General features: G+C 34.6%; 1 protein-coding gene, 1 long non-coding RNA gene and 1 pseudogene across 4 annotated transcripts; 2 read left to right on the plus strand and 1 right to left on the minus strand.

Moving 5' to 3' along the window:
* Window positions 1-20,423: 20,423 nt before the first annotated feature.
* LOC109147179 (probable LRR receptor-like serine/threonine-protein kinase At1g67720) lies at window positions 20,424-37,312 on the plus strand. Of its 3 annotated transcripts, XM_019294813.1 has the most exons (16): window positions 20,424-20,454; window positions 28,124-28,209; window positions 28,888-29,425; window positions 30,058-30,569; window positions 30,673-30,805; window positions 31,232-31,303; window positions 31,402-31,470; window positions 31,829-31,900; window positions 32,312-32,380; window positions 32,862-33,034; window positions 33,875-34,128; window positions 35,298-35,424; window positions 35,532-35,597; window positions 35,946-36,132; window positions 36,287-36,419; window positions 36,786-37,312. In XM_019294813.1, the coding sequence occupies exons 2-16, from the start codon at window positions 28,140-28,142 to the stop codon at window positions 37,101-37,103; spliced, it is 2,793 nt and encodes a 930-aa protein (XP_019150358.1). In that variant the 5' UTR covers window positions 20,424-20,454; window positions 28,124-28,139; the 3' UTR covers window positions 37,104-37,312. The 3 variants fall into 3 exon arrangements, with proteins under 3 accessions (XP_019150358.1, XP_019150357.1, XP_019150356.1); XM_019294811.1 differs by lacking the exon at window positions 20,424-20,454 and having other exon boundaries at window positions 27,998-28,209; XM_019294812.1 differs by lacking the exons at window positions 20,424-20,454; window positions 31,829-31,900 and having other exon boundaries at window positions 27,997-28,209.
* LOC109147180 lies at window positions 28,121-28,923 on the minus strand. Its single transcript, XR_002048589.1, has 2 exons — window positions 28,851-28,923; window positions 28,121-28,249 (listed from the first exon to the last, which is right to left on the minus strand). It is a non-coding gene; the product is annotated as an uncharacterized LOC109147180 (long non-coding RNA).
* A 5,787-nt stretch (window positions 37,313-43,099) lies between the features above and the next one.
* On the plus strand, window positions 43,100-44,026 carry LOC109147134 (annotated as a pseudogene).
* The last annotated feature ends 28,063 nt before the right edge of the window (window positions 44,027-72,089 follow it).

Below are 72,089 nucleotides of genomic sequence, written 5' to 3' on the forward strand. Positions count from 1 at the left end.
TTGCCCATCAATGTGGACAAGTATTGAGATGTCAAAAGGCGATCTTACAAACGTAATTGCTTGCCCATCAATGTGGGCAAGTATTGAGATGTCAAAAGGCGTGGGCAATTATTGAGATGTCAAAAGGTTCTTATTTAAAGTTAAAATGTTAAAATGACGAATTTGTTAAAGTTTTGACGAATTTATCAATAATCCAATTACAATAATAATAATAATAATAATAATAATAATAATAATAATAATAATAATAATAATAATAATAATAATAATAATAATAATAATAATAATAATAATAATCCAAACAAAACGATATACAAATTAAAATTAAAATTAAAATAAATAAGAAGAAGACAAAAGGAAGTCATGAGTTTCCCTTTGTAAACAATGTTAGATCATTTTGATTCCACATTGAAAATGTATAGAAAATGAGCTTTTGAGCTCCTCTATATAAGAGGAGCAATGCTCTTCTTTCAAACATAATTGACCTGTCAAATTATGCTGTGGAATCGTGTCAACCTTTCAAGGTAGACACAATTGTAAAATTATTTATAAATATTATGAATATATAGTTAAAAAATTATGAATATATAGTTCTCTAAATTTCTGTAATTATGAACATAATTATGATCATATAGTTATGTAATTATGAATATAGAGATTCAATAATTATGAATATGATGTTAAAAAATTATGAATATATAGCTTTATAATTATGAACATATAGTTCAATAATTATGAACATAGAGTTCTGTAATTGTGAATATAGAGTAAAATAATTATGAATATGAAGTTCAAAGATTATGAATATTTAGCTTTATAATTATGGACATATAGTTCAGTAAGTATGAACATAAAATTGCGTCCACCTTGCAAGGTGGACACGGTTCCACAGCATAACTATTCGATTGACCATGTAAATATGTAATATTTGTTCAAAAAGACTCTTATTTAAGAAACCTTATCTTAATGGCTTCTTATTTTAATTTTTTCTTCTTCTTTTGCCAAATAATCAAATTACATCAACAACAACAACAACAACAACAATAATAATAATCGAAACAAAACTATATACAAAATAAAATTAAAATTAAGAAAAATAAATAAATAAAGGAGAGCCACAGACTCCCTTTGTAAATGACGTTGGATCATTTTGATCCTACATTGAAAATTTTTGAAAAGAGGAGTTCTTGAGCTCCTCTATATAAGAGGTACAAAGTACAAACATAATTGTTTGCCCATCAATGTCGCAAGTATCGATCATTCAAAAGCTTCTTATTTAAGAAACATTAGCTTTGTCTTCTTATTTTAGTTTATTTATTATTTATTTATTATTAGTGGGGTTGGGAAACATTAACCCAAAATGTATGTGTTGTTTTAGTTTTTAGCCGTTTGGAGCAAATTACAGAGTTATTAAATAATATTTTTGGTGTTTTGATTAATGATAAATTATTAAAGTGACAAATTTGTTAAAATTTTGACGAATTTATCAATAATAATAATAATAATGATCCAAACAAAACGATATACAAAATAAAAGTAAAGTTAAAAAAAAAAAAAAAAAGACAAAATGAAGCCGTGCTCCCTTTGTAAATGTTGTGGGATCATTTTGATCTCACATTGAAAATGTTTGAAAAGAGGACCTCTTGAGTTTCTCTACATAAGAGGAGCAATGCTCATCTTACAAACATAATTGATTTCCCATCAATGTGGTAAGTATTGAGATGTCCAAAGTCTTTTTTTTTTTTTTTTTTTTTTTTTGGTCGAGAAGTAAAGGAAAATAATCAAATAGTAAAGACATATTTTAAAAATAATAAAGGTAAATAAAAAATGGAATGAAAATATTTCATTAATAATATTCTACATCATCAAATTAAAATGGAACAGAAATTAGGTAAAAATATCACTGCATATATATTCTAATTGACTGAAAATAAAAAAAAAGAATAATTGATTGAAAATGAATCTTATATTACTAATTGACTGAAAATATAAAAGAAAATAAATATTAATAATTGATTGCAAATAAAAAATGATCCATAATTGACTAAAAAGAAAAAAGAAATGGGCAATTCATTGTATTTTAATTAAAAATAGAATGGAAACTAAAAATTGGAGGAAATATTTCAATAATAATATTCTGTTGTAAGAATATTCAGAATAGTCAAAAAGTGGGGAGGAAGGCCAGTAATCTTCTCATTCATCGTTAGAATTCTTATACAAAGGTATCACCAAATATAAAGTAATTACAATACATATAAAAGGTAGTAACCTATCAATTATAACTACTACCATATATATAATAATGTCCATAATAATAATATTTATAACACTCCCCCTTGGACATTATTTGACATGATCCTGCCTCTTCAAAACTTGTTAGGAAAACCCTGTGGGAAAAACCTAGACAAAAGAGTATATGTATATATTCATGCCTCGTTAAAAACTTCACTAGGAAAACCTCGTGGGAAAAAACCTAGTTGAAGAAAAGAGTACACGATATTTGTAAGAACATATATTGTATTGATTGTCTCATTAAAAACCTTAACTTAAGAAAACCCTGTGGGAAAAACTTAATTAAGGGAAAAAGAGTACAACCAAAACCTTCAGGGCACAATTGACATAAACTTCAGGATTTTGGGGTTTGTCTACTTAAGCAATTATTTTGCAACTTTTCCACAGTTACATTACTATATCATACTCATGTCTCGTTAAAAACCTCACTAGAAAACCCAGTGGGAAAAATTAGTTGAGGAAAAGAGTGCATGATGTATGTGTATTCTTGTTTTAGATTAGCTGCCTCATTAAAAACCTTAGATTTAAGGAAAACCCCTGTGGAAAAAAACTTAACTAAGGAAAAGAGTACAACCATTAGTCATCTAAGACCCAATCTTCAGGATTGATTCATGTAAAATGATACTCCCCCTCAAGATAACAATCTTTAATTCCCATACATTAAATTTCCAAACTGTATAGAGGGATTTTGTAAATAAATATATACAACTATCATTTGAATAAATATACTCTATAATAATCTTGTGACTCTTCTGGAGTTCACGTGGTATAATATTGATATCATAATATCTAGTCAAAAGGATTTCATTATATATCCTTGTATCATTTGTGCAACACAATCTTTATTGACCCTTTATGGGACAATGGAGGTAAATATAGTACAGTCAGTTTTGGGACTTGACATTATAGGGATACAAAAATAATAGCTAGTACCCAAGTAGCCCATTGTATATTGGTTTGTCTAAGTATCCAATCAATCATATATTGGCTAACTGGTGTATACAAATTTCTTCAAAGAAAAACTCGATCTTCAAGTCGAGATAATACTTAGCTTTCCCAAGCTTTTGTTTCAAAATCTCCGTCTGGGCTGACATCATCAAGCCCTTTATATATTTAATTGATGTTTTCCACCATCAATATTGACTTAGATAATAAATAATAAATAAGTTCATTATCAACCCTTTATCGAGCACACAATGGTACATATTATTCCTTCAATGAGGATATTAACTCCATTCGCAACCCTTTAAAGAGTAAATATAATGACACTTAAATTCTCATTTCGGGAATTATAAATCCATCAAAGATTTCTCAAAATAAATATTAACTATTTCAGGTCCTATAAAGACCTTAGTATTTTAATGTGCGATTTTCACTTTTTCTCATTTTGAGAACTTAAAATCCTTCGGGGACTCTTGAATTTAATATTAGTTGCATATCTAATTTATTATTCTGCCAATGATGTAGCGGAACTTAATGCCATTTATCGTGGGAAGATATGTTTGATTAAAATCAATCAAGGGTATCTGCGTGAACCCATAAGACTACAAACTCGCTTTATATCATATCACCTCATTATTCTTATTTCTCTTTCGTGCACACACCTGCTTGTAACCTTCGGGGTTAACTCTCAACGGTGTATTATAAAGAGAATTATTAATGATTAGCGAGTCGAGCTATACCTTAATTGCTCCTTTATACGTTAAATAGTCATGGCACTTCCGGTGCATAACTCTGGATCCAGATTATCATATAATGGAACAATTTGTACAGGCTATTGTGTTGTCGACAACTATAATACTTTCATAAATCTCTCCCATATTTATAATTGTTTATGGCAATACTTAAGTCAACCATATTCTAAACATTTCCCAGAACTTATTCAGATCACATCTGGTTGTCCCGCATCCCTAGTATTATGTTTGTTTGGTGCACCTAATAAATTGACTAGGGTTTTTCGTCATCTGGACGAACGTCTCCAAGACATAATTATTCAAGATATATCAAGAGTGACAATGTTTATTTACTAGATCTAATATAATGATTCTTATCTCTTACACCGATAGATCTCCTACACTTCTGGCATCAAGGAGTATCGATAGATATATTTGGTCCAAATTGGGGATGGTATATGGACCTAGTCACTCTTTTATGATCAGTATGATCAATAGATGTATTTGGCAGATTATTTGTTAATATCGCAAATATATCATCTTCTGAACTTTCAGTTCAGTCTAACTAGTACATGGATTAAATAATGAAGATATTTTTATTCTATGAAATTTCTTGGCATTCTATTATATTTGAACTCTTATCTCCCCCTAATGCCGAGAAACAATCTTCATTAATTAAGTATGCAGTCAGCGTACCTAAGGATATGTATATTAGTCTCCTATCATGTGTTCTTCAAGAGACTAAGGCTTCTTTGGTAGCATTTTTAGAGGTACGATGTAGTGGTGATATATTGAAATAGACTGCGCACTATAAATAATAACGCAGATAGGGAAATGTTTATTTTGAAAACATGTACTAGGTATAACAATCATAACAATCCTTGAGGGATTGATTTGTGATATGCCGTTAGTTAGATTTGAATAAAAAATATTAGGAATTCCCCTTCACAATTTATTTGCTTCAGGCACACTAACATAATCTGACTAACTTTATAGTATTATCTAATCGGACGGTGTTTGCACTCGTCCTAACGACCCTTCCAGGGTTTGACAAAATATTTGGGGATCATTTTTATCAAATAGTTATTGTCAAGGTTTGGTCCAAATGTTGACATAGGAAATTAGAGCTCTTAGTTCACCTTCGGGTAAATATATATTCAAAAATTAAGAGCTATAAATTTTATATCTCAATATTACTATGTCCAAAATTTTCTATTGCAAAACTAGCACTATATACAAGTTTGACTTTGGACAAATAATTATTGACTTTTGAATTATATCAAGTCAGTTTCACATTAGAGATATATAATTTGTCCGAATATTGTTATCATATAATTAGTGCTATGAATTCACCTTCCAGGCAAAACTATAGTCGATTATTCATGCTAGATATCACAAAATTTAGACTCATATAATCTAATTGACATCACAAGATCAAAGTGAGGTTTAGCAACAACAGGTGCAACCTAACAATGAAAAACCATATTGAGAATTCATGCTTTTGTCTCATTTATAAGTTGTGTGATAAATCACAATAGCTATGGCCTATAGCAAATAATTAATTGAAATAACAAATTCTCTTATATGAGCCTAATCAATAGGTTATATGCCAAATGTTGTCAATTAAAGAGAAGCATATTCAATATGTGATATAATTGTCCATTATGTCTTGGACACCAAAAACTCAATTAAATCATGCACATCCATTTTAAATAAAGGGTATCATATGTTTGATACACACAAGACAAGACATGACATGACAAGAGATATTCTATTAATTCATATATTAATTCATTTTATCTCATGGTTTCATACAAGCATGAAAATATCACAAAATAGCAAGATATACAAGCTGAAACCGGCATAAAATTTCAAAATTTTAGCCTAGATTGTAGAATTTTCTGGGGAAAAACGGTAACACATTTTGGCACAAAATTTTGCAGGTATTTAGTTCAGCAAGTCTATAACGTACATAAAAATTTTCATGCCAATCCAAAGCCTAGAAGTATTTTTCCCAAAAAAAAAAAATTCTAACACTGAGCCAGGCAGAAAATTAACTGGCAACACACTGCCAAAACTTTACAGAATTTTTCTGGAACAACCAAAGCATATTTTTAAGAAAATCTTTTTAGGTACATCAAATACCACAAGTTTAGATTTTCCAGAAAATATTTATAGCCAAACGGAGTTCAACAGGCATTTTCACGAATTTAATTTTCAAGCTGCGCCGGTCAAAATTTTCAGATTACTATGTGTGAGGTCATTCTTTATAGACATCATACACTCACAACAAAACCACCATAATCTTTTGTGAAATATCAAATATCCAGATTATACCTCAAAAATTACACAAATAAATTTAATACACAAGAGGTACACATTTGACTAAACGACAACTATTAAAAAGCAGATAACATGGCCTTCTAGGCACCCTAATTCCACATTGAAGTCATATCAATTGTCTTAGTGTGATTATCTTATAGTTAAGAGTTATGAATTTTGCCTTCTTGGCAAAGCCATATCCAATATTCATACTATAACTTCACTTAAACATATGGTGTCAGATATATTATGTACAACATTTATATATATATAAATCTTTCGGCACGTTGACATCAAGAAAGCGCATCATCACAGTATCATATGTTTCACTTATGCTTTCAAAATTTAAGCATCAACATGGTGCAAAGACATATGACATATTTCCCACTTATATAATGGTTATATAAGAGACAAACTATCACGTAATGATGATCGCTCTTCAAGTCCTAATCATGTAATTGAAAAAAAAATTAAGGGTAAAACAACCATTTACACATAATAAACATTTACCATATATACGCATGTATAAAATTTTTGTTGAGAATGCAAATGCTTTAGCCTTTCAGGGAGTGGCAGAGAACCAAGAACCCCACCCGCAACACAAAAGCATGCACTTGACCACCAAATCATAAAGCAAAGAAAGTTTATGCATGAAATCAGCAAATTAAAGCTAATTCAAATTTGAATTTAAACGTGTGAGAAAACATAGTGCAGAAATTAGAATTCTTTTAATTTGTCTGATCCTATCTTTTGACTTTTCTATGGAGGCCAGGTGAGCAGACATTAAACCAAGAAATTCACTGCAGTTCACCTGGGAAATATTATGTTTAATCACAAAGTACCAACTCATATTAGCATAAACATTAGCATCTCTTTCTATCAGTGAGGCAATTAATGAGATGCCAAAATTTCAGCAGGCATATTAAAAAAAAACCCCACATCCAATTATGAAAATTGTAAGCTAACCGTACCTTGCCGGAGTAAGGACGGATCCCCGGCCACATCCCAAAAGATCAAAGCCGAGTAAAAGGCGACTGTAAAACGCCACCCTAGCTCCATTCGCAACCGCCGCATTCGAAGGCAGATCGCCGGCCGCAAAGCCGATCTGATATCTTCTAGGTCGCCGGCAGATTTCAATGCGGAGATGCCGACGATCTGGAGATCGGAGGAGCACCGCCGCAAGCCTGCTGTCGTTCCCGTCGCAGCCAGGTCCACCCGCTTCGACGCCACCAACCTGGTCACCGGACTGCGAAGTCCGTTCGCTGGTTCCCAGGGCGGAGAGGTCGAGGCGGTTCGGTGAGAAACTCCCTAACGCCGCCTCACGCCGGAGCGGGCTGGAGTGGTGATTGGTGAAGTAGACTAGGTCGCCGGATCACGATAATCCGGCTGCGAATGTGGAGCCGACTGGGAAGGCAGTCGATCATCCTTTGAGCGTCGAACGAACACGCTGGAGATGGTCCGGAGTGGATTGCAATACTTGGACACTCTGATCGCCGGCGCCTTAGCCGATGGTCATCGATCGGAAGGCGGGAATGATTGCCAGTGATTGCTTGTGGCACGTTGGAGTGGATGTCGGCTACCGACGATGTAGAACGTGCGGTTGTGATTACAAGGTAGAGCAAAGTACTGATAACGTGTTGTAAGAATATTCAGAATAGTCAAAAAGTGGGGAGGAAGGCCAGTAATCTTCTCATTCATCGTTAGAATTCTTATACAAAGGTATCACCAAATATAAAGTAATTACAATACATATAAAAGGTAGTAACCTATCAATTATAACTACTACCATATATATAATAATGTCCATAATAATAATATTTATAACATATTCTACATTATCAATAGTAAATGCATAGTAAAGGTAAATTAAAAATGGAACGGAAATATTTCAATAATAATAATATATATATATCATCAATTAAAAATGAAACGAAAATTGGGTAAAAATATCACTGCATTTGATATTCTAATTGACTGAAAATAATAAAGAATAATTGGCTGAAAATGAACATTTATTTAGTAAATATTAATGAGTTTATACATTAAACAATATGATATATAATAGTATTAAGGAGTAGTTTTAAAATGTTAAAAAAAATTTGAGTAAATGATTAATAGTATTAAGGAGTAAATTAAAACTAGAACGAAAATATTTCAATAATAATATTCTACATCATCAAATAAAAATGGAATGGAAATTAGGTAAAAATAAATATTTATCTATATTCTGATTGACTAATTGACTGAAAAGAAAAAAGAACAATTGACTGAAAATGAATCTAATATTACTAATTGAATGAAAATATAAAAGGAAATGAATATTAGTAATTGATTGCAAATAAAAAATGATCCATAATTGACTAAAATAAAAAAAAATGGTTAGATCATTGCATTTTAATTAAAAATGAAACGGAAAAAATTGGAGGAAAATATTCCAATAATAATATCCTACATTATCAACAGTAAATGCATATTTTAAACAATAGTAAAGGTAAATTAAAAATGGAACAGAAATATTTCAATAATAATATCCACATCATCAATTAAAAATGGAACGAAAATTAAGTAAAAAGATCACTGCATTTGATATTCTAATTGATTGAAAATAAAAAAGAATAATTGGCTGAAAATTAATCTGATATTACTAATTGACTGAAAATATAAAAGGATCACTAATTGAGTGATATTCTACCATTATATATTTTCGCCTGAGTAACCAGTCCTGATAGACTGAAGGTGTTAGCTCTAGACGAATATGGACAAGATTGTGTTGTCACTACCAATGTCGTCTACAAAGAGGTTTTAATAATGTGTAAATATAATCGGTGATATTATGTTTTTTTTTTAAATAAAAAAATTGCTATATATCTAGACAAAAAAATATATATCTTCCATACAAATAAATAAGGATATCAATTCATTTCTATAACTAAGTTGTTAGAAAACGAGCACATTTGCCTAATTTATGAAAATACTAAACAATGATAAATAAAATCTTCAAAGTTATAGCACTGCATGCGTACATTAGACATTGTCTATTAATTTGAGCACTTATTTGCACAAATTCAAGCAATGATAACATCAAAATATATAAACGATCAAAGCCATATCTTTAATTGCACTATATAATATTTGATGTTGTAATTTAAATAATTATATATCGATTCATATATTCTTAATAGTTAATATTATATAACAAATTCATTCCGTGCATCGCACGGATGCAAATACTAGTTCTTATATAATAATTTCATTTCATGAGCTAAGTGGGTATGGTTTCATCGCAAACTTTACTCAATTTAATTTTAATACTTTTTAGTTTGGCTTTGGTTTGGAATGTGAAATAATTACCTTAATTAATAGAATTATTACTTCTTCAAAGATTATTATATAACGTGAGAATTCAAAATTTAAATTATTTTGTGTTGTGGGAACAAACCGTGTTCGTGCTTATATATATATATATATATATATATATATATATATATATATATATATATATATATATATATACTAGTTATTTTACGCGCATGGAATAATGCCCAGTGATTATTTTTAAATAAGTATTTCAAAGTATATTAATGCAATATTATATCGAAGATCTTCATGCATAGATAAATAAATATTAAATTCGTTTATTTAAAAATCGGTAATTTAAAGTATATAAATGCGAGATAATATATGAAAGATTGATTATATTGTCACTAAATAAATGTTTGCAACTTTGTAATAACACTAGTCTAAATACTTAATCTAAATAAATACTACTTTTGATTTAAATTTTTCTAATTCTTCTTAATTCTCTTTTGGGTAGGATTATATTGTCATTGTCTTCATCTTCCGTACATGTCTTTTTTTTTTATTTTTTTTTATTGATAGTGTGTCATATGCAATTGGGTTACTGGTGGTAGCATGAATGGATTCATCGTGCAATGAGATTATAGTGTGGGAAGCATTAGATTTGTCTTGTTGTATATATGATGGGATCTTAGTTGTACTATTAACTCTTTCTCTTACAAGCACCTATTGATATATATATATATATATATATATATATATATATATATATATTTAATACATTTTAACATATTCATAGTATATGTCTAACAATTATGCCAACTCTAATTGAGATGGGGTTCGAACCTAAGACCTTTCTTATAGAAATTAATGAATAAGTTAAAAATAATAGGGAAGGGTTCAAGGTGCAGGTGATGCTTCTCGTGCGGTTGTGCGGTTGGACGCACCTTAAGTACACAAATCACCACGCACCTTAAGCACATAAACAAAGCACCTTAAGAACACAAAGCACTCACATTAAGTACATAAACCACACACCTTAAGCACAGAACAAAGCACATTAAACACAAAATTCACGCAGTTAAGATTTTAAAATGGCTCACATTAAGCACAAACTCACGCACATTAAGCACAAAACCCATGCACATTAAACACAAATCTCACGCACCTTAAGCACAAAACTCACGCACTTTAAGTTTTACCAACTACTCACAATAAGCACAAAACACACGCACCTTAAGCACAAACTCACGCACATTAAGCACAAAACCCACGCACCTTAAGCACAAATCTCACACACCTTAAGCACAAAACTTACACACATTAAATTTGACTTAGATGCAAAAATTACCAAATTGCCACCGTATTTTTTTTTTTTTAATTTTGGTAATCCTGAACCTTGATTTAAACAAGATTAATGGCTTAGATTAAACCCCACACCCGCATCTGAGGCGCCCACCCGCACCAGAACCAACTTATATATATATATATATATATATATATATATATATATATATATATATATATATATATATATATATATATATATATATATATATATATATAGAGAGAGAGAGAGAGAGAGGGAGAGAGAGAGAGAATATTAGGTTCTGGTGCGGTTAGAGTGCTCATGTGCGGTTGTGCGGTTTAATATGGGCCATTCATCTCGCTTAAATCAACGTTCAGGATTACCAAAATTTAAAAAAAAAACGCGGTGGCAATTTTATAATTTTTGAATTTAGGTAAAAATTAATGTGAGCGGTTCTGTGATTAATGTGCATGAGTTTTGTATATAAGATGCGTGAGTCTTGTGCATAAGGTGCGTGAGTTTTGTGCTTAATGTGCGTGAGGTTGTGCTTAATGTGAGTAGTTGGTAAAACTTAAAGTGTGGGCTTTTGTGTTTAAGGTGCGTGAGATTTATTCTTAATGTGAGTGGAGTTTGTGCTTAATTTGCGTAGGGTTTGTGCTTAATGTGTGTGAGGTTAGTGATTAATGTCAGTAATTGTTGAAACTTAAAGTCTGTGAGTTAATACTTAAAGTGCGTGGGTTTTGTGCTTAATGTGAATGAGATTGTGCTTAATGTGCGTGAGTTTTGTACTTAATGTGCGTGAGTTTGTGATTAATGTCAGTAGTTGTTGAAACTTAAGGTCTGTGAGTTAATACTTAAATGCGTGAGTTTTGTGCTTAATGTGTGTGAGATTGTACTTAATGTGCATGGGTTTTGTACTTAATGTGCGTGAGTTTTTTTTTTTTTTTTTTTTTTTTTTTTTTTTTTTTTTTTTTTTTAATTTTCATTGATTTGGGCCGTTGATCTAGATTTGATCAACGATTCAAATCTAACCGCACAACCGCACGGGAAGCTATACCCGCACATGAACCTTTCCCCATATATATATATATATATATATATATATATATATATATATATATATATATATATATATATATATATATATATATATATATATATATATATATATATAGTTTAGTTAAGTTCAGGTGCGTCCGCGTGCGTCCGCGTCTTTCTGTACGGTCAGTGCGGCCGCACCAATAGTTAAACGAATATACATCATCGTTAGGAAATGCACTATAAAAAAACACACAAATTAGGTACGCATCACCAAAAATACACCATTAAGTATGAATAAAAGCATAACACTGTGTTCGAAAATACACCATTAGAGGTGGTGAGTTATATGGTGTATTTTTTTGGATGTGTTGTATTTTTTGGTGTATCTTTGCACTTCATTGCTGTGTGTTTCCCTTACACTGTTGGTATTTTTCGTTAACATTGTTGGTGTATTCTGAAAACGGCCGAACGGGAAGGTGCGGCCGCATTTAAGCAATTTCCTATATATATATATATATATATATATATATATATATATATATATATATATATATATGTATGTATGTATGTATGTATGTATGTATGTATGTATGTATGTATGTATGTATGTATGTATGTATGTATGTATGTATGTATGAGAATAAATCTTTAGGGCGATCGAGGCGACTTTGGCCGTTATATTAGCGTCGTCGCTTCTCTTTTCGGTGATCATCTGTCGTGACAACATCTGTGCTCGCTTTCATTATGGATATCAATTCAATTGAAGATAAGTGCGCAGGGCTAACGAATGCTATTAAATATGATGCATTAATTGATACTTAATATAAAATGATGTCGTTTAATTGAACCAAGATTCAAGATATAATTTGCCTATAAAAGTGGTGAATTATGTTGTGGAATCGTGTCCACCTTGTAAGGTGTATAACTGAACACGGTTCTAAAATTATCATAATTGTGAATATAGAGTTTAAAAATTATGAACATAAAGTTCTATAATTATGAACATAGAGCTTTGTAATTGTGAATATAGAGTTCAATAATTGTGAACATTAAGTTCCAAAATTATGAATATAGAATTTTATAATTATGAACATAGAGTTCTGTAATTGTGAATATAGAGTTAAATAATTGTGAATATGAAGTTAAAAAATTATGAACACAGAGTTCAATCTATATCTATATCTATATATATATATAAAAGTAAAATCCTCTTATTTCATTTTCCCGCTCAAACTTTTGTAGTCAAATTAATTAAATATTTTATATTTTATTGGTCAAATACTTAATAAAGCTTATTTGGTAAGCAAATGAAAAATGAAAATTTAGTATTATCAATATTATGAATTAATTAGGAATAAGATTAATTAGGAATATTAATATAATGAATTGATTAGGAATATCAATATAATAAATTGATTAGGGCAATACCTTAAATAAATAAATACACTTTCTTTTTGAAAAATTTTACAAATTTATAATTCTCATATTTTTCACCTATAAATACAATGAGTTGATGACTACCAAAATTATAAGTCTTCATTTTATATTGCATCCCTTTTTTTCCACTAGGTCTTCAGCCTTGATCATTCAGTTTAGCCGCGTTTCGAAATTAACGGTAGGTTTAGCATCCAAGTAGTTTGATTGGATTAGATACAATACATTTTTATTGTTGTATTGTCCAAATTTAATACTTTTTTCAGCGAAAAGCTATTTATATCATATGCATAGATTATGATTTATTCTGAATATTTCTACGATTACTCCAAGTCCATTTCATATATTGATTTTTTGCTTCTATGAGTTTCATTATCATTGATGAAAGGCAGCCTCATGTGAATCTCGCTTTGAGTGGTGCCTACTCCTGCCCGTTTAAAGGGATGATGAGTGCTGACTCCTCCAATCTCTCTCTTCATTTTTTGCTATACTGTCATTGGTCAAGAATTTAAAGTGCCACACAATAAAATGTGTGACTCACGGGTGATTGGATAATGGGGAGTGGTTAAGTGTTTCTGTTGTAATATACACGACAAGATATAGTAGGAATCGCCTTTAATACACCAATTGACTATTATTATATTCTTCTTAGTTCTTTCCGTTGATTATTGAAGTAATCGGACTTCTGAAGTTCTGATTTGTTAAGTTGTTTTATTCTCATGGTGCCGATTTTGATAGTTATGAAGTCCATGCTCAATTCCTCATTGTATAGGTCAAAAGTGTATTTATTTTTTGACGTAATTATGGGATTGCCATAATAATAATAATAATAATAATAATAATAATAATAATAATAATAATAATAATAATAATAATAATAATAATAATAATAATAATAATAATAATAATTGGTAATATTATTGTTCAATATAATATTTAAAAAAACTTAATTTTAATTGGTAATCTATATTTATATTTTATATTAATTAATAAAAACAAATCCTCCTTTACAACTTCCCGCCTAAACAATTAATAATAATATGAAAAAATGAAAAAGAATGGAAGGATGTCGTACTCCCAAACAATTAATAATAATATTGGGAAGAAAATTAATAATAATATGGAAATATGAAAAATAATGGAAGGAAATATTGGCCATGTGAATGTTTTCTACACTCTGAAAAATGAAGTAGTAGTAGTAGTAAGTAGTATAGTATAAGTATAAAAGTAGATAATATAGTAAGATAGTAGTAGTAGTAGTAGTAGTAGTAGTAGTAGTAGTTAGTAGTAGTAGTAAGTAGTAGTAGTAGTAGTAAGTAGTAGTATAGTAGTATATAGTAGTAGTATAGTAGTAGTAGTAGTAGTAGTAGTAGTAGTATATAGTAGTAGTAGTAGTAAGTTAGTAGTAGTAGTAGTATAGTAGTAGTATAGTAGTATAGTATAGTAGTAGTAGTAGTATAGTAGTATAGTTTATTAGTTTATATAGTATAGTAGTAGTATATAGTAGTAGTAGTATAGTAGTAGTAGTATAGTAGTATAGTAGTAGTAGTATATATATGTAGTAGTAGTATATTAGTAGTTTTAGTAGTAGTATTAGTATATATATTGTATATATATTAGTAGTAGTATAGTAGTAGTAGTAGTAGTAGTTGTAGTATTAGTAGTTATAGTAGTTAGTTAGTAGTATAGTAGTAGTAGTATAGTATAGTAGTAGTAGTAGTAGTATAGTAGTAGTAGTAGTAGTAGTATAGTAGTAGTAGTAGTAGTAGTAGTAGTAGTAGTAGTATAGTAGTAGTAGTAGTAGTAGTAGTAGTAGTATAGTAGTAGTATAGTAGTAGTATAGTAGTAGTAGTATAGTAGTAGTAGTAGTATAGTAGTAGTAGTAGTAGTAGTAGTAGTAGTAGTAGTAGTAGTTAGTAGTAGTAGTAGTAGTAGTAGTAGTAGTAGTAGTAGTAGTAGTAGTAGTAGTAGTAGTAGTAGTAGTAGTATAGTAGTAGTAGTAGTAGTAGTAGTAGTAGTAGTAGTAGTAGTAGTAGTAGTAGTAGTAGTAGTAGTAGTAGTAGTAGTAAGTAGTAGTAGTAGTAGTTAGTAGTAGTAGTAGTAGTAGTAGTAGTAGTAGTATAGTAGTAGTAGTAGTAGTAGTAGTAGTAGTAGTAGTAGTAGTAGTAGTAGTAGTAGTATAGTAGTAGTAGTAGTAGTAGTAGTAGTAGTAGTAAGTAGTAGTAGTAGTAGTAGTAGTTAGTAGTAGTAGTAGTAGTAGTAGTAGTAGTAGTAGTAGTAGTAGTAGTAGTATAGTAGTAGTAGTAGTAGTAGTAGTAGTAGTAGTAGTAGTTAGTAGTAGTAGTAGTAGTAGTAGTAGTATAGTAGTAGTAGTAGTAGTAAGTAGTAGTAGATAGTAAGTAGTAGTAGTAGTAGTATAGTAGTAGTAGTAGTAGTAGTAGTTAGTAGTAGTAGTAGTATAGTAGTAGTAGTAGTAGTAGTAGTAGTAGTAGTAGTAGTAGTAGTAGTAGTAGTAGTAGTAGTAGTAGTAGTAGTAGTAGTAGTAGTAGTAGTAGTAGTAGTAGTAGTAGTAAGTAGTAGTAGTAGTAGTAGTAGTAGTAGTAGTATAGTAGTAGTAGTAGTAGTAGTAGTAGTAGTAGTAGTAGTAGTAGTAGTAGTAAGTAGTAGTAGTAGTAGTAGTATAGTAGTATATAGATAAGTAGTAGTAGTAGTAGTAGTAGTAGTAGTAGTAGTATAGTATTAGTAGTAGTAGTAGTTAGTTAGTAGTTAGTAGTAGTAGTATTAGTATAGTAGTTAGTAGTAGTAGTTAGTAGTTTTAGTAGTATTGTAGTAGTAGTATAGTTAGTTAGTAGTAGTAGTAGTTAGTAGTAGTAGTAGTAGTAGTTTGGCTACTACTAAATGTATTAGTAGTAGTAGTAGTAGTTTGGCTACTACTAAATGTATTAGGGGGTTTGGCTAAGATTAACCCAAAATGTATATGTGTTGTTTTAGTTTTTAGCAGTTTGGAGCAAATTGCTAAGTTATTAAATAATATTTTTGATGTTTTGATTAAATATAAAATGTTAAACAAGCGAATTTTTTAAAATTTTGGAGAATTCTCCAAATAATCAAATTACAATAACAACAACAACAACAACAATAACAGTAACAATAATAATAATAATAATAATAATAATAATAATAATAATAATAATAATAATAATAATCCAAACAAAACTATATACAAAATAAAATTAAAATTAAAAAAAAAACAAAGAGGAGTCACAGAATCCTTTTGCAAATGATGTAGGATCATTTTGATCACACATTGAAAATGTTTGAAAAGAGAAAGCTCATCTATATAAGAGGAGCAAAACTCCTCTTACAAACATAATTACTTGCACATTAATGTGGGCAAGTATTGAGAAGTCAAAAGGTTCTTATTTAAGAAGCTTTAGCGTTGTCTTCTTATTTTAGTTTTTATTAATTTATTAATTAATTTATTATTTATTTATTTATTTATTTATTATTAGTGGGGGTTTGGAAAGATTAACCCAAAATGTATGTGTTGTTTTAGTTTTTAGCAGTTTGGAGCAAATTGCTAAGTTATTAAATAATATTTTGGTTTTTTGATTAAATTTAAAATACTAAACAGACGAATTTCTTAAAATTTTGGTGAATTTGCCAAATAATCAAATTGCAACAACAACAACAACAACAACAACAATCATAATAATAATAATAATAATAATAATAATAATAATAATAATAATAATAATAATAATAATAATAATAATAATAATAATAATAATAATAATCCAAACAAACTATATACAAAATAAAATTAAAATTAACAAAAAAAAAAAGGGGGAGCCACATGCTCCCTTTGTAAATGATGTGGGTTCATTTTCATCCCAAATTGAAAATGTTTGAAAAGATGAGCTCTTGAGCTCCTCCATATAAGAGGTACAAACATAATTGTTTGCCCATCGATGTGGCGAGTATTGAGAAGTCAAAAGATTCTTATTTAAGAAACATTAGCTTTGTCTTCTTATTTTTGGTGTTTTGATTAAAGATAAATTGTTAAAATGGCAAATTTATCAATAATCAAATAATAATAATAATAATAATAATAATAATCATTTTTAGCAGTTTGGAGCAAATTACTTAGTTTGTTTGTTTGTTTGTTTGTTTTTTTTTTTTTTTGGTTAGAAGTAAAGGAAAATTAAAAATGGAAAGGAAATATTTCAATAATAATATTTTACATCATCAAATAGTAAAGACATATTTTAAAAAATAGTAAAGATAAATTAAAAATGGAACGAAAATATTTCATTAATAATATTCTACATCATCAAATTAAAATGGAATGAAAATTAGGTAAAAATATCGTTGCATCTATATTCTAATTGAATAATTGATTGGAAATAAAAAATAATAATTGACTGAAAATGAATCTAATATTACTAATTGACTAAAAATATAAAAGAAAATGAACATTAATAATTGACTGCAAATAAAAAATGATCTATAATGGACTAAAAAAATGGTAAGATCATTGCATTTTAATTAAAAATGGAATGGAAATTAAAAATTGGAGGAAAATATTCCAATAATAATATTATACATTATCAATAGTAAATGCATATTTTAAACCATAGTAAAGGTAAATTAAAAATGGAACGGAAATATTTCAATAATAATATCTACATCTTCAATTAAAATGGAACGAAAGTTAGGTAAAAATATCACTGCATTTGATATTCTAATTGATTGAAAATAAAAAAGAATAATTGGCTGAAAATGAATCTGATATTACGAATTGACTGAAAATATAAAAGGATAACTAATTGAGTGATATTCTACCATTATATATTTCCATCCAAGTAACTCGTCCTGATGGAGAAGATGTTAGCTCTAGACAAAGATGAACAAGATTGTGTTGTCACTACCAATGTCGTCTACAAAGAGGTTTCAATAATGTGTAAATATAATCGGTGATATTATTTTTTTTTAATGAAAAAATTGCTATATATCTAGACAAAAAAATATATCTTCAATACAAATGAATAAGGATAGCAATTCATTGCTATAACTGATTTGTTAGAGAACGAGCACATTTGCCTAATGTATGAAAATACTAAACAATGATAAGTAAAATCTTCAAAATTATAGGACCGCATCCGTACATGTAGACATTAGCTATTTATTTGAGCAATTATTTGCAGAAATTCAAGCAATGATAACATCAAAATATATAAACGATTCAAATCATATCTTTAATTGCATTATATAATTTTTATATAATATTTGATGTTCTAATTTAAATAATTATATATCGATTCATATATTCTTAATATCTTACAACAAATCCATTCTGTACATCGCACGGGTGCAAATACTAGTAATTATAAAGATAAAATCGTGTCCGCCTTGCAAGGTGGACACGGTTCCACGGTATAACAATGGTATAAAAGTCAATCGTTATGCCTTGGACCCGTGTCCAGCATGCTTGCTGGACACGGGTAACAGTGCCGTTAGGCACTGTTATCTCCTTTTTTTTTTTTTTTTTTTTTTTTTTTTTTTTTTTTTTTTTTAATTTCAGATCACTTTGTTATAGAAGTATATGTTCATAATTTTATTACTATATGTTAATAACTATACATTCATAACTCCATAACTGTACGTTCATAACTCTATAACTGTACATTCATAACTCTATAACTGTACATTCATAACTTCATAACTGTACATTCATAACTCCATAATTGTACATTCATAATTTTCGAAGCTCTATGTTCACAATTTTAGAGCTCTATGTTCATTATTTTATCACTATATGTTCATAATTGTAAGTTCATAATGTTAGAGCTCTTTGTTCATAATTCGATCAATAACTGTACATTCATAATTCCATAACTGTAGATTCATAATCTCATAACTGTAGATTCATAACTCCATAACTGTAGATTCATAACTCTATAACTGTACATTCATAATCTTCGAAGCTCTATATTCACAATTTTAAAGCTCCATGGTCATAATTTTATCACTATATATGTTCATAATTGTAAGTTCATAATGTTAGAGCTCTGTGTTCATAATTTCATAATTGCATAACTGTACATTCATAACGGCATAACTGTACATTCATAATCAAAAAAAAAAAAAAATAACGCCGTTAACGGCAAAACACGCGCGATTTTTTTTTTTTTAACTAAATGACGCGTTTTTTTTTAAAAACGACATCGTTTTGGGCCCGTGTCCACAATTCAATATGGACACGGGTCCAGAGCATAATTTGCCTATAAAAGTATATTGGGCTAGAGTATCATGTGGGCCTATTCTTCAAATGTAGTGAACTACAATAGACCATTACAGCCCAAAAGATGCTTATTGACACATTAATAGAGAAGAAAGGTTTTATTTTATTTATTTTTGAGTTAATTCTAACAATTGCCCTTCGATTATTGTGATTTTTTAAAATTGGTCCTCGTCTTTTAATTTGGACAAAATAGACCCTTGACTATCAGATTTGTTTCACTATTGGTCCTTCCGTTAACCATCAGTTAGTTAGATAGGCATTAGTGAAGGGCTAAAAAGGTGATTTTCTTTGATTGTTTTGTGAGTATAATAACCAACCCCAAAACTCCATTTTTTCTATTCTTGCTCGCGTAGTGTACACTTGGGACAGAGCTTGGATCCATGATTTTTGCATTTACATCCATGGTTTTTCTTCTGGCCCCAATAGAAAGAAAAAATGAATCCACGTGGGAGCTTGAAGAGGTAACCCGGTTTGTCCTTGATCAGCAATTGAATCCACGATATAATTAAAACACACGATTTTGTTGCAGGGTGGCTCTTTCTTCTGTCCCCAAAAGCACTTCAACTTCTGAAAGGAAGAAACAATGGTAGTTAACAGCTAAACTAAAAAACAAGAAAGTAATATGGAGCAGATAAGCCAGAAATATGGACCTTTCACAAGCTCCTCTTCATAGTTGCTATCTGACATGCCATTTATACTGTTCTCAAGCATGCTGCTATCTCTCCCTGCTTCCAAATCACTGCAACTCTGATCTCCTCACCTTCTTTCCCTTCATCTTCCTCCCCGTACTCATAATCACTCCCACTATCATTATCTGGATCTTCCCAAAGTGAAGCTCGGGCCAATTCTCTTACTTGAACGTACCCCTCCATTGGTAGCTACCAGAAAAACGAAACCCCAAGCTAATTCTTTACCGTCGATCCAGCCGCTGCTGCCGGAGGACTTGAAGGGTTTCTTACGAAGACATATTACTCTGTAACTCCAGCTACAATTCATAAGCGATAGGAAATTACGCTTGTACCCCTTCACTTAAGAACATAACTAAAGAAATTACGCTTGTACCCCTTTACTTAACGCTTATTTAACTGATAGTTGACGGAATGACTAATGGTGAAACAAATTTAATAGCCAAGAGTCTATTTTGTCCAAATTATAAGACAGACCAATTTTGAAAAATCAAAATAAACGGGGGAATATTGCTGAAATTAACTCTTTATTTTTATTTAATCCAAATGCTTCACAGAATCACAGTCTTATAGAGGCATCTAAGTGGACCCACTCCAATGGACAATACTTTTTCAAATCTATAAAGTTAAAGACAAGCTGGTCCAAAGTTACAAAGGAAAAACAAAGATATTGTTATGAAAAGCAAAGCGTGTAAGATTCTTTTCCTTGCTTTAGATATGCCGCTTTTGCAGTTTTGCATCAAAAAAACTTTTACTTAACACAAATAATCCTACACCACTCCCCACTTCAATAAAATAATAATAATAATCTATTGACATGACAAATTTTAATTACTTAATATTTATAAGCTACAATTATATTCATTTTAATTTGGAAAAATTACACTTTACGCCTCTAAGTTATAAGATAATTGTATAATTCGTCCTTAAGTGTTGAGCGTGCTCACTTTTTGTCCATAAGCTAACATTGGCATTGCACTTTTTGTCCTTATATTAACTTTTCGTCGCTAACCTATACTAAAGTTGTAAATTTCGTCTCTAATGATTTGTTAGTAAAGAGACGAAAAGTGCAACGCCAATGATAACTTTGGGACGAAAAGTGAGCATCATCAACAATTAGGGACAAATTCTACAATTATCATATAACTTAGGGATGAAAATGTCATTTTTCCTTATATTTTATTCTTCCAATAAAATTACATCAATTTTTTTTTTTTATATTTGGTGATCATAGTTTCGTCAGACTAATCCTACCTCTAGAGTCACTGGAGAGGTAAATCGTGAGTCGTGTAATTAGCCCATCAATCTTTTTTCTCATTCATGTTTTCAGTAAGATTCAACATCCACACTACCGCCTTCAAATCGTGACATTAAGTTAGGCGACGAACCATTATACTAAACCCCGAGGCATATATCAATAATTTTAATTTTATTCCATAAAAATACAATTATCATTTTCATACTTACATATCCATATCTCACTTCACCAATAATCTAATCCTCATAATATCTATGATCTCTCTCTACAACCACACACCCTAACAGCCTGCATCAGGTACAAGATATGTAGGGATTAGGAAACTTCATTAATTAAATGCATGAAAGAACCTTAAATTAGGTTTGGGCCCCAAATGCATATTATATCATGGACAAAGGTCCACATAGCATTATAGACACTGGATTAAAATGACGAAATATAGAATTCATACTCATAAGGTACAGAATTTTATATATAATACAATATACAAAAAAATCACAACACGACACATACACATGCTATATATTTACTTATATTTCAAATCTGATTTAGGTACATAATTTGTGTTCATAGGCACAGAATTTCACAACACGAGATACATAAATTCATAACATAAGACACAATTACTCATTTGTCTCAGGTACAGAATTCATACTCTTAAAATACCAAATTTCATAATACAAGACATAAAAATTCACAACATAAGACATATACACATACACAAAGGTCCACAGTGTACTGTGCACCTTAGTCCATGGTATAAGGATTGTCTCCCCCACCATGTCAAAAATATTTTTAATATTTGACCAACATTATTTGTTGCACCAAATTATATCCAGTCCATAGTTCATCTTACAAAGTACACTTTAATATGATTTCACTTTTAGTAAATTCATTATATTTTCATACATGTTATTTTTAATATATTACAAGTCAAAATAACCTATAATACACAAAAGTAAATTTACACTATAGTAAAAATGAATCTATATCATAGGTTCATATTGCAATGTGAATTGTGATGCATGTACCATGGTATAACAATTGATGACTTGCTACCTCTGTTTATATAGACCAAACCACTTTAGCAAAATATATTTAATACATTTTGCACTATAAATTCTAAGACCACAAGGTATTTAAAGGGTATTTTAGGTAATAAAGTAATAAATATCCAGTACTGTAAAGAAGACAATTTTAAATGAATATACCTCATTTTTCTATTAAATAAAATAAAAAATTATGATAAAGTCGTAGTGGTGTCAAAATATATCAAAAAAAAACTATTATTTTTTTTGTGTACGATGCGCAAAAAATAGGTGCCCAATATTAACATATTATATTAAAATTTTAAATTTATTTAGATTTTAGATATTTAAATTATTCTGAATAATAATAATGTAAATCATTTTTATATATTTGATATTTATATTTTAGGTAATAATTAAAATATAACTAAAATATATAATGTAATAGGGCCAGTAACATTCAAAAAAAAAAAAAAAAAACTAAAATATATAATGTGTATATATTATTATTAATGAAGAAGATAAGAAAATATATGGTGGATGCATGTGCATGGTAACAATAGTGGAAAAGATAACGGAAGTTATAACCGTAGGAGTATATTTGTCCAAAATATTTTAATGTACAACCTTTATAGCATAATGTACAAAAAAACTTAACGGAAAAAACGGACATAAATGAGGGGTATAATTTTCATTCATACTTATTATGTTTTTAGATTATTACATTACGGATTTACATCATGCAGTACAAATGTGGGACCAAACTTGTACCTAGAATTAGGAATGTCAATTTAGTCCGAACTTGATGGGCTGGTCCAATAAAATCAAAATCGACAGGGCAATGGCCCGAACGGGCTAGCCTGATAAAAAATATTAGCTCGATGAGCCTAAAATTGATAAGTTCGATGGCCCGATAGGGCTAATCCGATAATCCGAAGTATTGAAAACTATTCTTTATCTTTATTATAGAAGTGATGTGAAACCAAACATACATGAAATAATAATAATAATAATAATAATAATAATAACAATAATAATAATAATAATAATTATATATATATATATATATATATATATATATATATATATATATATATATATATATATATATATATATATATATATATATATATATGGTTGAGTTCAAATGAGGACAACAATATATAGAGGACTGTGAGGACAAATAATGGGCACACAACAAAGTAATACCATGCACATAACTTAATACATAATGGCACACAATAATAAATGTAAACATCAGGTTTCAAACCGAGGCTCTATAAATTAACAAATCTAGCACGCGATATACAAACTGTGGCACACGACTACATTCGGCCATGCACACGACATACCAACTAATGGCACACACTACATTTGTCCTCACAGTCATCTATAATATACTTGTCCTCATTTGAATACACATCTATATATATATATATATATATATATATATATATATATATATATATATATATATATATATATATATATATATATATATATATATATATATATATATACTAATAAGAGCCCAAGAGAGTTAGGCCTATAATGGGTAGAAAAAATGGCGGCCACATTTTTTAATAAAATGAATGGCTCAAATTGATCAGATTTTAATTTTTTACTTAAGATTTCCTAATTTATCCTTAATGAATATGATTATCCGTTAACTTTTCCGTTAATTTCTGTTAGTTCACCGTTAACTTATTCATTGATTTCAATAAGAAAGGTTTTAGGTTCAAACCTCATCCCAATCAAAGTTGGCAAAATTATTATTCTATTTTACTTTTATTAAATTAAAATTATAATTTAGTAGCTACAACAAAAAGTAATGCATATGCATTTCTTTAATTTAGAATTAGGGTGTCTACAATGTCTTTATTCAAAAAAAAAATTATTCATTATCAATAAATTATATAAGAGAAATAATTTCATTAGTTATATTGTCTTTATTTTTATCTAATATAAAAATTCTTTACATTCAAATTCATCAATTGATTATATTCGCTACATTGTCCCTACAATGCCTTTATTAAAAAAAATTATTCATATCAATAAATTAATTAAGAGAAATAATTTTATTAGTTATATTGCCTTTATATTTCTCTAATGTAAAAATTCTTTACATTCAAATTCATCAATTAATTATATTCACTACATTGTCTTTTTTTTTTTTTTTTTTTTGTGTACTATTTTTAAATTAAATATCAAAGTTATAATACAAAATAATGTTATATATTTATTTACCAAGTATTTTATTAATACCGTGAAAAAATTAAAAAAAAATATAATTAATAAAGCCAATCATATTAACTACTTGAGAGATTTGTTGACAAATAGAGTATTCAAATCACACAACAAATTGAAGTGAGAACTACCTCACAATGTCCTTGTTTGACAATCAGCAGTTAGCGGTTGTCGTTAGCGGATTTGACCAGCGAATTATATAACGGTTGTAAAAAGATATTTGAAAAAAATTAACTGTTTAGATTAACATGTAAAATGATCTAAGGGTATAATAATAATAATAATAATAATAATAATAATAATAATAATAATAATAATAATAATAATAATAATAATAATAATAATAATAATTGTTTTAAAATAATAAAAATAATAAAAATATAAGTAAGCCAATCATATTAACTATTTGGGGGATTTATTGACAAAAAGAGTATTCAAATCACACAACAAATTGAGGTGTGAACTATCTCACAATGTTCTTGTTTGGTAATCAGCATTTAGCTCTTCAATATTAGTATATATTTAATATTTTATGCCCATATTAGTATATATTTAATATTTTATGCTCTAATTTTTGTTTTCTCTCCCTTATGTGTTGTATTTGGTTTCAACCATACCCATACAATTATTTTATTGACAATTATAATCAATCTTTATTATATTATCTTGCATTTGTAAACTTAGAATTACCTATTCAAATATGCAAATTCAACATTCAATTATCTATGCATGAACAATTCCAATATAATCTTTCCTTGATATATACTTTAAAGTACTTATTTAAAAAAAACATTGGACATTATCCTAATCGCGCAATGCGCGCAAAAAACTAGTATATATATATTAAATTAAAACATAAGTTTTTAGTTTTTTAAAATTAAAAACTACACTAATTTAATATTTTGACTAAAAATTGACCGAAAACGGGGATGGAGATGGGGATGGGGACGGGGAGCAGTGGCAGATCCAGAAAATCATCTGAGTGGGGGCGAATATTAAATGTCGTCAGAAATGTCAATGACAAAATATCAAATAACCATAATAAGATTAAAATACAAAATACATTATAAATTACAATATATTTATGAGAAAATATGAAACATAATCAATTAGATAAAATAATTTGAATAACAATATATTCATAAATACTTTTAAATTTTAATTTCTTTTAGTTAGATCGATTTTTCTAAATTAATTCGAATACAATAAAGTATATTATAAACTTGTATACTACATTAATTAAATGATTTATAAAAACTAGACTAAAAGGGCATTTAATTTGTTAATTAAATGATTCATAAAAAGTACACTAAAAATATTTAATTTATCTTGTGAAGAAATGAAAGAGAGAAGATAATTAAAAGTGTTGCTAATGAGATTTGAACTCATGACATAAGCCTTTAATAACATAAACTTTAGAATTCAACCAACTAAGCTAATCAAACTATTGATGTTTTCAATATAAATATATATTTTATATAATATTTCATGCTATATATGTAAACATATACATACATATATATATAAAGGGCTCCCCCACACTGGGTCCGCCCCTGACGGGGAGTATACTTCCCGCCCCCACCCCGCCCCGTTGTCATCCTTACTCTAAATATGGGTACTCACTTTCAGTTTCTAATTTTAGTTCAGATGGTTTAACCCGCCCGATTAGCCCGATAACTCGAAGTTTAGGGTTAGAACCAAACCGAACTAAAATAATAAAATAATTGATTAGCCCGACAATTCCATAGAATTAGCCCGAAACCGAGCAAGCTGGCGCTATTGACATCCCTACCTAGAATGGTCAGTTCAGTTCTTTTTGCACTTTCTGGGTGATTCATTGCTTACTAATTAAGTAATTAGTCACATTCATTATAATTAATTAAGCAAAATCATGTGTATAAATTTGTACTTACAAATTTGTGTATATATCATTATCTAATAAAAAAAATACTACTTGCTTTCATTAAAAAAAAAAAGTACTACTCCGTATTTGCATAACGAATTATATACTCAAATTTACATAAACTTGTATGAAAATTCTTTATATTCATTGATTATTGGTAAGTTTATATTATATATTTCAGTTTTAACCAAACCCAAGAATCTAACATTCACAACAATCTAACATCCACAAGAATTCAATATTTGTTAAAGTAATTTGATATTCCGTGAATTAAACCACCCTTAATAGTTTGGAAAATAATTGTTAGAATTCAATATTTGTTAAAGTAATTTGATATTCCGTGAATTAAACCACCCTTAATAGTTTGGAAAATAATTGTTAGGACAAAAATGATGATTTCCTCTTGATTAAAACTCATTAGCAAGTTAAAAAAGATTAAATCATTAAATTCTTTTCGCCAAGATGTCTGATGTTCACACTAATAAATAGACCGGTCAACGACGGGAGAAAACAGTACAAAAGACAGATATTTTCAGTTTTTTTCACACATTCATTATTGGAGTGGTGTTCACGTACTAAATATTCTTTTCCAATGCAAAGAAAAAGTTAGCATGGAAATTGATGTTCAATTCCTTTTTCTGGTGTATTCACATTGCAAAGAGTAATACTACATGTACTCTCAAATCTTACTTCATCAATTTTACTTCTTAATGTGATGACTCTAATAAACTAATTTTTTTTATATGGGTCTCAAAACAAATGTCTAAATCAAAGATTTCAGTATGAAAATAAAAGTTGAAAGCAAAAAATATGAATGCACATAGCATTTTCCTATTGAGAACAATAACTTTTTTGAGTTTTATTACATCAACTCTCAATCTTTATTATTTTACTTTCTGTGATATAATAAGCAATAATAAATTTTTTGGCAACAACTCTTTTGGTGTATTATTTTACTTTCTCTAATATAATAAGTAATAATAATTTTTTTGACAACAACTCTTTCAGGTGTAAGTAAATTCCGTCTTGTAACCTTAACTGACAAAAAAAACCACAAAGAAGTAAACTAGCATAAATTACAAACTAAGAGGACAAGAACTTGTGAATCTTGATAAATTATTTTTACGAGTTAAGTAAACTATATTTACATAAAAAAAAAAAAATTAATACGAATTAAATTTGAAAGCCCGAGTGGCAAGTAGTAGTTTCCTTTTTCCTATTAGCTCAGCAAAAGTTAAAGGGATGCTAAAGGCAAAAGAGACAAAGTAAGATGGTTAGCTCAACTAGGAAGGAGTCATACACTTCTATTGAAATTCCAAAGCAGAGCTTCTCTTCTTCTTCTCCCATGGATTTTCTTCCACAGCTGTTTCTTTTACTTGCCATCTTCACTCCATCAATAGTGTGCCAAGTTTCAGGTATGTCTGTCTGTCTTTTGTATCTATAGCCTTCAATTCACTGCAAAGTAATATGGAAGTGATAAGCATAACATTTGGTTCAATAATTCACAGCTTAACAAAGTACAGTAGTCAGAGAAATTCAAATAACAACAAAACATTATTGTATGTTACGACCAAGCGCTTATCACTGCGAGCGCCAAAAGTAATAGTTAGTAGCGAATTGAAGGCGTAATTTTATTTCCTTATAGACCGGCATCATATTTTCGAAAGATAAAGTGCTAGACTTTGCCCAAAAATCCCCCTAACCACCAATAGACTTGGGCCCTTTAACGGCCTCGGTCCACCCAATATTGTAGACGAAAATAAAAATAGAAAGAGCATGTACTTCGTATCATATTTTAGTTGTTGAATCAAGTGTGTGTTAGTTGTGTTTGTCTAACAAAGAAAGAGTTGATACTCGATTATCAGGATTTCACCACTTTGATCCTGGACTCTTAAACGTGTTCAATTTTATTCTCAATTATGCAATGCAATTGTTAACCAGAATGGTCCTCAATCAAGACTATTTTGGTTCGTTTTAAGTAAAAATTGCATAATTGGGGATGAAGTCGAACAAATCTGAAAGTCGATGGACCAGATGAAATCGGATATTAACTCACTCTACCAAGAAAATTAAGGTTGAAACTGGAAATGCAGAGTTCATGAGTATTGACTGTGGAGGCAGCAGTAATTACACCGACCCAAAAACCGGCTTAGCATGGATTTCAGACAGTGGGAGGCAAGGAAAAGCAGAGAAAGTAAACACCATAATCAATGGGAGCACACAGCAATACCAGACAAGGAGAGAATTCCCAGCAGACAACAAGAAATACTGTTACAGTTTGAGCACCAAAGAGAGAAGGAGATATATTGTGAGAGCAACTTTTGTGTATGGGACAAGTACTACAGATGGGGGGATTTACCCAAAATTTCAGCTTTACCTGGATGCAACAAAGTGGGGGACTATAACTATTCAAGAGTCTTCAAGGATATATGTGAAGGAAATGGTGATAAGGGCTCCCTCAAAGTGTGTGGATGTGTGTGTGTGCTGTGCAACCACAGGGTCCCCCTTCATTTCTACTCTTGAGCTCCGCCCTTTGAACTTGTCCATGTATGCCACGGATTATGAAGATAATTTCTACCTCAAATTGGCTGCAAGAGTCAATTTTGGAGCTCAATCTACGGATGCAATAAGGTACCCATACACAATTTTTAAATGCAGTTCTTAGATCAAATACTTACCATTATGGTAAAAGCTATCTGCACCTGCTAGCCGTGATATCACTTGTTAGGATCAGACACTTACCACTATGTCGGGCAGAGGCCAGTAAATGGTCAAATCCGTCAATTGGTGACTAAGGGGAATTGTAGGGTGGAGGCCTGATAAAAGGCAAGTCCAACACCTGATGGCTAGGGGATTGTTGGATTGAGGCCTGGAGGGTCAAGTTCAACACCCAGCGTCTCAAAAATGTGTGGCAGAATAAGAAAATAAAGTTGTGACTTTGTTACTAGCTATACCTTTTGGCATAGTAGTATTTTTGAGAGGTGAGTTGGCCCATCAAGTCTCTGCCCAACAATCCCTTTGAAATTATAGTTTTTGGCGTAGTGGTAACCCCTTGATTCTAACCTAGCGAATGCACAACTTCATCATCTGTCACATTTTTAAAAGGCAAAGTGCTAGATTTGATCCTTTAAACCTCAACCCAACAATCCCCTAGTGTTGGACATGGTCCTTCACCGGTCTCAACCCAACATAGGTTGGGGCTTTAATTTGGGCATCTCATCTGATCTGAATTTGATGAGATCATATATAAATGTGTCTCTCAGGTACCCTGATGATCCTTACGACCGTATATGGGATTCTGATATAGACAAAAGGCCAAACTTTTTGGTAGGGATGGCACCAGGCACAGAAAGAATCAACACCACTAAACACATAGACACAAACACAAGAGAGTATCCACCTGTTAAAGTAATGCAAACCGGTGTAGTTGGGACTAGAGGAAGGTTAAACTACAGACTAAATCTGGAAGACTTCCCGGCCAATGCCCGCGCCTATGCTTACTTTGCTGAGATTCAAGATTTGAGGGCGAACGAAACCAGGAAGTTTAAAATGCAGGAGCCATATGTTGCGGATTACAGCAATGCTGTGGTGAACATTGCTGAGAATGCAAATGGGAGTTACACTCTATATGAGCCTAGCTACATGAATGTCACTTTGAACTTTGTTCTGTCATTCTCCTTTGTGAAGACCCGCGATTCTACTCGAGGGCCGCTGTTAAATGCAATGGAAATAAGCAGATATGTGAAGATTGGTGCTAAGACAGATGAACAAGATGGTAATATAATGCTGTGATCCATCTTGTATGTGGTGCTTAATTAGCTTTCATTTTCTCACCATTACCAAACAAACTAACAAAATGTGGTGTGCTTACTTGGAAGTGGATGCTCTGAAAGCCCTGCGTTCCATGTCAGTGGGAAGTGGCTGGACTGAAGAAGGTGGTGATCCTTGCGTGCCCACACAATGGGAATGGGTGAATTGCAGCACAACAATGCCTCCAAGAATCACCAAAATGTAAGTACTATACGTACAATTGTGTTAAGATCAAGCATTTATCACTATGCCAAAAACTAGCTAAGACACTATCACATTTTCTAGAGACTGGATGCTGGATTTGGTCCTTTATTGGCTTCCGTCCAACAATTCCCCCTCCTCCCAGCACTTGTCAGTCTTAACTGCACAGTAGGTTTTCCTAGCTTTGATACCACTTGTCAGGATCAAACACTTATCATTGTGCCAAAAGCTATAGCTGATAGCGAAGACGCGACTTTATTTCATTATAGACCGTCATCACATTTTTTAGAGTCAAAGTATTGGACTTAGTCCTTTACCAACCCCTGTACAATAATTCCCTAATCACCAATTGATGAACTTGATCCTTCACCGGCCTCCACCCAACAAATTTAATATCACTTCATCATGTTGACCTTATTTTAACAGTGTACTATCAGGAAAGAATGTGAAGGGTGAAATTCCACATGAACTCAATAACATGGAAGGTTTGACAGAGTTGTAAGTGCAATTATATTATTCCTTTTCTTATGGAGAACTATGATTATTGTTAAAATTAAAGATAATAAATCCAGTGACTTTCAACTATGTATATGTAGGTGGTTGGATGGGAACTCCCTCACTGGATTAATCCCTGACATGAGCAATCTTATCAATTTGGAAATTTTGTAGGTTCTTCTTAACTCATCATTACTTATATCTAACACCGTAATATCAAATACTGCTTTCGTCCCATTTATCCGTTCTACTTATCTTTTTAATTTGTTCCAAAATATTATTCTCTTTTTAAAATTAAACATTACCATCATTCTACTTTTCTCACTTTATCCTTATGAGTTTTACATTCTTTGTTGTTTTTATTTTTAAGAGTGAGGAGTATAATTGGAAAACATATACTCCGTATCATTTACTTTAGTTTCTTGAAAAGCGTGCAAAAAGTAAATATGATAATCAATTCGAGACGGAGGAATAACAAATATCTTTCTGACTTAGATCACAACTTGTTTATGGTGGTAAAACATGCAGACATTTAGAGAACAACAACCTCACTGGTGCACTACCTGCTTACCTAGGAAGTATGCCAAGACTACAGGAACTGTACGTATGCGGTGAAATTGATGATTTTATTTTTAATTATGTATTCCATGTCAACTAAAAGTCTAAGTTGATAGTTGAATTGTACATTTATGTTTATATATTATATGCTCAACATGCATTCTCACGTGTGCGAGCTGCGAGCCCGTTACTTTTGTCGGGCTCCAAGCAACATGTGGATCAAAGAGGTTGACTCTAATACCAAATTAAAACTTGTGTTCTATCTCAACTAAAAGTCTAAGCTAATAGTTGAATTGTACGTTTATGTTTATATACTATATGCTCAATATATAGATGATAATGTCCTTGTAATTTCATTTTCCCTAGCATCCGGCCATTTGAAGCTAGTAATTTTCTGCTTATACTGTTAAGTACTTAAATTGTTAATTGTGCAATTCTTGTCTCCTGTGGCAGAGATGTGCGGCACAATAGCTTAATTGGAGAAATACCTTTACCATTGCTAACAGGAAAAGTTACCTTCAGGTGAGTATATGCTTTTAGTGAGTATATGCTTTTAGTTCATAATCATATAGTAATAATTGGCAGATATATCATATATATGGCAAAAGCTTTAAGATAATAGTAAGGGATCGGAAAATATACCTTAAACTTGAAAGCCCGTATTATAGTTTGGTACTATACGACTAATCTCCGTTCACACTAAACCGGTCCAATTAAGGGACAAGGTATTGGTCGTATCAGTTTTTTCATACAAGAGGGTATTTTGAACTCTAGGAGGAGCCTGTACTATAGTTTGGTATCATACTCTGACTAATCCACGTTTGCACTGGCTGACCCAATTAAGGGACAAAGTGCTGGTCATATTGATTTTTTTATATGAGAGAGAATTTTGAACTCCCCACCTCTCTTAAGTCTTAAGAGATGAGAGTATACGATCACTTTCGCCAACTAAGCTAGTTAGCAGAGAACCTTAGTTAAAAGCTTTGACTTTGTACTTTTCCAGGTATGAAGGCAATTCTCAGCTCAGACATGGATCAAAGAACAAGTCACACAACAAACTGATAATTGGAGTTTCAGTTGGATTGGTTGCGGTTCTTTTCATTCTATTCATAGCTAGTGTGCTATCATTGCGTTACTTTAGAACAAAAGCATCTAGTCAAAGAACTGATGCCAAAGGTATGCACCAACTGCAATTTCATGCAATTCTTATAGCATATATGGACCTGGTTCACAGTGCACTATGGACCTTAGTGCATGTGTACGTGTCTTATATTGGGGGTGTTTGGTAAATAGTTGTTAGCCGATTGTGTTAGTGAGTTTGACTAGTTGATAGCATTAGCTGATGGTAGAAAAATGTTTGATAAATACTATTAGCTAATAGCTGATTACATACAAAATGATTTTCTCAAAAAGCTTATCAAAAAAGCTACTTTGACAGTTTATTGAATTTTAGTATTTTGAAATAATAAGTTATTATGAAAAGCTAATTATTCAAACACTCATATTGATTGTTTAACCAAACCAAACAGCTAATAGTGGTCAAATAAGCCAAAATTGACTGATAGGCTAACTATTTTACCAAACAGGTCGATTGTGAGTTTTTTTTTTTTTTTTTTTTTTTTTTTTTTTTTTTTTTTTTTTTGTTATGGAAATTTTGTATTTTAAGAGTATAAATTTTGTACTTAAAACAAATTAGTAATTGTGTCTTATGTTATGAATTTTTGTATCTTGTGTTGTAAAATCTTGTGCCTATGAATACAAATTATGTATCGAAATCAGATTTGAAAAATAAATAAATATATAACATGTGTATGTGTCTTGTGTTATGATTTTTTGTGTCTTGTGTTATAAAATTGTGTACCTTACAAATATAAATTTTGTTGCTCGTTGTTTCGACCCAGGATCTATAATGCTATGTGGACCCTAGTCCATGATATAAATTGCCAATTTCATGTACCTCAATAAATTAAATATTATCACTCAACTTCATCCATTATTTTTATGTGCACCTATCAGGTAATTCTTTGCGCACCAGCACAAAACCTTCAACTAATTATTCAATTGGTCGGGGTGGATCTTTAATGGATGAAGGTGTAGCATGCTATATTTCACTTGGTGACATACAACAATCAACAGAGAATTTTTCAAAGAGAATTGGGAAGGGAAGCTTTGGGCCTGTGTACCATGGAAAATTAAGGGATGGGAAGGAAATAGCAGTCAAAGTCATGGCAGATTCATCAAGTCATGGAACACAACAATTTTTCACAGAGGTAATAAATGCTCATACCAACCTATATTTCCTTAATTACTACTTCCCCCGTCCTATTTTATGTGTCGAGTTCGGTTAACGAAACTTGACTGAAGTTATTTACAATTTAATTTTTTATAATATTAAGTTTAGAATTAGTATGTAAAATTTAGGAAAAATTGTAATTTGTGCCCCTCCATAATATGTCAATTATCAATGTCACTCAAGAATTTTTAGTTGTGTAAATTTTCCCCCTCAATTTTTAAAACAGTACATATATTGCCCCTCTCGTACAATATATGTACCATTTTGAAAAATTGAGCGGCAACATTTACACTTGGGGGGTGGGGGGGGGGGGGGGGTGGAATATATGTACCGTTTTGAAAATTAAGGGATAACATTTACACCATTAATAATTCAGGGGTGATATTAATATATAATTGGCATACTATTTTTTTTTTTTTTTTTTTGGGGTATACCCAGGACATACTATGAATGAGCATAAATTACAATTTTCTCTAAAATTTATATATTTAGAAACTATATTAAAAGTACTATACTAATAGAAATAAGCAAGTACTCAAAAAACATAAAAAATAAAGAATTTGTTTGACCATAATAGTAAGTATGACAAATAAAATGGGACATAGGGAGTATTATATTTTGACAGGACTTGAATTTCAAGCCTCTGCCCAACAATTCCTTAGCTACCTGGTGCGGGACTTGGCCAAGGTCTTTGCCCAACAATTCCCCCCAACTACTTGCTTGTTAGGATGAAACCCTTACCACTATCCCTATTACTTGTTAGGAGAAGCGTTTACCGCTGCCACTGCCTCAAGTTATAGCTAGTTGCGAAGATGCAATTTTATTTCCTTTTACCACCAGATTTTCAAGAGGCACAGGGTGCTGAAAGCCTGGAACCTCCGTCCAACAATCCACCTAGCTACATGGTGCTGGACTTGGTCCTTCACTGAGCTTCGCCCAACACTTTTTAACTTTTTAGAGTCTAGTTGTACTGTGTAGTTTACAAACTCGGAACATTGTACATAAGAAAGAAACCCCAAGTTGGAATATACCTTGGTACACTAAGGAATTAAACCTAAATGACTAAGGAAACTCAATTCATTCAAAAACAGGATTCTTTCAATTTAGTAAAAATGTTGGAATGTTCACTACTACTACTACTCACAGGTTGCACTCTTATCAAGGATCCATCATAGAAACTTGGTGCCTTTAATCGGATACTATGAGGATGAGCATCAATGCATGCTAGTTTATGAATATATGCATAATGGAACATTGAGGGACCATATACATGGTAACACATAAACCTCTATCCTATCTATCTTTGGATGCTTTCCTTGTTTTAATTTGCTACACAATTATTGTCAAATGTTATTTATTGCCACATACTATGCCTAACAGACCCCAGCAATCAAAAGTACCTGGATTGGCTAGAACGCCTGCGCATTGCAGAAGATGCAGCAAAAGGTTTGCTTAATTACTAGTTCTAGTTATAATACACACATGTTTCGTCTCTCGACTATTAGGATTTCATCAACTTCTAAATTTGCTCAATTTCATCCCCAACTATGTAATTGTTGACCAAAATGGTCCTAATCAGGATTATTTTAGTTTAGACAAAAGATTATTTTAAGTAAAAATTGCATAGTTATGATGAAATTGAGCAATTTTGATAATCGAGGACAAAATTGGTGAAATCTTAGTCGAGGAACCAAATCGGGTATTAACTTTTAGTAACTCTCTTTGTCAAGAAGCAGACTAATTTCAAAGTCGCAACGTACATGCTAACTATTATTTGAGCCCACCCTCTTGTAGGCCTCGAGTACCTGCACACGGGATGCAACCCTAGTATCATTCATCGAGATGTTAAAACCAGCAATATTCTCCTAGATATCAATATGCGAGCAAAAGTATCTGATTTTGGACTCTCTAGGCAAGCTGAAGAAGACATAACACATATATCAAGTGTGGCACGAGGAACTGTTGGCTACCTAGATCCTGAGTATGCAATGTCCAAAATACCCATGATCCATCCACTATACACACACACACACATATATATATATATATATATATATATGCATGATTGGATATATATTATTAGAAACAATTAACCATTATGTTACCTTTAAGGCTTAATAAATGTTTTCTACCAGGTACTATGCATATCAGCAATTAACAGAAAAAAGTGACGTCTATAGTTTCGGAGTTGTGCTTTTGGAATTGATTACTGGAAGAAAGCCCATCTCAAGTGAGCTATACGGAGCTGACTGGAGCATTGTTCATTGGGTATCATCTTGTCTTTACACTCTTAAAAACCATATATCCCTTCACAGTTATATATATATAGTAGATGTAAAATATAATGCTAGCTTAGTAGTTTAGAACAAAACGTTGCTTCAAACCGCTGTATTGTCAAACATGATTTAAACGCCAAAAATAGCCTAAAAGTAATAATTATTAGCAAAAACATAAACATGTTTGTTCTCTTTGTCATGTTAGAACTTGAATTGCCACATATATATATATATATATATATATATATATATATATATATATATATATATATATATATATATATATATATATGTTGCAGTCAGCATGGCAAACTAATTAAAAGCATATATTATTATTGTTTAACGCATGCATGCGCAGGTAAGGTCACAGATTCGCAAAGGCGACATTGTTAGTGTGATAGACCCTAGACTGGCCGGAAAAGTGAAAGTTGAATCGGTGTGGAAGATAGCAGAAGTGGCAATTCAATGTGTTGAAAGGCATGGGTACTCGAGGCCAAGAATGCAGGAAATCATAATGGCTATACAGGATGCAATCAAAATTGAAAGGGGAATTGACAAATCATCCTCTGCTGAGAGTTCAAGGACGCAATCTTCAAGAAAAACACTCTTAACCAGCTTTCTAGATGCCCAAAGCCCAGACATCTCTAATGGATCACTAATCCCTTCTGCTAGATGATCTCATCATCACCCTTTAATACTTTTCTTAACTTCATCACAATCTAAGCCTGCTAACAAATTTTATATTAATTAGCCTTCTAGATGCCCAATAGCTAGCTCACGTGTTATCACAGCAGTTACACCATCAGTACTATATAGTGTGGAACTTCAATATAATATCCTTACATTTTATATTAACTACCATCATATCCGGCCTTGAGAATTAAATATTGTATAAGTTAAGATCAAGCATGTATCACTATACATATTATTAGGACTAGGTTATCCATATTAGACTAGGACTCTGTTATCCATATTAGACTAGGACTGTGTTATCCATATTAGACTAGGACTATATTATTCGTGTTAGACTACGATTCTATCTAGTATCTATATATTCGTGCAGTGCTCCACAGTTGTGAGAAATAGAATTGGGAAAGAAATTAGGGTTAGGGAAGAAAAAGAGGAGAAGAAGAGAGAAAGAACTCAGTATATTATTCAGCATAAACCTCTGTCCACTAACACTCTACAGATTTAATGGAAAGCAACAAGGGAAAACAACTCCTACATTATCGGATCATAACCGAAAGATGCGCTGGCAAAAACACCTAAAACGACGTCGTCGGATAGCTAGGGCAACGGCTTCAACGGTTGCTTCCATACGATGTCGTGGGATCCCTTTTATTCAACGGCTTAACTGCCCCTCATCATACGGCGTTGTTCTAGTCCCCCGACTTTCTCTTCTTTCAACTGTCAACTGTCTCTTCTGCCTTTCTTTCTTCTTCCATTTGCCACCCATCCTCCCTCTTTTCTTATCTATAGGACACCCATCTAGGGCTGCTGCATCTCCCTCTCCTTCACTTGATCCTTGTCCCCAAGGATCAAATGAGGGAAATAAATTCTTTAAGTGATAGTAGCTTTCCCAAGTGGCCTCTTCTCTTGGTAGGTTAGCCCATTGCACCAGTATTTCTACCATTGCTTGGTTACCCTTTTTCACCATCCTTTTATCCAGAGCAGCTATGTGAGCTGTCAGAATCTGCCCTTCCTGACCCAGTAATGGAGGATCAATTTGAGCTACTTTCCCCTCTCCAATTCTCTTCTTCAATTGAGAAACATGGAACATTGGATGGAGCTGGGACACTGGGGGTAATTGAAGCCTGTAGGCCACATTGCCTATTTTTTCCAGAACTGGGTATGGTCCATAATACTTTGAGGACAGTTTCAGATTCCCTCTCACAGCTAAGGTAACTTGTCTATATGGTTGCACCTTAAGGTAGACCATGTCACCCACTTCTAATACCCTTTCAGACCTCTCTTTGTCAGCCAAGACCTTCATCCTATTTTGGGCATGCCTGAGGTTCTCCTTGAGGCCAGCCAATACAGCTTCTCTAGCAGTTACCCATGGCAGATCCCCTCCCTCTGAGTGCATACTTACAGCCATTATAGGAGGCATGTAACCATATAAAGCCTGAAATGGGGTGCACCTTAGTGAGGAGTTGTAATTGGTGTTATACCACCATTCAGCCAAATGCAACCATTTCACCCAACTCTTTGGTTTTTGAAACACCATACACCTCAAGTACCCTTCAAGGCATTGATTCACCTTTTCAGTTTGTCCATCAGTTTGTGGGTGGTAAGCTGTAAAGAGATTGAGTTGGACCTGCATATTTCTGAACAGAGATTGCTAAAATTTGCTTGTGAAAATTTTGTCTCTGTCAGACACAATACTCCTAGGAAGGCCATGTAATTTATAAACATTTTCCATGAACAGGCTTGCCACACCCTCAGCAGTGTAAGGGTGAGCCAGGGCTAGGAAATGAGCATACTTAGTGAGCCTATCCACTACCACCAGGATCACATCCTTCTGGTGGGATTTTGGCAATCCTTCCACAAAGTCCATAGAAATGCACTGCCAAGCTTCCTCAGGAACATTCAAGGGCTGCAAGAGCCCAGGATAAGCCACATTCTCAGCCTTGCACCTTTGGCAAGTGTCACATCTCCTTACAAAACTTCTGACATCCTTCTTCATTCCCTTCCAATAGAAGAGAGACTTTAGTCTCTGGTAAGTTCCAGTCTGCCCAGAATGGCCCCCAATGGATGATTCATGCAACTTAGTCATCAAATCCTGTCTCAGATTACCAGTAGCTCCAATGTACAACCTATTTTTGTATCTCATAAGTTCTCCTACTATAGAGAGTTTAGGGTCAGCAGAAGGACTTACCAAAGCAGCACTAAGCCTATCATTGGCCCAACTGTCATCCTTATAACTCCTGATGATTTCCTCCATCCATTGTGGCTGCACTATGGAAATGGAGTTTACAGAGGCCTCAACATTGAGTTCTATCATGGAAAGTGCATCAGCAGCCACATTTTCAGTCCCCTTTTTGTACTGGATGGAATAATCAAGTCCCAGCAACTTAGACAATCCCTTCTGTTGCAGGGCAGTGGTGATCTTTTGCTCAAGGAGGAATTGGAGACTATGATGATCAGTTTTGATAGTAAAGTGTCTTCCTAGAAGGTAGGGCCTCCATCTCTCCACAGCATTGATTATGGAGAGATACTCCTTCTCATAGATGGAAAGTCCCAAATGCTTGTTCCCAAAAACTTTGCTAAAAAAAGCCACAGGCTTGCCTTCTTGTATCAAAACAGCCCCCATCCCTTTATAGCTAGCATCAGCCTCTATGATGAAATCCTTCTTGAAATCAGGCAATGCTAGAACTGGGGATTGACACAAGGCATCCTTCAACTTCTGAAAGGCCTCCTCAGCTTCAGGAGTCCACTTGAATGAATCATTTTTCAACATATCAGACAAGGGCTTGCTTGTGATTCCATAGGCCTTGATGAACCTTCTGTAGTATCCATCTAGACCAAGAAACCCCCTCAAACCCTTGATAGTATGAGGTTTGGGCCAAGCAGCCACAGCTTCAAGCTTGGCAGAATCAGTCTTTAACCCATCCTGAGATATAATGTGGCCCAAGTACTCAATTTGAGTTTGGGCAAAAGAACACTTGCTCATCTTTGCCAGCACCTGGTTTTGCCTCATAATACTTAGTACTTCTCTGAGGTGTTTCCAGTGATCCTCTAAGCCTGAACTATATACCAATATGTCATCAAAAAAGACCAACACAGATTTTCTCAATAATTTCCTAAAAACCTGGTTCATTAAGGCCTGAAAAGTAGCAGGAACATTGGTAAGCCCAAAGGGCATGACTTTGAACTCATATAGCCCCTGATGAGTTCTGAAAGCTGTTTTAAACTCCTCCCCTTCCTGCATTCTTACTTAATGATACCCTGATCTTAAATCCAGCTTAGAAAAGTACATAGCTCTAGCCAACTTTGAAAACAAATCTTCCACTAGAGGTATGGGAAATTTGTTTTTGGTGGTGATATTGTTGAGGGCCCTGTAATCAATGCAGAACCTCCAACTGTTATCTTTTTTAGGCACCAAAAGGACTGGTGAAGCAAAACATGAGGAACTTGGTGTAATGACACCAGTAACATCTCTTCCACCATTTTATCAATCATATTTTTCTGATCATGGGAATATCTGTAAGGTCTTATGTTGACAGGTTGGGCTCTAGGGATTTATATATATATATATATATATATATATATATATATATATATATATATATATATATATATATATATATATATATATATATATATATATATATATATATATATATATACAGGGAAGGGATCAGGTGCATTTGTTGCTTCCCGTGTGGATGTGCGGTGGATTAATGTGCGTGAGGTTTATACTTAATGTGCGTGAGATTTGTACTCAATGTGCCTGAGATTTGTACTTAATGTGCGTCATGTTAATATGCGTGAGTTTTGTACTTAATGTGCCTGAGTATTGTGTTTAATGTGCGTGAGATTTGTGCTTAATGTGCGTTAGTATTTCAGAATTACGAGCTCAGAAGGAAGCACAACAGAAACTCACGCACATTAACGCCCAAGCTTCTTGCTACTTCTTCCTTCAATTTGACCATGGATTCTGGATTATCAGCTACCTTCAGTGCAGTTGAATGTTTATATAAATGACGCACGCACAGTAAAATTTGCACAGTAGCTAAGTGTGGATTTCTGTTGTATTATTCTCATAATTCTTAACCACCATATCCCGCCCCCGCATCATCATCATCAGGGAGGGGGCAAATGACTACTGGGGATGAGGAAGAAGCTGACATCAATATTTTCTGCTGCATTTTACACATTCACGCATTAAGTACAAATCTCAGGCACATTAAGTACAACACTCACGCACATTGTGTACCAATCTCACGCACATTAAACCACCGCACATCCGCACGGGAAGCAACAAATGCACCTGATATATATATATTATATATATATATATATCAGGTGCATTTGTTGCTTCCCGTGCGGATGTGCGGTGCTTTAATGTGCGTGAGGTTTATACTTAATGTGCGTGAGAGTTGTACTTAATGTGCCTGAGATTTGTACTTAATGTGCGTCATGTTAATATGCGTGAGTTTTGTACTTAATGTGTCTGAGTATTGTGTTTAATGTGCGTGAAATTTGTGCTTAATGTGCGTGCGTATTTCAGAATTACGAGCTCAGAAGGAAGCAGAACAGAAACTCACGCACATTAACGCCATGCTTCTTGTTACTTCTTCCTTCAATTTGGCCATGGATTCTAGATTATCAGCTACCTTCAGTGCAGTTGAATGTTTATATAAATGACGCACGCACAGTAAAATTTACACAACAGCTAAGTGTGGATTTCTGTTGTACTATTCCCATAATTTTTAACCACCATAGCTCGCCTCCGCATCATCATCATCAGGGAGGGAGCAAATGGCTACTGAGATGGGGAAGAAGCTGACATCAATATTTTCTGCTGCATTTTACACATTCACGCACATTAAGTACAAATCTCGGGCACATTAAACACAACACTCACGCACATTGAGTACAAATCTCACGCACATTAATCCACCGCACATCCGCACGGGAAGCAACAAATGCACGGGAACCTTTCACTATATATATATATATATATATATATATATATATATATATATATATATATATATATATATATATATATATATATATATATATACTTACACATTCAATGTGGCCTTAATCTCCAACTCGCGCTTACATGCACGGGAGTCTAATACATAGATTTTTCTTGATGGAACAGAAATAACTAGAAGCATCCAATGATTTCTACGACATTTAAATAAATATGTTAAACATTATTCACAAATAATTCAATTAAGTTATATAAATAATTAAAAATATAAATTTAATTTTCTTACTCTTGATGGTATGGAGCTAAAATGAAGTTTCGATCCTTCTGTTGATCCAGGGCACGAACAAGATATTTTGTGACCATATCAGTATTCTCAACTACAGAGTCATAAGAAATAGTCCTTGGGTAGAGAAATCTAATTGTATTAACTCCAATTTTGTCACACATCCGATGAAGACATCTACAACGTATGTAGATAATTAATAAAAATGAAAGATAAATAAAAGTTTTTAAATATAAAAAACATTATAAAAAATACTTACATGATAAATATTTGTAATATGGTCACATCAAGCCATTGCATTGTCAACATGTCTTTAACATCATCAAACATCACGTGAATGAACTGCACATCTAAATTATGGAAGATTGCCTGCTCTAGGTCCACGTCAATGTAATCTAAATTGGATGGCAAGTTTCTAATATGTCTGAACAATTTTTTGCAGAGTTAATTCCAGCAATAGTCCTCCGACTATTGTGATTTTCCAAATTTGGTCCTCATGTTTTAATTTGGACGAAATAAACCCTTTACTATCAGAATTGTTCCACCATTGGTCCTTCCGTTAACCTAGAGTTACATAGATGTTAAGTTAAGGGGTAAAATGGTCATTTCCTAGGTTTGTTTTTCTCCTAGCTTCCTGTACGATGAGTTAACTTTATAGGCAAAGGCAGCTTTAGATGTGGTAGCGTTGATGAAGACTCATCAGCGTTTTTGTGTATTTCCGATGGTCGAGGGAAGACTTGTAGGAGGTACTGGACGGGAGGGGGGGGGGGGGGGGGGGGGGGGGGGGGGGGCTTTATGCAGCGTTCCCATCGGGGGCGGCTGCCGGAAAAACAAGAAAATGAATGTTTTCCTCCTCCTCCTCATCGGCGTCCAGGCTTTCCGGTGACTCAACTGGCTCCTCAGGTATCGACGGCGGGGGTTCAAGTTCTTTAACATTCTCTCCCCCGCTATGGATTTTCACCTTGGAGCGATAAACTACCCTACCCTAAACAACCCTCCCACCACCGCCCTTTTCGACCACTATTCCACCTCTTCCCCGGTTATCCCATCAAACCCTTGTTTCAATCTTGACCCGCCAGGAACCTCCGCCGCAAGCTCCTTTCTGGGTTTCAATTTTTCTTTCCCTTCGATCCTAAAACGCTAAGGAGAAAATAGCTCGGCGGGGTTTCAAGAAATGGGTAGTTCAAATGTTGTTCATCCTCAAGATAACAATAAGAACAACCTGGCTTCCTCAATCGAGTCATTGAGTTCCATAAACCAATAACTCCATTGGAAACTATAGCAACAAAGGCTGGCTATGTTCTTTGGTGGAGAAAACCAGAAAGAGATAATAAGCACCGCTAATAATAACTCATCATCCATTCCAGTTAACGAGAACCAGATGATTCTGAAACCACAGCCTATCTTGTTCTAGAATCTGGAGATTTCTAAACCCGAAGCTTTTGATGGCAAAGACTGTGATGGTGGGAATGGGAGCTTAGCTACTGAATGGCTGTTTGACAACACTTATGCACAAGAAATACACAAAAACGCTGATGAGTCTTCAGTGACGCTACCACATCTAAAGCTGCCTTTGCCTATAGAGTTACTCATCGTACAGGAAGCTAGGAGAAGAAGAAACCCAGAAAATGACCATTTTACCCCTTAACTTAACGTTTATCTAACTCTAGGTTAACGAAATGACCAATGGTGGAACAAATCTGATAGTCAAGGGTTTATTTCGTCAAAATTAAAAGACGAGGACCAAATTTGGAAAATCACAATAGTCGGAGGACTATTGCTGGAATTAACTCATTTTTTGCCTTCATCCAATTGCTGCAGTGTATCATCATCAACAAGAAATGGTCGTAATTCTACAGCAGATTGATCACCACTTTCAAAATTTATCATTCTTGTTTGTTTTGGATTTTCCTATGAATCAAAATTAAAAGACTTAATAACAAGTAGAATATCAGATATTCAAAATATTAAAGATATTCAATATTACCTTAAGCTTATTCGATGGATCGATAGAATGGCAACTGCTCCGAGTTGGTGTGCCAACCTTTGGACTTGCTTGTGTATTCTTCATCAAATATTCTAGCTGGGATTGCATCAAATCAAACTTGGATTGCATATCTTCCATTGTTTCTTTTCTAATCTTTTCAGCCACTTTGTCATATATTTTCTTCTCTATGATCTTCTCCATATCACTAACGAAACAACCCCAGCTGAATTTCCACTACTTATGCTCTCCGGTTTACCAAACACATCCCGAATATTGGAGTGCACTCCAACACCTCTCACATAGCCACCATACTCATTGGTGCCAAGAGCTGCTGTCAATATATCATTTTGCCTTTTTGGATGAAATGAGCCTTGACTTATCTCTTCACACTTCTCGACCTGTTTCAACACAAACAAGATTTAAAATTTACATGTTAGCTAGCATTCTCGTCAATAATATATATATATATATATATATATATATATATATATATATATATATATATATATATATATATATATATATATATTTAAAGTATTTGTATTACTTACAATTTTATCAAACACTCCCTTCATTTTTTTCGTTGGGAATGTAATAACTTTCATCTTCAGATTTTTTAGATCGCGCTCGAACCCAATTCAAACTATGATCAGTAGATGATATGGTCGAGATAATAGCAGCATAAGAAGATTGTGAAGACAATGGGTCACATATCAACCACTCAGATTGCTTTCCAACATAGCCCTTAGACCCTAAATAGTGGGGATGCTCATTTTGCGCTTGCAACTCCCTATACTTTTTGACTTTTGGCCTAAAAATAAATTTATTATTTAATAATATGTTAATAATAATAAAACATTAAGACTAATAATAAAACATGATTATTAAGAAAGTAAGTTATCAGCTTTAGTTTCATGCGTTGTTACAAATTTCTCCCATTTTTCTTCATTCAAGAACTTATATAACTCACAGGGAGAGCTATATTTTGGTTCTGTTTGTTGATGAATTTACGCACCAATCTTGTTTTAAAATCTTTCCAACGTATCCATGCATGGTACAAAATATTATTTCTTTCTTTATCAGGGATATTAAACTCTTTCTGAATAACAACAATAAAATAACAAATAATTAGGCCTTTATTGACATTAACATATATAATAAACTAATGAACCCAAAAATAAAATGAAATAATGATCAATATATAAATTAAATTATTGACTATTACCTTAAAGATCATGCACCACTGATTCTTTAACCCCGTTGGGAACTTGACGCCAGTCTTCAATGTTTATGTCTATGTGAATACGAACCATAAGGCCAAGGTAATTTTAGAACTTCCTTGCATTTGGGCCAATAGGCCTATGTGACAACTCAAAATTTTATTTTATAAATTTGATTTTTAAGAAATTCCAAAATAGCCATTTTCACTCTATAAAAATTTTTGCGATGAAATCGGTGTTTGAATAAATTATTTTGAAACACTTTTAAATAAATTCAACACCAGGACTTATTTTAATTCAAAAATCCTAAATTCTCGGGTACATTGCGTACCAAGTTTTTGACCTGAAAGTCAATATGAGGAAATTGGGAGAAATCTGAGAAAACTAAACTTAGTGGTTGTCTAGAAAGTAATTTTGGAAAAATGCATTTTTACCCCAAAACTATTTCAAAACCATGATTCTAGACCTTGGTCCATGATGCTTGGTGAACCACTAGACTCCACCTTCCCTTGTCTGATATTTTAAGGAGTCAAGCCAAATTACCATTTTCCCACCAACCAATCATTGATAAGTTACCTAGGGTTTTGCACCCATATAAATAGAACCATTCCACCTTGTTTCTCCTGATCTTCTTCATTTGCCTCTTCACCTTTGAGCTCTGTTGAAAGAATGAAGCAAACACAGTAAGTTTTAGCATTCATCTCCTCCATTCATTTTCCATCCTAAGGTTTCCTTTTATCTTAGCTTTCAATCTCTGAGTTTTGTTAGGCTTGGCTTGGGTTGTTGTTTGAGGTGTCTAGGTGGTGAATGGAGTGATGTATGAGTAGAGTAGAGGCTGAAATCCACAGAAGGAAGGATGACAAGAAGAAAAGGCAACAAAGGTATAACCCCATGGACTCCCATCTTAAGTTTTGGCTGTGTGAACCCTTTGTTTCATAGGTAGAAATGAGTAGAAATGTTAGATTTTTGAAGTGTTTGAGCTATGAAGTGATTTATTACTTGTCTATGATGTGTTGTTGATGTTTTGGATGTGTTAGAATTGCCTGAGATTGAATTGCAGATGAGAAGATACCATCTGGTGCACAGGCAATGTGCACCAGTAGATGCACCGGCACCAGCCAACGGCCCAACAAGGGGACCGTTGGCTAGAGCCGTGGCCAGTCGGGCCTAGGGAACGGCTCTAGGAGAGGGCCGTTGCCTAGAGCCATAAATTTGGCAGTTCAAGGGGGCGGGCCTAGCTGAGCCCCGCCCCAAGGTCCGTGAGCTGTTCCCTGTGCAGTGGCCGGGCCCTTGCGGCTCAGCTACATGTCGTTTCGGACCATGTGTCACGGGCCCTTGTGGCTCGGTACCTCGGGGCCGTCTTGACGCACGTTTGGGCTTTGATTTCGTTGAATTTGGATTAGAAATGAGCATGTTATAGTATAATTTGTGATGAAATGCTTCACAGAAATGTTTATTTGAGTTCTTTGCTTTTAGGGATTTGCTTCACATAAGTGGCCAATGTGAGCCTAAGTATTATTTTCCAAAAATCTCGTTTCCGTGTAGAGCATCTTTGTCTTGTCTTTTGAGAATGAGTTGAGAAGTATGTGCATTTCTTTTTGCATAAGTTAAATGTTGCATATATGAGATACATGGGTATTATATCTATATATATATATATATATATATATATATATATATATATCTATGGTGAGGAAAACCTTGTTTTGGAGGACCCGTTTGGACTACGTCTTCTCGGGAAGAAAGAAATGGACATTGCGGTCCAAGTATATGTAACGCGGCGTATTCCCACGTTACAAGGTTGGAAACTTCCCGCCAGTCTTGGAATCCTGGTCAGGGGGTGTGCACACTAAAAGTTCGATACCTGATTCCACAGAGATGAGTTTAGAACCAAGAGAGTGGTTCGGTGGATGAGATTGAGCATAGTTCGGCTAGGGGCCATACCGGGATAGGTTCGTTCACGCTACGGTGAAGTTCCTACCTCATCTATTTGTAAAGAAAGCGAGTCATTGCGACTCTAAGAAAGCAAGTCATTGCGACTCTAAGAAAGCGAGTCATTGCGACTCTAAGAAATGAAAGCAAGCGAGTCCTTGTGGCTCTAAGAAACCTCCACAGAAAAGTATTCTATTTACAAACGAGTGTATATGTATAATATTGCACGGAGTTAATACCAGCCAAGGTCCCTCGAATATAGTAGTTCCACCATCAATGGTCCTAAACTTTCGTTTTGATCTTTCGTCATCCTCTGAGTTTCAAAATTGACTTGCGGTAGTCCTTCCGTTAGTGTTTTCTGTTTCAGCCATGAAATGCAAGGGCATACTCAACCTTTCACATTTTTCTCACCCATTTGTGCTAAGTAGCTTGGTTTAGTATCTGGGTTGCGGTCAGAACTTGATTGGAGCTGGTTGTGAGCACAAAAAGCTAGCTGTCAGAACCCTAGTGGAAAAGTTCATTTCTTCAACTTTCGCCAACGATATGCGTATGATTTTCCCCTTGTAGCTGTTACAGATTAAAGAACAACAATAATACTCCAAAGATATGCGGACTGACGCCGATAAGAACAACTCCCCAGGCTCCGACGAAGCAAGCGTTTCTTCCTCCGAGAACCAAGCAGCGCCGCCGCTTTCTGCTCACACAAAGATTGTTTAAATATGCTTAGACTAGAGAGAGTTGCCATTAATTCTATCTTGATTGGATTCTTGTTCTTGTCAGTTGCTTACTCCAAGATTCCATTAGGTTCCAGGCTGTTTGGGGGTAACTGTTTCTGGGCCTTTGAAAATGGGAATTTTGGGATTTAGTTCTTTAAATATTGTGGTCAGTATAGTGTTGGAATAAAATTCCAACGTGAACCAGCGACCAGGATTCCTCCCATCTAGCATACTTCACCCAGACACCCTTGTTCCACCGCACACGGCGGATTTGGTCCTCAAACTCCTTGTGCTTCTGGAGGCGGCAGTAAGCAAGTTCACTAGAATCAGTAATTTTCTGCTTAGGCGGTCGGATTTCTGCCTCCTGTCTCTCCCTTGACTCGCGGAGAATTTACTCCGCGGTGATTTGAACTGGAGCAGGGGTCTTATTCTTTACCCGGGTAGGACTTGACAGCTTGACCTCTGTTTCTTTTGTGGATGAGGTACCCTAAATTTGGATCTGATTCCTTGTCTTTCACCATAGCTACTGATTATAATAGAGCTGGAGTTCGGGAATTGTTTTTCGAGAACAAAACATATGGCAGATTGGCAGAGGGGAGGAGGTGCGGCGGTCTGGGGAGCTCTGGTCGCTGGTTCACGGTGGACGATGGTGGCGGCCTCTGGAGCAAACGATCGTTGCCTCTGGTCCGCAGTCGCCTGTACTCTGTCTCTACAGGGCAGCGAACAAAAATTGGGAAGAAACCAAGGAGAGAGTGGAGTGGTGAAGGAGGGCGAGAAGCCCAAAAAAGACTATTATGCCACTAAGATTTCAGGGCTGAGATGGACAAACTTAACTGAAGGACTATTGGAGGCTAATTTTGAAATCGGAAGATGACGGAATGTCAAAATGAAAGCTTAGGACCATTGATGGCGGAACCACTTAACTTGAGGGACCTTGACTGGTATTTACTCTATTGCACGAGATTGCATAATGAGAATGTTTGTACGAGATTGCATTTGAGTATAGTATTGCACAAGATTGCATAATGAGAATGTTTGCACAAGATTGCATTTGAGTATAGTATTGTGTGAGATTGCATAATGAGAATACTTGCACTAGATTGCATATTGAGAATGATTACCCGAGATTGTGTATTGAGTATGATTGATGTATATCTAGTTTACATGATGAGAACTTGAAAGCATGAGAATAATTTCTTATTGATTGTAGTACGCAATTGCTTGACAACATGAGATCGTCATGATGAGTTTTGCTATGATGAATATGTGTTAGAGTGATTATGTTGATAAGTATTTATCGTTGAAGCATGCCTGTTGATATTATAGGTTGCGAGCATATAGAAAGCTTGTAGTTTATCTTAAAGTTGTCTAAGTGTTGAGATTGCTTGATTTGAGAATGTGAGCAAATGTTTTTCCAAAGTATATACTGTAGTATTTTACAGGGTTGAGTGTGGTTATACTTAGCTTCGTGCTAACGGCTGTTTTCTACTTGTCTACTTGTTGTTTTGCAAAACCCCTTTCTAGTGGGCCCAGCGTTTGAGAGTTGTTCGAGTTAGACTAGTTTAGTAGATCTAATAGTCTAAACTCTTGTTTTACCTTATGATGTTATGGATGATGGTTGTATACTTAAGTTATTTATGTTTGGTGATAGACACCGGGGTGTTTTTCCCAAGTGACTTAAATGTAGTAAATTTCGGATGTTAGTTCGACTTGATGTTTAGTATTATCCTTAGCCTGTGCAATCACCGTGGGAAGGTGGTTGTGGCGGTGACATTCCCACTAGTTTGTTAATTAAGTTTGATTTTTCGCTGCTTAGTTTATCTTAATTTGGTTTTTTAGAACTGTAATTAAGTTTAAGAAAAGTGAGGTGTTATCGCCTATGCATGTCATCGAACTCAATTAACAAAGACTCATCCTCCGGTTTAGTCCTTTTTCATTTTACTGCAATTTGTAGCTCCTCTTGCTTTACGCACTTTGCTCTCTGTTTGCTTTGAAGGTTCCTCTACCATCGGATCTGTGTGATTGTTGGCCATGAATTTGTATATATATATATATATATACCTGCACATGCATAAGATAACTATGTTATAAAGAACATCTTATAAAATATAAAAATGTTAAAAAAAATAATAAGATTACATTTTAGAAATTAAACTGTCGGATGGTCAATCCACAACCCTTCTTCATGATCAGTACGCATGTAATTATTATCAATGTTATCTTCACCCAAAGCCACTGGTTGAATACCAATAGAAAATGGTGGGGTTTCATCAAATTGGTCATATTCCTCTTCATCCACAACATCACCAACACCAACAATACTTCTTTTGCCTTGTAAGACAATTGACCACTTACTATCAATAGGATCAGAAACATAGAAGACTTGTTTAGCTTGAGATGCAAGTATAAACGGTTCATCATGACATCCTAGCCGACCAAAATCAACTAAGGTAAAACCCAAATCATCTACACCGACACCCCGCCTGTTATCAACCCAAGAACATCGGAATATAGGAATCCTTAACACCTTATAATCAAGTTCCCAGATTTCATCAATGACTCCATAGTTTGACATAGTAGCATCTACCGGGTTAGTATCTTTAGCACTAGAATACTCTCTTGATTGTGCTTCTAATGTCACTCCACTATTTTGCACTATACTTTTTTGATCTTGACATTTTGTGTAAAACGTATACCCATTAATATCATATCCCTCATAAGTGCTCACAACTATTCCAGGGCCATACGCTAACCACCTAATGGTTTTAGTGGTATTATTTGGCACTTGAGATTACTCTTTCATCACTGTATTTTTGAACCATGTGATAAATGTACAATTGTGTTCTTTTGTCACCCACATTTCACCCTTAGAAGGATTTTGTTGCCTTATAATAGACAAGTGTTGTTCCAAATATGGATGAACCTCAAAAAGTTGCTGCAGTACGAGATGATGTGCTTGATTTCGGATATTTGACTTGGGACATGTGTTTTAAACCCAATGGTACCTTTTCCTGTGAGTCTTCCCTCATGACGTGATTTAGGAACACCAATTGACTGAACATTAGCCAAATAATCAGTACAGAAATCAATGACTTTTTCAGCGCCATAAGTTTCAATTATACTCCCTACTGGCCGATATCGATTTCTCACATATCCTTTCAAAATTCCCATGTATCTCTCAAATGGATACATATACCTCAAAAATACAGGACCACACATTTTAATTTCCCACACCATGTGAACTGTTAAATGCACCATAACATCAAAAAATGATGGGGGGAAATACATTTCAAATTGCCATAAAGTTACTACCACATCAGCTTGCAAAGAATCCAACACCTCATATCAACAACTTTACTACTAATGACATTGAAAAAGTAGCAAAGCTTTGTAATGGCCTGTCTAACATGGTTAGGTAATATGCCTCTTATAACAATAGGTAACATATGTTGCATTAGCACATGGCAATCATGTGATTTCATACCAACCAATTTAAGGTCCTTCATTGAAACAAGCTTTTTAATGTTAGATGAATTGCCAGAAGGAACCTTGACACCATTTAAACAGATATAGAAACTTGTTTTTTCCTTTTTAGACAGAGTATAACAAGCTGGAGGTAAGTATGCCCTCTTTCCAGATTCTTGTGGTGCTAATTGAGTCCTTATCCCCATTTCTACCATATCTTTTCTAGCTTTAATACCATCTTTTGTCTTACCTTGAATATTCAACAATGTCCCTATAATGCTATCACAAATATTTTTCTCCACATGCATTACATCAAGACAATGTCGAACATATAAGTGCTCCCAATATGGTAAATCCCATAATATAGACCTCTTTTTCGAAATACCATTTTGACTTGTTTTTGAAGTTTTTCTCGACACATTATCAATATTTTTGACTCGTTCATAAACAAATGGTAAGCGAGCAACTCCAGTCTCAGATTTTCCATTGAAAGTTTTTTTCCTCTTTCGATAAGGATGGTCAATAGGTAAAAAGGTTCGATGACTCATGAACACATTTTTCCTACTGTTGTTTAACCAAAAATCAACTGTTTCATCTTCACAAACAGGGCATGCCTTAGCCCCTTTAGTAGTATACCCTGACAAGTTACCATATGCTGGGAAGTCATTGATTGTGCAGAACAACATGGCTCGTAAAGTGAAGTTGGTTTGACTATGGGCATCAAATATTGTCACACCTTCATTCCACAACATCTTTAAATCTTCAATAAGCGGTGCCAAGTACACATCTATGTCGTTTCCTGGTTGTTTAGGACCAAATATTAGCAATGATAACATGATGTACTTGCGCTTCATACACAACCGCGGAGGAAGATTGTAAACTGTTAAAAGAACTGGCCAAGTGTTATGGCGACTGCTCATGTTACCATGAGGATTCATTCCATCCGTGCATAGTCCAAGCCTAAGATTTCGATTTTCAGCACCGAAATCTGGAAACTTCTTATTAATGTTCTTCCACTAAGGAGAATCGGCAAGATGTCTCAACTTTCCATCTTCTTTTCTCCCACTAGCATGCCATTGCAAATTCTTCGCATCCTCTGCATTTGCAAACAAACGTTTGAATCTTGGAATCACCGGTAGATACCACAACAACTTCGCTGGAGAACCTTTCTTCTAGTCACATGCATCATCAAGCCCTTTTCATTTATAACGTGATGCTCCTCACTTCGGACACACATGCAAGCCTTTGTATTGATTCCAATACAAAATATAATCGTTTGGACATGCATGGATCCTTTCAATCTCCATACTCAATAGACATAACATTTTCTTTGCTTCATAAGTTGAACAAGGAAGTTCATTCTCATTAGGAAGCATGCCCTTTAAAAGCTCTAATAACTCCATGAAACTCTTATCACTCCACCTATTTTTTGCTTTTACGTTATACAATTTAAGCACCGCTGATAACTTTGTAAATTTACTACATCCAGAAAACAAAGGTTTTCCAAAACTCTCAAAAAAACTTTCAAACTCTTGAGGCATTTCATTCAAATCCCCTTGCATATCACGCATCAATTCATCTAACCGATCATTGTCTCCATCATTTCCAACATTATCTTCATTACTTTGATCTTTCTTTACATTTTTTCTACATTCTCTTTGATTTGTACTCTTACTAGTAGGGACAGTTTCACCATGCCATATCCACCGGTCATATTCTAGCTTAAAACCACGACGTATCAAATGATCCTTAATTTGTTCAGAACTACGAAACTTTTGTAGATTTCTACAATCATAACAAGGGCACACTATATAATTTTCACCAATTTGACTTTCATATTCCTCGGCAATTTTTATAAACTCTTGAACCCCATGAACATATTCAAGTGTATTGTGTTTTTTATACATCCAACTCCGATCCATATCTCCTATATATTATCACACAACATTTAAGATTGATAAATGAGTTAGTTTCTTAAGTTATAACTTAAAGGTTCAAATTAAAGCTTTAACTAAATAATTTTAAATTTAAAATATTACCTAGACTAATTAATTTAAACTAATAATAATACATAATACATAATACACATACACATTTTTATATACATATACAATACCACACCAATCTCATTAAAAAATTATAATTAATTTTTCAATGAAGAAACAAAAAAGATAAGATAAGATAATGGTTGGTCAAATATGCCTAGATCAAAGTACTATCATACTACACATTAGAGAAATAAATAGATAGTAATATAGAGCAAAGTGAGATCTATGAGAATACACAATTTTTTAATTTGTCACTAGAAAAATCACAAATCTAGTTCAAAATCTTATTTCACCTCTACATTACTTACAATTGATTTATAATTCACACAAAAAATTAGTTGTTCTCCCTCCCAATTGCAAGATTTCATAAAGCATCTATCCATCCATCATACTCTCAAAAACAACCTTATAGTGCATAGTATGAGAATACCCAATTTTTTTCTATTAAACTATAAATCACAACAATGCCTAACATATACAATAATACACAACAAATTTTAAAATAAATAAAAAACAATAACAAATAACAAAAAATAATTAAAATAATTACTGATTTTTGAAAAAAATAACAAAAATAAAAAGAAAATTAAAAATTGTTGGAAAAATAGCTTGAAATGGCATATTAAGTGGCTATTTTGTGGTACAATTATCAGTGGGGTCCACTTCCGATTTGGGTCGGGTCAAAGTGGATTCGGGTTCTTCGAAGTGAGACGAAGAGATTGATATATTGTACGCTCAAAACGGATAATGGGTGAATGAGATATTGATTCTCAAAGTAGACCCATTTGAGTTGGAAAATGAAGGGAAAAAGTGAGCTTTTGTCCCACATTGATTTGGGAAGAGGATTTGCCCCACTATTTATACAAGAGCTCTTTTTAAGCTTATTGAATTGTATAGCATAGAGGCTCTCTCTCGCGCGCAGGGGGGGGGGGGGGGGGGTTGCAAATCAAATCCCAGAATGAGATAAAAAAGGCTTGGGTCAAGCCTAATCTCGTGTGCGCCGGCACCTACGGCACGAATGTCGTCCGAAAATTGGCAGGCCTTGCGGGCTAAGTTATGCCAAAACTTCGGTATTCATTTTCCAACACAGCCACTGGAGAACACGAAACTTTGTGATGTTTTCGTGTGGGGGGGGGGGGGGGGGCAGTGTTATTTGGCCGAAACCTTTGCAAATGCAAAGTTTGGGCCATTTGGCCCAAACCAAGTTTCGGCCACTTGGCCATTTGCAAGTTTCGGCCAAGTGGCCGAAACTTGCACACTGCCCGGCCGAAACCTTTGCAAATGCAAAGTTTGGGCCATTTGGCCCAACCCAAGTTTCGGCCACTTGGCCATTTGCAAGTTTCGGCCAAGTGGCCGAAACTTTGTAAATTGCAAAGTTTCGGCTTTGGCCGAAACTGTGCTGGCCAAGCACAGTTTCCTACAGCTTCTGCTTCTGTTTGTGACTGTTGGATCTAATTCCAGCTGTTATGGGTTTAATTACAATTTTAATTTTTGAATTAACACCCATGTTAATGGTTGCTGTTACGGAAGTTGTAGGGGTGCCCCTAAATGCCATAATAAAGGTTATTCACTCCTCAATCCATATATAAGGAGGGGGTAGAGTGCAGCAGATTTAACAAGCACATAGTGACAAGAACACACAACACAGGAAGTGTTTTTCCCTCCTCAAAACTCTGCTTCTACTCCTTTCTTAAGCCGAACTGTGTTCAAGGCTTTGCTCTAGTTCGCCGGGTTCGTTCGTTTGGGTGCTCGAACGTCGAACCGTAGCGCGTTTTATCCTGGGAAACCTAGGCCACGGCGCTCCTAGCACTTTTGGGAGGTGGCAAATAAGGTTTTAAGGAAAGAGTGGTCTCTTGACTCACGCTAAAAACCCTTACCCAAACACAAGCCAATCTTTCCTTCTTTCGGTTTTGGATTATGCTTCTAAGCAAAAATCATCCTTTTATGTTTTAGTTTGGTTGGAATTATAATCTGTGTATTATAAATTCCATTTGGTTGATATGCGTATATCTTTTCCGTAGATACTCATGCATATAACCATGGTGGTCCGATTTATATATATATTTGTGTGTATATATATGTATATATATATATATATATATATATATATATATATATATATTTCGGATATAATATATCGAATAATATTTTATATACTTCGTGTGTGTATATATAAATATTATTTTACGATATTAAATCGATTTTTGGTTCATTATCACCAACAATCTAAAAACCTTAGTTATTTTGATAATGAACAAATCGATGGATTCCAAGAGTATTGGATCCGTGAATGTTGCCGGAGGTGCACATTCAAATGGTAGGAACGGCAACTATGTTGCACATTCCGTGATGCCGCTTGACGGCGGCAACGTTGGAAATAATATTTCCATGGGAGTTGCAAAAACACACGATCGTGCTCCGGAGAACTTTGGTTCACGATCCGGTAGACCTGTGGCAAAAGGCACACAATTGGTACCTATTGTGTTGCCTAGTGGATCGGCTAAAAGCCATGAAGGATCCTATGATGGTGTAATGACTACATGGTCTGAGGACTATGGTAGTGTTACAAATGACTTCATCCGTAATCGAAGGAAACTCAAGCGAAAGCTTAGATTTCAAGAAAATTACGAAAAGAAGGAGAAATGCCACTACGAAGCGAACCGTCATCCTAGTGAAAAGGTTGAGGATAACTTCGCTATGTTTAAGACATGTGGATGGTTGGACGAGTGAGGTCACAACCGAGGTACCCCCGATGTGCGCTATGGACCACCATTCGTGGAGTGGATGATTGAAAAATGGAACAAGGCACACGGGTTGAAGGATCACTACAAGATAGGAATAACGAAATTAATTTCCAATGTAATTTTCCTATTTATTTATTTTGAATAAATGTTGTAGTATCCTTATGATACATTTTTTATTGTTGAATAAAAAATGAATTGTTCCATTGAGCTATTGAATCATAGTACATACGAATTATTTGATGAAATAATGTTGAATGTATGAAATGATTCAATATGGGTGCGTAATGCATCATGGAGCATTATGTGGAAAATGCTAAAATGGCGTAACGGCCGGAATTAAATGTAACAAGCGTGTTACATGTTGAAATCCCGCAACGAACTTCGGTTCAGGTTCATGTAGAACGATACGGATTTCAAGAATCAATTTGTCAAAAATTGGAATAACTATATAATCGTGAGCGTAACAGATCAAGTGTTGAATATTTTAAATAATATTCTAAGAACGATTATATGAGTTTGATTCAACTAGTCGGAAATTTGGTTGATTTGTTCTTGTTAATTGTGTTATAATTAACTTGATCAAAATTTCAAATTATACTAGTATGAAATATGATTTGAGACAAATTGTTGGGACGTCAAATTAAGCTTGAGCTTAATGAGAAATGCTAATTAAACTTAGCATTGTTGAAATGCTAATTGTGGTGCTTAATAGCACTGGACGTCCAAAAATGTTAAATTAGCATTATGCAAGAGGCTAATTAAATTTAGCATTAGGAAAAGTGTTATGTGATTAACACGAAAGGAAGTTTGGTTAATTGTGTAATTAACTAATAATCCTAGTGTCAGGTAGCACTGTAATTATAAATTAAGCAACGAAAGGTTGTTGTGAGTTTATAATTTAAAGCAATAGAGATTGCTTTGGAATCGATGCGTTAGTTTAGAAGCAATGATTCGTGCTTGGTATAGCATGTTTCGTGCTTCACTACTAAGCACTGATTCGTGCTTCAATTTCGGAAGCACTGATTCGGGTTTGTGGCCTTTCGGTCAAAACCGAATGGATCCGTGAGGGCTAATCTGTTAGCACCTACGAGATGTGTTAGGGTGTAACACATGTTTATTCTTTAAAGAATAAAAAGGGAAAAACCAAATTCATCGTGGATTAATGCGGTTATGAACGATCGATGTGGTGAACGTGAAACACCTATTGGTGATTTCGGCGCAAGCGATGGTATTGTACTCAAGAGTACGGTACGGTATTCACCTCAATCGAACGTTTTTGCCGAACATAAATATCAAGACGTTGATATGTTCGGGTTTACCTCAAAGTATGTGAGGCGAGACAATTCTTTGGACAAGTGAGTATCTTTTAAATAAGGTTACCCGCATGAAATTCTTACGAATTGTGGGTACGTAGGAAGTTTCCTACTAATGCCTGAAATGTGGGGGTGTCTTGCCAAAGTTGTGTATTGGTTCTTAGTACACGAGTCCAAGAGTTTGGATGTACATAAGAACACGAAAGATTGATTCAAGAAATTCATCGTTCTTGGAAGATGTATTTTTGTGAAGGATCAATAAAGGACCTAGCACGTTGAAAGGAACTTTCGGCGTAGCTATGGTTGAAGGGTATGAAAGAGAACCCGAGCTCAAAGCTAGACGTAGCAAGAGAGCTAGGATTGAAAAATCCTTTGGTCCATATTTTCTGACGTACATGTTAGAGTGTGATGCGCACAATCTAACTTGTCTACTAGAAAAGAAATTGGATTTTCTGACATGGTTGTTAGAAAACGAGCCTCGAACGTATGTAGAAGTGGTGACTTATACAGATGGACCAACACGAGAGAGGCTACCGAGGTGAAGTAGATTCTATCTTAAAGAATCATACTTGGAACTGGTTGTTCTTCCTCCGGGTTGTAAAACCTTTGGATCCTAAGTGGATCACTAGTCGGAAGATAAAACCGGTTGGTTATATTGAAGAAAAATGGCCAGGCTTGTAAGTGTAGATTACATGCAACGCGAGTGCCACAATTACTTCAATATGTATTCTCTTGTGATGAGAATGGAATCCATTAGAATGATACTTGCCAAAGTCGTTTAGCGAGACTTGGAAGTTCATCAAAATGGATGTGTCGCTTTCTTAGTAGACATGGAACGACCTGAGGGTCTGTGGTTCCACGATGTGAAAAGAAAGTGTGTAATTGGTAAGGTCATGGTATGATTCGGAACAATTGCCTTAGTGTTTGGCATGTGAGGTTTTGATCATGCAATGATGACCAACGAGTTTAGTATAAATAAAAGTGACTAGTGGGTCTACGTATTGCGTACGATAGACGGTGATATCACTGTTTGTTTATACACGATAAACTCAACGTGGGTAGTAACGATCAAATGATCAATTCTACCAGGAACATGTTAAATTCGAGATTTGACATGAGAGGTGTGAGTTTGGCAGATTTAATCTTCGAGATTAAAATCGTGAGAAGACCGTATGGTCTCGTGTTAGGCCAATCTCACCGAGTTGATTGAATCCTTGCAAGGATGATAATCAAGTGGCTTGGACACCGTTAGATACTAACGTACAACTAGCCAATAATCATGGAGATTGTAATTCTCGTGGAGAATACATTCAGGTTATTGATAGTTTAATTATATCAAATGGGTTATACTAAGCCAGATATTGCCTTTGCGGTTAACGAACTTGTTAGACATCTGAGTAACCCTAGTGATGCGCACTAGAAGGCAATAGTGAGAGTTATGAGATACTTGAGGTATGCTCGTGACTTTGGACTGCACAACGTGGGATATCTAGCCGTACTTGGAAAGTATAGCACGGATATCAAAGGACGCTAAGTTCATCAAAAGCTACGTCTTTACGTAGGCCAGTGCAGTCGGTTGGACGGAAATTCTCGAAATGATTTTGTGATAGCTAAGATCCGACGGGATCAAAGCTGAGAGCCTTACACTCGTGTCGCGAGCGAGTAGGCCGAATGGCTATGCCATTATTTCGAGAATGTCCTAGTGGTGAACTCGTACTTCTAATTTGTGTGCATTGCGATAGTCAAGCCAAAATTGGTTAAGTACAGAGTTAAATGTGGAATGGTAAGTCTAGACTTATAAGTCGTAGATATAATACCATTAAACAATTTCTCACAACGGGGGTTATCTCTATTGACTACGTGATGTCAAAAGATAACGTAGCGGCCGCTAACTCGCTAACCTGAGGGTAAGCAAACGGTTGTGGAGAAATTGGAACGAGGAATGGGTCTAAAGCCCTTGGACTAAAAGTTCTATAGTGGATACCCAACCTAGCTAGCACCTAGGTTCAATGGGACAACTAAATTATGGAACGGAGCGTGTCACTGTGGGGGTCTCGGACTCCCTATCACTCCTCGTTAGAAACAGTGACTCCCGCACGAGGCTAGCATGTTGATGCTTTAATGATTCTTGAGTATGCGGGATACTCGAGAAAGAATCACCTATGTAAGAGAGAAGTGAGGGTCGCTTCAAAGGAGAATTGTTGGGCACAATTCTTTAGAAACTCTCGCAGAACCAGGAACGGTGACCCACGACCAAAATGGGCACACTCATGAGAACAGAGCATGGTTGGAAGGTTCCTGTGTGAGATATGTCATCGTCTACACAAACGGCAGTCGGTTCAAAGACATCGCGTTCTACCGTACAGCCAGTAGAGTAAATATATCTTCACAAGGGAAGGTTCAAAGGGTATAGTGACTCCCTACCTATCCTATGCAGGGATCGACCGTTTGAACACAGTTGTTTCCGATTTCAAAATACCCCGAAAATCAATTTTTCATTCATGTGGGGGATTGTTGGAAAAATAGCTTGAAATGGCATATTAAGTGGATATTTTGTGGTACAATTATCAGTGGGGTCCACTTCCGATTTGGGTCGGGTCAAAGTGGATTCGAGTTCTTCGTAGTGAGACGAAGAGATTGATATATTGTACGCTCAAAACGGATAATGGGTGAATGAGATATTGATTCTCAAAGTAGACCCATTTGAGTTGGAAAATGAAGGGAAAAAGTGAGCTTTTGTCCCACATTGATTTGGGAAGAGGATTTGCCCCACTATTTATACAAGAGCTCTTTTTAAACTTATTGAATTGTATAGCATAGAGGCTCTCTCTCGCGCGCAGGGGGGGGGGGGGTGCAAATCAAATCCCAGAATGAGATCAAAAAGGCTTGGATCAAGCCTAATCTCGCGTGTGCGCAGGCACCTACGGGCACGAATGTCGTCCGAAAATTGGCAGGCCTTGTGGGCTAAGTTATGCCAAAACTTCGGTATTCATTTTCCAACACAGCCACTGGAGAACACGAAACTTTGTGATGTTTTCGTGGGGGGGGGGGGGGGGGGGGCAGTGTGCAAGTTTCGGCCACTTGGCCGAAACTTGGTTTGGGCCAAATGGCCCAAACTTTGCATTTGCAAAGGTTTCGGCCAAATGGCCGAAACTGTGCTGGCCAAGCACAGTTTCCTACAGCTTCTGCTTCTGTTTGTGACTGTTGGATTTAATTCCAGTTGTTATGGGTTTAATTACAATTTTAATTTTTGAATTAACACCCATGTTAATGGTTGATGTTACGAAAGTTGTAGGGGTGCCCCTAAATGCCATAATAAAGGTTATTCACTCCTCAATCCATATATAAGGAGGGGGTAGAGTGCAGCAGATTTAACAAGCACATAGTGACAAGAACACACAACACAGGAAGTGTTTTTCTCTCCTCAAAACTCTGCTTTTACTCCTTTCTTAAGCCGAACTGTGTTCAAGGCTTTGCTCTAGTTCGCCGGGTTCGTTCGTTTGGGTGCTCGAACGTCGAACCGTAGCGCGTTTTATCCTGGGAAACCTAGGCCACGGCGCTCCTAGCACTTTTGGGAGGTGGCAAATAAGGTTTTAAGGAAAGAGTGGTCTCTTGACTCACGCTAAAAACCCTTACCCAAACACGAGCCAATCTTTCCTTCTTTCGGTTTTGGATTATGCTTCTAAGCAAAAATCATCCTTTTATGTTTTAGTTTGGTTGGAATTATAATCTGTGTATTATAAATTCCATTTGGTTGATATGCGTATATCTTTTCCGTAGATACTCATGCATATAACCATGGTTGTCCGATTTATATATATATTTGTGTGTATATATATATATATTTCGGATATAATATATCGAATAATATTTTATATACTTCGTGTGTGTATATATAAATATTATTTTACGATATTAAATCGATTTTTGGTTCATTATCACCAACAAAAATTACGTACCTGCGGTCGGCGTGCGTAGCTGCGGCGGCGGTCGGCGTGCGTGGCTGCGGCGGCGAGCTTGGAGACCCGAGGCGTCAGCGGCGGCTTGCGGTGGACGATGAAGCAGCGACAGTGCGAGACAACGGCTCTTGACGGGAGTGGAAGATGGAGAGCGGCGGACGGCGGGGACGGCTGATGGACAGCGGGGACGGCTGATGGACGGCGTCGAAGTGAAGGATGAAGATCGGAGCTATGAAGGATGTAGATTTGATCTGCTCCGTTGCTAGGGTTATTTGGATAAAAAAATAATAACGCGCGTCCAAAGTTGGCCACTTTGGACTCGCGTTATGAATGAGATTCTATTATTCGCGTCCAAAGTAGTGAAAATACTGAGCTTTTGACGCGAATAATACGAGGCTTTTAATATAGGCGTCCAAAGTACAGAGCTTTGGACGCCTATACTGTTTTAATAAAAAAAATATTTATATAGTGGCATTTTAATTACAAAAATGCCACCGCAACACATTTTAGGTGTCCAAAGTTCTAACTTTGGACGCGAATTGGTCGATTTTGTTGATGTTTTTTGTACTAATGACTCTTTGATTGTTTCGCGTTTAACCAATAGTGTTCCACGTTGAATGTAATTATCCCATTATCTTGTAAACTTAATACTCATATTTAAGAGTTAATAATCAAAATGGTTCATGACTATGTCATAATTACAAATTTGATCATCAACTATTCTTCTTATCTAATTAAGTCCTTAACTATGTAATCTTTACCTAATTTAATCCTTGTTAATTTGATTGTTTATTGACTATCAAAGCTAAGGACAAAATTATAATTTCATAACGTTTCTCCTTCCTCTCTCATTTAGCGCGCGATGTCAAAGCTTGCAACAAATGTTCATGGCTTTTATCCCAAGCTACTACGACCATGCATGTTAAGAGGTCGCATTTATATACTCTGTTGAGACCCATCAACCACATATTTTTAATTTGAATATATGAGCGAATTCCTCAACAATTCTCTTTACTCTCTCAATCTCTCTATCCTAGCAAATTACAAATTAAAGGTGAATATTTAACAACATTTTGACTATGACAAGAAGGATTGGAAGACTATTTATTTAGTTTTCAGATTTTCCTTTCATGCTAATACTAGTTCTAATCGAGTGAAAGCATAACATGCAGTTACTGGTACACCTGATCATTAGAAGGAAGAATAACCAAAAGCATCTTGATTCCATCACACACGTTTACACAGAACGTAAAAAATTAATTATGCAATTTCAATGAGAAAACAAAGGCCAGAATCTCTCATTGTAAAGATATATGGAAGGAACTTTCTCTAACTTCCATAGTAACATCACTAGGGAAATTCGTCAAGCAGAGCCTAGGGATGACAACAGGGCGGGGCGGGGACAAGGAGTATACCTCTCCATCCCCTATGAAGAATTGAAAATAGTTCCCATTTCCGTCCCAGGGAATTAGGCGGGGATGGGAATTTCACGTCCCCAATTAACTCTTACTCAAAATCTTAAATTATATTAGTGTAATTTTTAATTTTAAAAATTAAGATTTTAATTATATATATATATATATATATATATATATATATATATATATATATATATATATATATAGGGTTGAGTTCAAATGAAGACAACAATATATAGAGGACTGTGAGGACAAATAATGGGCACACAACAAATTACTATCATGCATACAATTTAATACATAATGGCACACAAGAATACATGTAAACATCAGGTTTCGAACCCAGGGTCTATTAATTAACAAATGTATGCACGCGACATGCAAACTGTGGCACACGACTACATCCGGTCATGTACACGACATACAGACTAATGGCACACACTACATCTGTCCTCACAGTCCTCTATAATATACTTGTCCTCATTTGAACGCAAGTCTATATATATATATATATATATATATATATATATATATATATATATATATATATATATATATATATATATATATATATATATATATATATATATATATATATATATATATATATATATAATTAGGTTCTGGTGCGGTTAGGGTGCCCAGGTGCGGTTGTGTGGTTTAATCTGTGCCATTTATCTCGCTTAAATCAACGTCCAGGATTACCAAAATTTTTAAAAAAATGCAATGGAAATTTTGTAATTTTTGCATCTAGGTCAAAATTAAGGTGAGCGGTGCTGTGATTAATGTGCGTGAGTTATGTGCTTAATGTGCGTGGGGTTGTACTTAATGTGAGTAGTTGTTAAAACTTAAAGTGTGGACTTTTGTGCATAATGTGCGTGAGATTTGTTCTTAATGTGAGTGGAGTTTGTGCTTAATGTGCGTAGGGTTTGTGCTTAATGTGTGTGAGGTTAGTGATTAATGTCAGTAGTTGTTGAAACTTAAGGTCTGTGAGTTAATACTTAAAATGCGTGGGTTTTGTGCTTAATGTGCGTGAGGTTGTGCTTAATGTGCGTGGGTTTTGTACTTAATGTGCGTGAGTTTGTGCTTAATGGTGAGACATTTTAAAATCTTAAGTGTGTGAGTTTTGTGCTCAAAGTGCTTTGTTCTGTTCTTAATGTGCTTGGGTTTTGTTCTTAAGGTGAGTGATTTGTGTTCTTAAGGTGATTTGATTGTGGACTTAAGGTGCGTGGTGATTTGTGTATTTAAGATGCGCCATGTCAATGATAAAGGTGCGTGAGTGCGTCCAATCGCACAACCGCACGGGAAGCCATCCCCGCACCTGAACACTTCCCTATATATATATGTATATATATATATATATATATATATATATATATATATATATATATATATATATATATATATATATATATATATATATTTATTTATTTATTTATTTTTTAATTAAAATAATTATTCGGGGATGGGCGGGGCAGGGAGGGGTATCCTTGTCCTTGTCTCCGACGGGGAATTACGTACATTCTACGTTCTCGTTCCCCGAAAACTTTTCGGGGATCGAGGATTCATGTCGGGGACGGGACAAATTGTCATCCCTAGCAGAGCCTGCATTACGTTGTATTCATTAGTATGCCAACAACTTGATCTAGATGAGGTGGATACTATAAGTCATGCAAGATCAAATTCAAAGATGCTTTATTCGATTGAAGGGACTTCCACAGCCTGCAAACTTGTTATGGACATCACCCAAAGTGAGCATGTGGTCACCAAAGAGCTATACTGTAACACCCCACTTTTTCTAAAACTTAATTACAATTCTAATCCAACATTAATAAAAACTAAACAGCGGAATTAAGCCAAAAGATAACAAGTGGGAATGTCACCGCCACAACCACCACTCCGTGGTGATTGCACAGGCTAAGGGGTAAAACTAGAAATAAAATAAATATCTAACTTCCATAATAAATACTGAAATCATAAGGGGGAAAAAAATCACCCCAAAAGTCTACATGATCAAAATCTACAAATCAACATAAGTCTAAAATCCGAATAATCAAGTCATCAACATAACATAAGAGTTTAGACATCTCAAACTATGAGACTAATCTATCTCGATCACTTCTCACTGCTGGGCCCACCTGAAAGGGGTTTTGCAAGCAACACATAGACAAATAGGAAAACACCCGTTAGCACGAAGCTAAGTATAACCACACTCAACCCTGTAAAGTCTAAAGAGTATACTTTGAAAACATTTGATTTCACTCGAAAACAATAAACTCATCTCATAGACAGCGTTAGATTAATCACATACTTTCTAGATGCTTGCAACTTATAATATCAACATGCATGCTTCGATATATAAGACTTAACAACTTAGATACTTCAACATATAAACTTCACAATTAACTTAACAAGCAACTCATGCTTACAAGTAGTATCATGCCAATAGTAATTTTGCATTTCCTCAGATTAAGATGATTATTAAATATAAGCAGCTGATAAATTGAACTGACAGATGAGAAGATGTGTATTGTTAGTCAGATCGATAGATTGGCAATTAGTTTGTCGAGGAAAAACTAAAGCAGATAATAACAACACACATACGATGTTTACCCAGTTCGATACAGTGTGTATCTACATCTGGGGGACGATCACCGAGGTGTCCAATCCACTAACTCATAATCCAATATACAAAGGTAGAGAAACAAGAATCTCACCCAAAAGCCCAACACAAGGTACGTACCCAGTCTACAAAGGTTTAGTGGATTGTTGAAGACGGAGAGCCACGCATGCAGAAGTCCAACGAAATCCCTTCGGTTGGAGAGCTAACTCTGATGCAGTACGCTTCAATGACGTAGTCCCACGTTGTTCCCACAACTGAGTGATCTTCGCGTCCTTTCGTTTAAGCAACGATAGTTCTTCTCAAGTTCTTCATCATAATCACCAAGAACTTATATTCTTGAGAAGAGGCATAATCAAAGATGTGATCTTCTGTATAGCTAAGAGTGTTTTTTTTGTCTTCTTAAAACGTAACCCTAATTCATGGCCGAATGGGGGTTCTTATACTTCCTTAGAAAAGCCACTCTCCAAAAATATCTTTGAATATAGATGGTAGGACGATTTGTGAAGAATGCAATCTTAGAGATTCGGTCCATACCTTCCAAAACAGATCCGCTGATTTTCTTTCCAAAAGTCTTCAAACCGCGTTTAGAGTTTTTGGAAACTTCTTCCTTTATCAGTTCTTCAGTGTCAGTACGTCTGTTGATATCTCTGATGTGCAACATATCTCAAAAGAAAAAAAGGCTATGTCGGTAACTACTTTAAGCGATGATGAGGAGGAAACATTAAACGATCAGTCAGATGATAATGTGGGAAACTTTGTAGCCTTCTTTACTGGTACAGACCTTCAGTCAGACAAAGATCAATCAGATGAAGAATCGTACATATCAACTGATGATTTTGAAGAGAGACATACTCAACTTGAAATAGAATTTGCAAAACTAGTTGCTAGCTGGGAACAACTTGTGAAAGTGAATAAGAATTTGAATGAAGAGCTGAAGCAAAGAGATGATCTTCTAAAGAAACTGAATACAAATCTAGTCATAAAAGAAGATCTCATCACTCAGATAAGGTCCAGAGAAGGAAAACTGATCAAGGAATTGGAGAGTCTGAAGAAAAATATCCAGATGATGGACACCACATCTACCCTAGATAAGATTCTAGACTCTGGCAGAAATCCTAATGACAAAAAGGGTCTGGGATTTGAACGAGGTGAATCTTCGAATAACGCACATAAGTTCATCAAAGAGGGTATGTCTAAGATCACAACTGATCACAACTATGCACAAGGACAGTCATCTCAGTCAGTGCAGAACAAGGGAAGGATGTACGACCAGACTACTAATACTGGCCTGGGCAGATTAACTCATCAATCTCATTATTCAAGGTTTAAAAATAAGATTGTCAAAGTTAAATATTACACCCCTGTTTGTCACTACTGTCAAACGAATGGTCATACTCGGCCTGAGTGTTATTTTTTCTACAGAGATCAAAGGAAGGAAAAATATCAGAATAAGACCATTACACCATTCACTCGACAGGTTTGGGTCAGGAAGTCAGAAGTTATCTGCTACCCCACCATTGTTCTGACTGCATCTACAACTGACGCTAGATGGTATTTTGACAGTGGGTGTTCCAGACATATGACAGGAAATGTTAAGTGTCTAATGGCTGTTCAACCCAGCAGTGGAGCTGTAACATATGGAGATGGAAAAAAAGGGAGAATAGTTGGGAAAGGTGTCCTAAATGTACCAGGTTTACCTCAATTAGAAGAAGTCCTGCTTGTCAGTGGGTTGAAAGCTAATCTTATTAGCATCAGTCAGTTGTGTGATCAATATTGGAATGTGTGCTTCGATCGTAACTGCTGCAGAGTTAGTGACAAAGCAAATCAACTAGTCATGGAAGGAACTCGGTCCTCAGACAATTGTTACGTCTTGGCAAATGGAACTACTTGTCACTTATCCAAATCTTATGAATCAAAACTCTGGCATAGACAACTGGGTCACGTACACTTCAGAGATATGGATAAGTTGATAAAACTGGAAGCAGTGAAGGGTGTACCTAAGATCAGAATAGATCCGGAAAAAATCTGTGGTGCATGTGCTATTGGGAAACAAATCAGAACTCCACACAAAGCAGTAAGAGGCATCACCACTGAGAAGTGCCTAGATCTTGTCCACATAGACCTCATGGGGCCAACACAAACTGAAAGCATTGGGGGAAAGAAATACATATTTGTGTGTGTAGATGATTTCTCTCGATACAGCTGGGTATACTTTCTGAGAGAAAAGACAGAAGCTTTCAAGGCTTTTAAAACTCTGTGTATAAGAGTTCAGAAGGAAAAGAATGAGTCTATAATAAAAGTTCAGAGATTGAGGAGCGATCATGGAAAGGAATTTGAGAACTCACTATATTCAGACTTCTGCTCCAAGCACGGTATAACACATGAGTTCTCAGCCCCTAGAACTGCTCAACAGAATGGAGTAGTGGAAAGAAAGAATCAAACTTTATAAGAGATGGCTAGAGTTATGCTACATGCCTCGCATCTGCCGCAGCGCTTCTGGGCTGAAGGAGTACACACAACCTGTCATACCATAAATAGGCTATATCTTAGACCAGGAACAACCAAAACACCATTTGAGATCTGGAAGGGTAAGAAGCCAAATCTGAAATATTTCCATGTGTTTGGGACAAAGTGTTATGTGCTGGCTGATAGAGAACAAAGAGGGAAGTTTGAACCAAAGAGTGATGAGAGCATCTTCCTTGGATACTCTCTAAACAGTCGTGCCTACAGAGTCTACAACAAGAGGACTCAATCTGTGATGGAGTCAGTAAATGTGGTTATTGATGACAGTCCAGAAGAATCAATAGACTCAACAGTGACAGATTCAGTGACAGAACTTCCTCTCAGTGATACAACCGCTACTAACAGCAACAGTCAGCCCAAACCACAAGAATCGTCTGATGAAGATCAAGAAAGTTCAGATCAGGAGACAAACCCTGTAAATGATACAGGTAAAGACAAACCCACCAGAACTCAGAAAAACCATCCATCAGATAACATTATTGGAGATCCATCAGATGGAATGAAGACCAGGAGCAGAATAAGAAATAATCTGACAGAAGTATCTGGGTCTGCCTGTTATACCTCAAAGATAGAACCCAGAAATGTTAAAGAAGCCTTACAGGATGATCTGTGGATCAAGGCAATGCAGGAGGAGCTACATCAGTTTGAGAGAAATCATGTCTGGGATCTAGTTTCAAGACCTGATGGGGTTAATGTTATTGGAACGAAGTGGATCTTTAAAAATAAAACTGATGAAGCAGGGAATATAGCAAGGAACAAAGGTCGGTTAGTGGCTCAAGGGTATACTCAGATTGAAGGAATTGACTATGATGAGACTTTTGCTCCTGTAGCTAGACTCGAGTCAATTAGGATTTTGTTGGCTGTCGCATGCATTTTGGGATTCACTTTGTTTCAGATGGATGTCAAAACAGCATTTCTGAATGGGTATCTCCATGAAGATATTTATGTGGCTCAACCTAAAGGTTTCGAAGATCTAGATCATCCTTCATATGTCTATAAGCTTCGAAAAGCTCTCTATGGTCTCAAACAAGCCCCACGGGCATGGTATGAACGACTGACACAGTATCTGCTCCAGCATGGGTATAAACGAGGAAGTGTTGACAAAACCCTGTTCGTAAAAACTACTGGAAGTCATGTAACCATTGCCCAAATCTATGTTGATGACATCGTATTTGGATCAACCTTACAGAAATACACTGACGAGTTAGTAAAAGTGATGAAGGAAGAGTTTGAAATGTCCATGGTTGGTCAACTGACATACTTCCTAGGTCTACAGGTCAAGCAAAGTCCTGAAGGATACTTTATTTCACAAGAGAAGTATGCTAAGAATCTAGTTAAAAAGTTTGATCTGGAATCATGTAAATCATCCAGGACACCAATCTCCACCTCCACAAAAGTATCGAAAGATGAAACTGGCGCATCAGTGGATAACACAGTTTATCGCAGCTTGATAGGGAGTCTATTGTATCTAACAGCCAGTCGACCAGACATAATGTTCAGTGTTGGAATTTGTGCAAGGTATCAATCTGACCCAAAGGAATCACACTTGATAGCTGCAAAACGCATTCTGAAATATGTTAAAGGAACGATGCAGTATGGTCTCTGGTACTCCAAGGACAGTGAACTAAGTCTGGTTGCCTACTGTGATGCTGATTGGGCAGGAAATATTGATGACCGAAAGAGTACTTCCGGGGGATGTTTCTTTGTTGGTAAAAACTTAGTATCATGGCTAAGCAAGAAACAGAATTCAATTTCACTAAGCACTGCAGAGGCAGAATACATAGCTGCAGGAGGATGTTGTACTCAGTTGGTTTGGATGAAACAGATGTTCCTAGATTATGGTTTCTCTCAAGGGATAATGACACTTTATTGTGACAATGTCAGTGCTATTAATATTTCCAAGAATCCAGTTCAACATTCCAGAACAAAGCATATTGACATCAGGCATCATTACATCAGAGACTTGGTTGAATCCAAGGAAATTGAATTGGAATACATTCAAACTGACAAACAACTGGCGGATATTCTAACTAAGCCACTGGACGCCAATCGTTTTGAAATTCTCAGGTCTGCTCTGGGAATTTGCAGAATTGACTAATTAAAGCAGTTGGTCAATCAGAGAGGAGTGGTGTACATGGGTCAGTATTACGATTTGACTTTTTGAAGATTCCTCTCTATTTTTGTTAAGTGGTTTTAGTTTGGCCTTAATGATATCTCAAAAAGATTTTAATCTTTTTTCAAAATTCAAATTTCCTTGGGTTCTGTTTCCTTCCTAAATAGAAGTTGTACCGTTGTGTCAATCAATCGCGTCTGCATGATATTTGACTAGCCGCATTGATTAGGGTTCTTCACCCTTTAGTCTATTTGGTACCGGGCCAAGGAGATAACAGGCTTTCAAGCATCTCAGCACTCAAACCCTTTCTCTCTCAGCATATCTGCTCTCAGTATTGTGTTCTTCTCCTCTCACAATAATTTCTCCAATGGCAGACCCGGTAAGAAATATCATCATCAAGCTCGGAAGCAAGACACATTGTCCAGAGGTTTCCCTTAAGCACATTCAGACGCTATTGCAGTTTGCTATGAAGAAGAAGCTCAAACTTGATCCTCTGCTTCGCGACGAGATTTTAGTAATTGTGATGTCCTATTACCCAGAGTTTTATGCAGAATGGTCTGAAGATGATGCGACTGAACTGCTTATGATGGTTTCTGAAGCCAGTGATGAAGTTTCTCCAGTATATATTCCAGAACCCTCGGATGGAAATCGGGCCGGGGCATTCCTTCAATACTTTGCACATCGAGCCCTAGAATTGATTGAGGTCTCTCGACGGAAAGCGGAGGCGCACCCTCTGTATCTCGAAGCTGCTCAGAAAGAGGAAAAACACAGGCAGGAGATCCTCCGAAACAGGTCAAACAATTCTGAAACTCCTATTGAAATTTCACCAGATAAACCTGATGTTTCTGCTACCCCATCTTGTGTGCGTGTTTGTTTTGAAAATTTAACTATTTTGGATTCCGAGAATCCCCTTGTGAATGTTGATTCTACATCTCTGCCTTTGAGTGAGTCTGTTAATGTGAAAACTGATGTCTTGCCTGTGATTGATGAGAAAGAAAAGTCCTCTGATGAGCCAAATAAATTGAGTTTAGTTGTTTATGCTTCTGATAATATTGCTCTGCCTCCGGCTGAAATTGCTGATGACCCTAAAGAAGTTTGTTTTGTCGTTGACACTCCTGTCTTACCTGCTAATGTAGAATCTGTTGATCTATCAAGCCCCCACAAGTCTGAGAAAACAGGTGGAATCCCAGTCTACACTGCCACATCATTAGGCGAGAGTTTGGAACATGTGCGACATTTTGCTGGTCTACCATCTGCTTCAATCCCTCAACTGTATCAAGTGATTCACCCTTCCGAATCTTCCAGCGAAGATGATAAAATACTGGCTGAAGTGTATGGATCTCAAACACTTCCATCTGATATTCCAACTATTGAGGCCACTGCTCATCCTCACTCCACGACCTTCAAAATTCGAGAAATTTCGAATATTATTGGGAGCTCATCTGCCAATGTTTCTGATTCCAGTCATTCTGTGACTCCTGTTCAATCCCCATCCAAAGAAACAAGAAGGTCTAAAAGGAAGAATGTTCTAGTAAAGGTTGTTGTTGAGACTGGTGATGACAGTGCTGATGTGGATCAGCCTAAGAAGAAAAGGAAGTCGAGTGAGGGTGTTAAGCCGGAAGAAAATCCGCCTATTCAACAAGTGTTCAA

Source organism: Ipomoea nil, unplaced genomic scaffold (genome assembly GCF_001879475.1).
Source record: "Ipomoea nil cultivar Tokyo-kokei standard unplaced genomic scaffold, Asagao_1.1 scaffold1977, whole genome shotgun sequence".
NCBI lineage: Eukaryota > Viridiplantae > Streptophyta > Magnoliopsida > Solanales > Convolvulaceae > Ipomoea > Ipomoea nil.

Excerpts from the sequence above, each read along its gene's own strand:
- LOC109147179 (XM_019294811.1), top strand. The coding sequence starts at position 28,065 with ATGGTTAGCTCAACTAGGAAGGAGTCATACACTTCTATTGAAATTCCA. Across the intron at positions 34,129-35,297 it reads CACAACAATTTTTCACAGAG|GTTGCACTCTTATCAAGGAT; the intron begins GTAATAAATGCT and ends TACTACTCACAG. Across the intron at positions 35,425-35,531 it reads ATTGAGGGACCATATACATG|ACCCCAGCAATCAAAAGTAC; the intron begins GTAACACATAAA and ends TATGCCTAACAG.